Below are 53,185 nucleotides of genomic sequence, written 5' to 3' on the forward strand. Positions count from 1 at the left end.
TCAGGACAGCAGAAGTAAGCTCCATTTTTAGTTGTGATATAATTTAAGTGAGTTTAAAGTATAAAACTACACATGCTCAGAATACTATTTTTTAATCAGGGTTGGCAAACAGTTATACACCATGGATTGGTGAGGCAGGGGTATGAACTTGTTCCTGTGTACCAAATGCTGCTTTACTGTGTGATTCTGAGAATATTACATGTTATTTTAATTATGGTAGCTGTCATTGATGATATGGTATGAGGTGTTTTTGTGTATGTGTGAAAGGGGGGTATGCAAAGAGTCCCTGCTGGCTTCCATGGGATATAATCATCATTATCATCATTACATATAAAGGGATGCCTATACTTTCTCCTGAGCAGTCCAGTCCTTACTTCTTACAAGTAATCTGGAGAGCTTTGGCTATTGGGTGGTACAGAAACAAACAAATAAATTTGTATTGTGCTGCTTCTGAGTAGGCCTGCTCTGGTGGATGCTTTGTGATGGATTTTTGGATGCTTTCAGAACAAAACCATGGACGTTGAGAGGCTTTCAGAACTTGTTCCTATGTTCCAAATTCTGCTTTTCTATGTGGCTCTGAGAGTATCACATTTTAATTATTATCATTGTTATTATGGCTGTGTGGACTCTGCTCCCATTCATCCTCTTAAAGTCACTTGACTCTCTATGAAATGGGAGTTATTGCTAGAACAGGAGAATGTGGATGCAATTTTGTGTGGTTATGTGATTCCCGCCCCCCCTTTGCATGTTTTGTGCCTCAGTTTTCTCCTCCTCTGGTATAGGTCAGGGATTCAAAGACTGCTCCTCATCCACTGATCCCCCTTGGCTCCACCTCTCATGAGCTCTTGGCTCTGCCTCTGCTGACTTGCCCTCCGTCCCACTGTTCAGACTGGCCACCAGCCTCCACTGTATGATAGCGGTGTTTAAAATTATGCATGGTTAGAGAAAGTGAATAGGGAGACATTTTTCTCCTTTTCCTATAATACTAGAACCCAGGGTCATCCCATGAAGCCGATTGGTGGGAGATTTAGGACAGGTAAAAGGAAGTACTTCTTCACAAAGTGCGTACTTAACCTATGGAATTCGCTGCCACAAGGTATAGTGATGGCCACCGATGCCTTTAAAGGGGCATTGGGCAAATTCATGGAGGATAAGGGTATCAAGGGCTACTAGTCATGATGGCTATAGTTATCTCCAGTATCAGAGTCATAATGCCTATTTACACCAGTTGCTGGGGAACATGGGCAGGAAGGTGCTGTTGCACTCATGTCATGCTTGTGAGTTCCTCGTGGGCCGCAGGTTGGCCACCATGTGAACAGAATGCTAGACCCTTAGTCTTATGCATTATGGCTCTTTTTATATTCATATTAGAGATAGGACCTCAGTGTTCAGAATACTGTACCTCTGATTGCAAAGAGAGAGAGAGAGAGAGACAGATGGACAGAGCGGGGTGTTGTGTGTGTGTGTGTGTGTGTGTGTGTGTGTGTATATACACTTTGGGGAGACATTTGCTTTTCAAAAAAACAAGGAAATTCAATAATAAAAAAACTGTCGGTTTAAAAGACCAGACAATAAGGCTATCTCACGTTGGTCCAAACTCCACAAAGCCAAGAAATTTGAAGCTAAGGCTGATGCCTTATCTGACGTGCCCTGTGATCAGTCATGATGGTGTGCAATGTCACAAATTGTGCTTGCTTACAGCTTACCCTCCATGCACCCACACTTTCCCTGGGTCTTTCAATCCCAAAGCCAGGTAGGGAGGATGGAGTGCCTGGGACCAGCAAAGATGCTCCATGTTGTCCTGGTCCTGTATTGCCTTATGACGCATCTGAACCTTACTGTAGTGTTAGAGGACTCCTACTGTGAGGTGATTCACACCTTTATTCTCTGAGTTGACCAATATCTTTACTGGGTGAGTTTATAATGAGAGATGGGCGTCTCCTTTAATGTAGCTGGGCTGAGAGCAGTACTACTGCTAATAATGGTGTGTGGTACATTTTCCTAGCAATAGTATGACTGAAGATGTTGCCAATAGTGGTGAGTAATGTCAAAGCAGGTTGGGGTGGGGAGCAGGGAAAATTGTTTCAAAGATTATTAGGAGGCACCAAGAAAAAGTGGAACTCGCTACTGTCGGGGTAGGGAACATAATGACTTTGAGCAGAAATCGGTTGCTACATTTATTAAATTCAAGTATGTTTGTAGAGCAGTGCCTTCTCACTACTTAAAGGCGCTCACAGAGACTTATACAGAATATAAAGTTAGACAATTGAACTCAAAAATCTGAACCCATACATCTTTAATGGGGTGAAGTGATATTGGGAAGATGCTGTCTGAAACAAATAAATAGTGTGTTGGAAGAGGGTGTTTAAGCCTTCCACTAATCACTTCTTTTAATCTACAACACCATACTACCACATGGTTTTATCTTCACCAAGCATCTCAAGATCCAAAGCAACCACGGGTTAGTCCTGCAGTGTGCATGCTAGTGGAAACCTCAATATGGTAGAGAATGAACATTTTCATTTCAGACTCCAAACCTATTCTGTCACAACCAAACATCTCATATTAGAAAGCAAACCCCAAAATCTTGCAGCATGCCTGCTGCTGGAAATCTCGGTGTGGTGTTGAATTATTTTTTTTTTCTGTCTCATTCCTGTTGGAGCAATAGAAAAACCAGAATAAAAAAAGCTTGAATTACAATGTAATACAGGTTTACCTTGTAGTGACACACAGAAATAATATAAGAATGGTGAGGGGTGCAAGAAGAGGGTTCCCTCTCACTGATCAACCCATCCTGCAAGCTACTGGTATAAGCAACAAACACGCATGGGGTTACCTCACAGTAGGATTCCTCTAGCAATACGGTAAGGCTCAGATGCTTCTTAAGGCAACATAGGACCAGGACAACGTGGAGCATCTTTGCTGGTCCCAGGCACTCCATCCTCCCAATCTGGATTTGGGACTGAAAGACCCAGGAAAAGTGTGGGTGCATGGAGGGCAAGTTGTAAGGAAGGACAATTTGTGACATAGCACAAACAACATCACGACTGATCACGGGGCACATCAGATAAGGCATCAGCTTCCAATTTCTTGGCTTTGTGGAGTTTGGACCAACGTGAGATAGCCTTATTGTCTAGACTTTTAAACCAGCAGGTTTTTTGATGAATGAATACGACCTTTGTTTGATTCACTGATGTTGAGTTGATTTTAACACGGAACTGATAAATGTAAACATTGTAGGTCAGGATTCAAAGGACTGTTTTAGGCACGCTCAGGGCCCAGTGAGACTTGGGATTTAGAACAGTCTACCCATGCTATACTAGAAACTACCTTTTAAATGTCTCTTAGGGTGCAATCCAATACATGCTTAGACAAAGTCCTACAATTCCCAATATGCCCCAACCAGAATACTGGGACTTGTAGGACTTTTCTCCCATTGATTGAGCAGCCCCTGCCAGTCTGATGACATTCAGTACTCCCCCCACCCCACCTGGAAGTATGTTCCATTCAAGCACTGTGTGACCCCTGAAAACCAGATTTTAAAGGTATGCTACACTCGGCTTATCTTGCTTCGTTTGTCCCTGATGGAGCAATTCCATGACAATCCTGGTAATACTTGAACACGCTTCTCATTCCATTGTTGTGAAGATGCCCCCACCCCCAACCTGGTTGTGCTATTCCTTAGATCCTGGCCATATTTCAACAGAGATGATAATTTATATATTTCTGGAATAAAGATAGGAGTTCTTTGGGCTAAAGATAATTTATCTTTTTCAATAATGATTTTAAGTATATGCTGAACAGATCCAGAGGGGTGAATACATTGTTTGCAATAATGCTGTCAGCACTGAACAGGCTAGCACAAAACAGCTCTGATTAGAATATGTTTGAAAGTCCACAATTTTTTAATCAGTGTCATAAATTACTTGTTGCCTGTGTCCTGTCACAGTGTGGTTTAGCATTGACTTGAAACAAAATCCTCATATTTTAAAAAGCGAGAGGAAAAGCAATTGATTAATTTCAAGGAGACATCTCAATAATTGCCTAAAATGAAACGAATAAAAATACTCAGGTATTTTAGAAGCACATATCAAAGAAAGTGTCTCATTTTTTAGTTTTTCACAATTAAGTCCAGTAAAAGAAAAACAGATGAATGAAAAATATTATAACAATGATTGCTGTATAATATATCATTTTGTGAAGCTCCTCTTTTCACAACATAGAGAAATGTTCAGTTCCTTTTTCTCAAAATAACTAGACTTTGGTAAAACATATACTATGGAAGCAGTCCCCTGTCCCCTCCACAAACACACCAACATTTGGTGAGATTTCTTTCTTGGAATATCTTTCCTTCTGCATCACAAGTTGTATTTTTGAGAAATGTCTGGCCACTCCACTTCCAGGTAGAAGGAATTTTAAAATGTGCAAATCTGTATCTGCTGTATTACCATTCTGTAATGCTTTATGTTAACGAACACAAGACATTACAGTGCCTTTTTGTTAACTAATCATCTTTAGTGACAGTCATTGTCATAAATTTTGACACATCACTGCCTATTCTCCCCCAACAACATGCAGCAGTCCAGCCACCAATCAGCTGACTAGAGTGCTGCTCTGTTTTGATACAGTGGCGAGTTTATGTAAATGCGTATCTTCCTTACAGAAAATGAAACCTGTGTGCAAACAACGTTCTCAGAGAATCATTTTTCAGAATAGGGGAAGAGGACCAGAAGGCAAAGCACAATCCACCAACAAGTTCCCCAGCTCAAAATGTGCTTATGCTCAGCTTCCATTCAATTCAACGGGGCATACCAAGGAGAACGTTTTGGCTGATTGTTGTTTTCCTGTTCGTTGTGCAGCCGTAATGCTATTTGACAGAGCACAGTTATGTTTAGCCTCCAACATGTTTGTTGCTTCTATGAATTAAAACACAGGATTGGATTTTGGCAACCCATAATGGGCATGGATTCTACCCCAGCCATTAATATCTTACTCTTTAGTGACCTAAGTTAGGAGTCAACTATGGGAGACTGGTATAAAACAAAGCATACTAGACCCCAGTATTTAGAAGGATATAGCTAATGTGTTTAATTCAGACTTTAAGTGGGGGTTTTGTTTAATAACTACTATTTAATACCAGGCTGAATTGTAAACCATGTTTTGTGATTAGTATTAATTTTACATAGTAAATGACTTCAACCATGTGGAAAACTAATCCAAACCAGTAGTCAGGATCTGTGTGAAACCACTCACAAAGCCATTGTGGCTATGGAAGGGCTAAAGGGTGGTCTTCAAATTTTTTCAGTTACCTAGTTGTTTCTACACAGATTCCCATCCTTCAGATTTCTTCCATAGGAATTCAGCAGATTTCTTCATACAAGACTATTTATTTCTTGGAGTGGAAAATACCAAGTTATTTTAAAGTCTCTGATCTTGCAAACATACATATATTTGTATACAATAAAGCCTGTATATTGCAAGTGGGACCTGAGTTATGCCAGAGCCATCAGAAATCAAGCAATTTATTTTAGACCTTTGACTTACCTAGTTGTTTTGATGGGCTGTGTGTGCCTTTTAAAGTATGGGTCTACGACTACAATCCTATAACCACTTACCTGGGAGTAAGACCCATTGAACTTAACAGGACTTACTTCTGAATAGACATATGTAGGGTTGCACTATAAAGGGATAGGAGAGTTTGTCCCCTCTTTTGGCAACATCATTAATAATCCTTTCACTATTAACATTATTGTCAAGCCAAAAAAAATGTGGAATTCATATTTATTTTACCCCACTACTAAAAATAAAATAAGTAGTTGGGCTCAGTATGCTTTTCATCAAGCAACTATAGCTTTATGGAAAAGTTAATATTTTCCTTCAGATAATGCATATAATTTGGGTTCTCAACTTCCAAGGGTTTTTTTTTTAAAGCAGGGCATTACACAGATCTCAGTGTTTGATTAGAATTCTTGCATTGACGCTTCCTTGAACTGTGAAGCATTTCACTTTATACAGCACCTGTGTTAATACCTAAATATTATTACTATTAATAATGGAAAGTTCAACAACATGGTCCTTTTATGAGCATCTTCATGAACTGTGCACTCCTATATATTGACCCAGGCAAAAGCACTGGAGAAAACATAGCTGCTCATTCTGTGACTTGATAACAAGCTAACTAGAAGCAGAGTTAAGGAAAACATGTTTCTGTTTGTTATACAAACACAAACTATTTTACCAGCTTGGCCTCATGCTAAATCACATTTTAGTACCATGACACTCAGATCTCAAACATGTTGCTTTGTCCCCTTTGAGGTTTGCCTGTCTTTCCCCCTCATGGTCACTTAATGTTATCTTCCAAAGTGATGCCTTTTCCCCCTTGTATACATTCCTAATATTTAGGGGACAGACTATGTGACTGTTCATCCTAGCCCTCAGAAAGCAAAATAACTGCATATTCTGATCTCAGCAGTGAGGAAGTACAAATGCACAACACTAGACTACCCTGAAACTTTGGCACCTTTCAGCTGTTCTCTCTGTAAAATTCGAATGACCAGAAATTTAAGTATAAAAGATAATTTTAATTTATAGCAATATTTCTGCACCTAATTCAAAGAATATACAGAAGCTTTTATACTGATGTGGAGAATATTTAGATAGGTTTATGGATAATTTCAGAGTTGTATTCTGCTAGCCAAAAAAAGAGAAAGTCAAATGACAATGTACTATGCTGTTTATTAAATATTTGTTGCATTGGGTCAATTATTAATAATAAGTGTGCATTCAAAGTAGTCCACTAAATATAGATATGTAAGAGAAAAAGATAAGAGCGAACATTGGATTTTATAATTCTGACTTATGTGTTTGTTTGCAGTAAACTTAAAAGTGTGCATAAAACAAGCAGTGGTGTTAATTTATTAGTGCATCTCTCCTGTTGATTAAAGCCAGGAGTTATTTATGGGCCTTGCTGTTAGTATTCTGTAAATTCAGATCTGTACTATATTTTTCCTTCCAGAAATACGAAATGTGAATAAGAATTACATAATTTGGTGGGCTGAGAGAACACAACCAGGGATGCAAAATAATAAACTATGATTTTATTAATTAGCAGAAATTATATTTAAATCCATCAAAAATCTGATGTGGTGTTCTCTGAGATCAGTAAATATGTATTCATATATTCTGTATTCATAGATTCTGTATTCATAGATGTGTTCCTGACTCCCCTGCAAATCCCCAGTCTAAATAAGAACAGTTAAAGTCCTGTTTCAGACTTTTCAAAGTATTTAGGGACACATCTGTGCTAATTTCAGCTTTCTGTTGTGGATGTACCATAGTAATTTTGATATACCTGCCAGTCAATGAGGCCCAAACATCTTTTTAAATAGTGCATTTCTATGGTGCCTAACATTACTAGTACTGGATTTTAATGATCATACCTTATTTAAAAGAGAAGCTGTACTCCCTTTTCCAGTTCCTCTGCTTCAAATGTTACTCTGCTGCCTGGAATTGATGTTTAAACAAACCTGTTTAAAATGGATTTGACATGTAAAGTCAAATGACGATAAGGTAGAACTTCCATTACTTGGAACACTTGATTACATTGTTATACTTTGAAAATGCCTTTGATGTTTTTGAAGTGTGTCATATCCCAAGAAGTTTCCAAGCATTTATTGAAGGAATAAAAATGAAATTGCCAAATGGAAGGATTTGAAAAGACCCTAGTTCAGATATGCATAACATAACCTTCCTACATATTTTTGCTCTCATCCAAGAATATGGGCTTCTTCAAGGAAAGGAATACAAAATAAATAGATCTCAGTTTAATTTCCTTGACCAAGAGAAATAAAACATGAGGCCATCAAAATTAAGTCTATTATTAGTAAATAAGTAATGTATCTTGCATGCCTTCTCCCCACTGATATTCCACTTAATTACAAAAGAATTTATATTGTCGGAAATTGGGTTGCATACAGTAGAGGAATGAATTATTCTGAGAATATGATGAAATAGTTCATCAGTCTAACTCAGTAGATGGAGGCACAAACTGCAGAAATTCTAGGGGATTTTATATATATATATATATATATATATATATATATATATATATATACACACACATACACACACACACACACACACACCTCAACATGATGAAAAATAATTTCATTTGCAGCATTTCCAAATGGTGCCTTATTGTAGTAGCCCTTTCTGCAGTTGTATAAAGTCAAAAGAACAGAACAATGGTTTTTGGACAATGAATGTTACAGTCCATACTTTTATATCATTGAGAAATGTTTCTTCATGCCATCCCTCCCCTGAAAAAAAGTGCACCAAGTAATCAATTGTTTTGTTCAAGGAAATATTTCATTTCTTATATTATGAACATGTTGTAAAGGAAAAAGTGAATGCAGATCATTTTCTGGGCCACTTTAAACTGTGGGTTTTTGTTTTTATTTTGTTTTGCAATGCTTGAAGTCATTAGGAAATTAACAAGCAACAAGGCCTGTTTTTCATGTGTTCCTTAAAAGGGAGAGAGGGGGAAGAATTTCCTACCAAAAAAGAGACATAGAACATTCCATCAAGCAAATTAAACCACTTTTAACATCACCAAGAGTTTTGCATAAAATATCTATATTCTTTCTCCCCCTCCTAATAGTCTGTTCCAGTAAAATAAAAAAGTAAACTTTTGGGAGATGTTTATTCTCATTCCTAAGCTTTGGTGCTATTATTACCTTAGATTATTTCAAATGCCATTTTGCATGTTAGTTGGGTTTAATGCAACATGTCTGTCTGCATTTAGTTATTAAGCTAAAGCTTCTCATTGGACGTGGAAATTAATCTGCTGCTTAATGTGCACTCAAACTGTACAGTATGTTCTTGGGCATATTGCAGGACAAAAATACACAAATAGTCTTTTTCTCAGAAAATCTAATAAAAATAGGGATGGGTTTTCAAACAGATCTATTGGGTAGAAGGTGAATGTGATCTTTTATTTTAAAAGAGAGAATGTTAAACAGAAGTGCTGGGTCTCGCAAAATGTATCTTGCAAAGGATGATGTAGGGGTAATGATTCAATATTAATTTTCTATAGCCTCTGCATCACCCATTGATTTACAGCTGCAACTTTTCTACCTTTGTGTTCTCTACCTCTTCTTCTCCCTGCCTTTAAATAATGTTTTCCTACATGCATACACAAAAGACATGCATACTTCTAGTGAGAGGTAGAGTTAGTGATATTTTGATTTTCCTCTCTGATGTTCCTTCTGTTCTTCTGTTACTTTCTTCTGACAGAGTGAAAAATAAAACTGATCATGATGTGTGGGTTGGAGGCTTCAGGGGTCATTACCCTTTCCACTGTCACTTTGATGACAAGGTATCAAAACAAAAATACTGCTTCAAGATGCATGGCCAATTTTTGCTTCTTGAAATCATTATTAACAAAGCAGAATTGTGAGCACTGTGTTTTATGCTCATGGTATTTATTAAGAGCCTGATCTTGCAGTTGAGGGGTGTTTCCCAGATGATATACTGTGGTGAGTAGGACTGGGCCTTGATTACAATATTCCCTTTGGTACATCCTATCAGTGATTATTAGCAATAGCAGACTTGTGATTGGAAACATCCTTGTTAACCATTAAGAGACACAGAATAAGTGAAATGATATCTTGTAGTGGATCTCTTAGGGTTTTTGGTGGTTGTTGTTTTAAATGGTGAGCTTTGAAACCCACAGATCTTTCATGGGTGACTGGGAACAATAAAAGATTGTGTTACATGTCCAGGCTGATGTATTGTACTATTCTCCTGGGAGGTACAATCAGGCTGTCTTTATTGTGCAGGAGGGTTTCTTTGGCCTCACCTGCAAAGGTGTTGTTGGTGTGTGTTCGCATTTCCTTAAACAACTGAAAACATTACTTTTCAGTAACCAGTCTAATCTCATTAATTGCCATGATAGATTGTACCTGTACTAAACAAAGTGACATTTGCTGCATCTTTATTTTTCCATATCTAATATGGTGTTTTAATAGGCCTCACTAATATTGGCATAGTTAACCTATAGGAAAAACCCCCCCCACACACACACACACTTTTTTGAAAGGGAAAACTGACAAATATTAATAGTACACACTCCTTAATCAGGTAAACTTCCAACATGAAATTATGATGCTATACTAGCACATGAAAATCCCTCAAGTATGTTTGTGTGATTAAGAAATGCTATTTCCAATATATCAGGCAACTGTATTAGCCCATAACCTGGATACTTATAATTTATTTAAGGATCTTGGTGCAAATGGTCATTTTTCAGTGGCTTCTCAGCAACGAGACTAATCTGTTCAAAGAAGACTATAACCTATCATCAATAGCTGGTAAGTGATAAACGGTAGCAGCATATGCCATAGCAGCAAATGTCATCTGACGATCAAATGGCAGTTCTCATTTATTTACCAATTGTTGATTTTAATTATGATGTTTTAGATGAAATATGAAGTATGTATGATCAGTGATTTTTACTGGAGAAAGATAGATCAAGGATTACTAAAAGAATATATACAAGAGATAATATATTCCTAATTCTTCCTTTGTCTGTATATGTCATCTTTCTGGAAATTTATGCTGTCATTTCTACTCATTCAATAGTTAAAGTTCCAATCCTGTAAACGCAAATACATTTTACTACTAGGAGTATATGCCTACTGTAGTAGTAAAGGTGGGCATACGTATACCTTTGCAAGGCTAGTACCTTGGTACCTTGTCCTATCTGAGCATGTCTTTTTTTCAGAGATCATCAGGAGAAAAGTAAAACATGAAAATGACTTAAAATCAAGTATAAATGTATTTTTAAGATGTATTAAAAATATAATCACATTTCAAATTGATGGTGTTCCTTTAAACAAAAGTCAAGTTTTGCCAGAATAAATATTGGTGGATAGAGCCTAAAATAAATTACCAATAATTTGGTTCTATGTTTCAATTTGTATTAATAGATGGGCATTTTTCAAATGTGCAATTGGATCGTGCAGAACGATATATCTGAAAAAAAGCAATGGAGCTATTTCTTAGACAAATAAAGATCTATGTTATGGAAAGAGCTTAGCTGAGGATATTGAGGATACACCACACTTACCTGGAAGTAAAACTCAGAGCACAAGGGGATTAAATTCTGAGTAACAAGGATAAGACTGTGCTGTTAAAGCTTCTTATCTCTTAGGAAGGTAGCATTTCAAAAATTAGAAACCATGTTTATGAATGTTTAATATATGTATTTATTTTAAAGATTTTTATGATGCCCTGTATCATACCTTTCTTTAGGCAGCTTATTTAATAAAAAATAAAGCAAACAACATAACAAGGCAACACAACTAAAAAGCATAGAAACGGGAGATAAAAATTACCAGCAGTAAAATCAGTATGGTTTAATTATTAAAAGTCTGGGAAAATAAAAGTATTTTCTTGGTGCTGAAAAGACAGTAATTTAAGCAAAATAGAGGGCTTCAGTCATTCATTGGTCCTACAATTTGCAAGGCCCGATTCTCCTCCAAAGTGATGGGTAACTCTTTAATACTTATATGTGCCTACTTTGGAGGAAGTACCAGTTGTGAATGGCTCCTATAACACAAGAGTTTAAGCCATATGCATGATGCCATTGATCTATGGGCAGGATCCAAAGAAGCATGTAACTAGCTCTTATAAGGCTAAGGGAGCTCTAGGGTTGCTGTCTTTCCTCCAATACTAACTCTCCATGTGACACCTAAGGGAACTTCAAAAGCATGTTATGAAGTGGGAGGGCAATAATCTGATCAAAGGGTAAAATGTTTTTTAAAATAACCACAAGTATGGGCTTTGGGGATTTTTGGGTCCCAACCCATATTTGTAAAGATGAGGCCTACATCCATGCATGCCTATATATGTGTGTGTGTGTCAGGTTATTCACAGTTATATGATCTTTTCACTATCAAGGAAATGAAAAGGCAAATCAAAGAAGCCATTAATAACTGAAATTAGTTACAATTTCCAGAACAGGTATCCACATTAGTTTGTGGCAGCAAAAATAGTCTTGTGGTACCTTAAAGGCTAACAAATTTATTATGGCACAAGCTTTCATGGACTACAGTCCACTTCATCAGATGCATTGAGTTTCAGGGATATATGCAGTACAGATGGTTGGGGTTATAAACAGTGAGGTCATAGGAAATTAAATACAGAAAGTACTCACAGTGACAATCACACAAAACTGTTGTTGCTAATAGGCTTGAAGCAGGGTAAAGTGTTAAAAACACACAGACTATATGTATTAATTGGCTTACCTGGTGCCAAGATGTGTTATCAGTAGCAACTGCTTTGTGAATGGCCACTATTGTTAATAATGTGTTTGTCAGTACTTTCTGCATGTAATTTCCTCTGACCCCACTGTTTACAATTCACCCACAATGTGTACTGTACATATACCTGAAGCTCTTCATGCATGTGATGAAGTGGACTATCGTCCACAAAGCTTATGCTATAATACATTTGTTAGTCTTTAAGATGCCACAAGAGACTCTTTGTTGAAATTAGTAAACATCAATGGTCTGAAAGGGGTCTGAGAGTTTACTGGAGAAATCGTCTAACTACTCAACTGTGTTTCAGGGCTCCTAGAGAACCAAATATTAAATGCACAGGCTTTTTCTTTAAAATAGAGGAACAAGAAAAAGATAGATTAGAATAACTAAGACACAGTGCTGTCAAGAATTTCTAGTGGACTGATCAGCTCTTTTAACTAGTTAATCAAATTTAAATTGTGTGTATTACCAAAACTTCAATATAAATAGGCAGTGGGGGGAGATGGTGAACAAAGTAAAATAACTTACAACTGAATACACAAAAGCCGCTTACACATTGGTACAAAGACAGGCCATCCTTAATACTATCTTTTAAATTCCCTATTACAATTACACGAGTACCAAAATTACCTTCACTCTCTGCCACACAGCTTAATCGGCTAGTGCATGCAGCCTTTCTTATATCATTCACATTCATTTATAATTACCTAGAAGAGGTTAATGACTAATAACTAATTTTGAATAATTAGTAACAGATATGGCCAGATTCCTTTCTTTTAAAAGGGTATCAGGTGTAGCAACGAGCAGAAATCTGATGGACAGCAGATACCTTGTCCTCAAGAAAGGTTTTGGCCGAATATTGTATGATCTCCTAAGAAAGCCTAAGGTCTGAACTAGAGTGAATTAACAGAAGGTAGATACAAAATAGCCTGAAAAAATTGATAGTATAAATACTTGGGATTAGCTCTAGGCAGATACTGTCCTTTAGCTTCTTTGAATAATTTAATCAAGAACTTCACAGTATACTAATTAAACTATTTGAGTTGCAGGATATGAGGTACACAGTAATAGGAAGTCATTGCCTATGTTAGCTGAATGATAAATAAAACCATTATCTTTATTTTAATTATCCTTGAGGTTTGACAGAAGGAGTGATAAAATGTGTAACTGTAACAAATTCTAAATGAAACTAGTACTACATAATTTATTAAGGGAATTCCCATGTGATATTTATAGTGCTTGCCCCATTTAAGGTATGTTTGTGGATTTTCTTCTGTAGGTACAGCCACTTTTATAAGATAGAAGAGACTGTATGCATTCTAGAAAATAACCAGCTAAAATGAGTGAATGCAAATGTAATTATATTTGCATTAACTCATTTTAGCTGGTTATTTTCTAGAATGCATACAGTCTCTTCTATCTTATAAAAGTGGCTGTACCTACAGAAGAAAATCCACAAACATACCTTAAATGGGGCAAGCATTTCTTAAGGATCATGTAAACTGTTACACTAAGGAGCTGAAATAAACAAAAGCACCCTAGTAATGGTACAATCAGTAACCACTTCAAAACCAATGGGAGACTTACCATTGTGTTAGGTGAAGTGTAGATTCCCGCCTATGCATATTTACTTAGACATTCCACTGTGTTCAATGGGACTTACTCCCATAGGGTTGCAGGCTTTTGTGCACCAGCATCATTAATATTATACTGATGCCACTTATTTATACACACTACTAACATGAATATATAGAACCCCCCCAAATCATGCCACATTTACATATGTATATCAAACAAGATAGCTATTTACTATGTAATTTCAAACTGATTTTAAAAACAGGTCTTACAAAAGCCATTTTTGCCAATATCCTTTGGTAGGCTGCTAGTGAATTAGGGTGCAATCCTATGCATGTTTAGACGGGGGGGGGGGGAAAGCAGAGCTGGCTGGGGAATGCTGAGAGTTGGACTTTTTTTTCTGTCTAAACGCTCATAGGATTGTGCCCTAATTCAGTTATCTGTAACAAGTCCTGAAGGCAAGAGAGTAATGCTATTGTAATAAATTACAAAATTATAAATCACTCACAAAATCCAATTTGAACTTCACAGAATCAACTTCAGCCAACAACCTTAACTCCAGCCAAGATTGTTAAAACAATTTAGCACCCAATGAGCCAAATTCCAACAGAGATGTTTTCATTGTGAACATAGCTCATGATTTCTTTCCTTAACTCATATACCATAACATACTGACTATATTATTATTATGCCATCTTTCCAAGTGCCTCAAGGCAGCATATAAGAAAAATAAAACAGATACATCTGTCAACCTAGTTGAATGTTTTCAGAATTGTAAGATGAAACTACCTCAAATCAATTGGCGATAAGAATTTAGGTAGGGCTAAGAATTGCCATTAATTGTGACTGATTTAAACATGAGCCATTATTCGCCAGGTTCACTTTTTGAAGTAATTTCTGTTATAGGAATAAATACACTACCTGGCTTGCTTAAAACAAGTTGCTAGGAGGTTACCCTTAAGGGTATACTGTATTGGCCTAATTGCAAGATGAGATGCCTTGTAACACAGAGGCTAACTCACTGGAAAGGGGCACGTAGAAATCAGTTCAGTAAACACAAGTTCTAAATTTATAACCTTGGGTGGCCCAGGTCAAGAATTTTTCTTCCAGACTTTAATGTAAAAAATGCCTTGTCTTTTAGTGTTACGAATCTGCTCTGCAGAAACTAATGAAAATGTAAATACTGCATTTTATTATTAAATGATAGCAATACTTATATAAATAGGGAAATTAAACATCTTAAGAAGAACGTTTGAATAGTTATCACTAAATGCTTTTGCAGATTATGAAAATGTATGAGGATGACAAAAGAGAAAGCAAGGAAGGAATTTAAAACAAAAACAAAAATAGACAATTATTTTAAAGTTAGACTACAGGGGGAAATGAGCATGATTATGTAATAACTTTGCCGATGCTTATTTTTTTTGCAGGTTGTTCCTAGATGTATTTATAGGCCCATTATCTAAAACCATTTGTCTTCAGTTTAAGAAAAAATACAGAACTCTTAAGTACAGCTATAACCTATATCACTCGTCTATAAAGTATACAGGAAGAAGAAAGAGGCGTACCAGGCGCTTGCGAACTCATTGAACATGCAAAACTAGCTTGCAAACCACTACTGTGTATAATTTCCTCAGCAGTCTCCATGAAATAAACCAAAGATGGAGTTTAGATTCTTAAGCGGAAAACCTGAAAGGGTTCATGTATTCACAACATATAACCGAGAAGGTATATCCATCTAGAAATAATGGGAGATAGCGGGCCTTTTCTTTAATAGAAAAAATAACAAAGTCACCTTACAATTCAGCTACAAATGAAGGTGGCTGGAACACACGAAAAGGAGTCAGAGGTAGGGTGGCTAGAGCTCCAAAGAAAGGAGCGGGTGGGGGGTTGGACGCTGAACTCGTAGCTGCAAGAGCAACGGCAACAGCGCCTTTCCCTTTGCTGGCTCTGAGCTGAAATAAGCAGCAGCAGCAGCAGCAGCAGCAGCAGCAGCAGCAACAGCTCGCCTTGAGCTGCAGGATCAGCTGAGCGCGGCTATCACGTGGGCGGCGTGTCGAAGGTCACAGCGCGGCTCACAATGGAGCTGTCGGAGTCTGTGCAGAGTGGCTTGCAGATCCTGGCTGATCGCGGCTGCTTCTCCCCCAGAGCCTACGCGGTGCTGCTAGAGGCTACCTTCCAGAGCTTGCTCAGCGGCCAGGCCGAGCAGGCCGCCTTAGGTAAGTGCGGGTTTCCTGCTCCCCGAGCGAAAGCCTCAGCTGGCAGGAATTTGGAGGCTGCAGTACTGCCTTGCGAGCTGGAGAGAAATCGAGAGAGGAGCCCAGGCGAAGGAAGGAAGGAAGGAAGAACGCGGATGGGGGGCTCTTTCTCTGGCTTCTCCCCCCCCCACCCCCAGGTCCTGACGCGTTGTTATGCCTGGCTGTTGTCTCTCTGCTCTCTCGCTTCCCCCGAAACGCAGGAAGTGTCCCCAGCCCCGAGCCGCGCTCAGTGTAACCACCCACGGATTGTCGCCTCTCTTTGTTGCTTTTCTTTTTGTTATGGTCGTTCCTCTCTCTCCTCCATTTCCCTGCGGTTGTCATTTCCTTGAAGAAATGTAAATGCGCCTCTCGCTCACTCGTGGCCTAAAAGCGACTGTAAAGCCTCTGTCCCGGAAGCCGAGAGTGTGTCGTTGTTGCATGGGGTCTCCCACCCCCAATTTACGTTAGTTGTCGGATTACGTTCACCGCTTTGGGGGGAGGGGGCGGTTGTTGCCCTAACGAGTTATTCTCAGCAATTCTAGGATCATCACTGCAGTCGTGTGTTTTGTTTTGTTTTTTTGCAAAGGTCAGGCGTGTAAACGGATTGATTTATTTTGGGAAGGTTCCGTGGTAGTAGTCTCAAGATCAGGCTTCCCAGGCGGTGTTTGTGTGTTTATGTAGGTTATAACACAGAAATCGCACTCTTTTTTCTGGGCCGTTTCTGCGCTTAAAGTTAAAAACCTCGACCGGTAATCTGCAGTTGCATGCTCGCAAAGCAATCTAGTTATTGACGCTGGGCCGGCCACTTCGCATAGCGAGGAAGGAAGGGGGTTTGTTTTCATGCCGTTCGCCTTACTGCAGAGCTTGGTTTGAAAATGTGCGGCCTCCGGTAGGAACTAGCTTGAACTGCAATTGTCGAATAACAATTCTATTTACTTAAATGTGACTCAGCAAAAAAAAAGTTAGAAATTTTGTGCCTAGAATAGTTTATAACCAGTTCTGAAGTGACCCGGTATTCGGGGCAGGATAGTTAGGAAAGCGAACTTGATGCCTGTGTTTTAAAGTGACCCCCATATACCACTCAAATAATAAAACCCTTCACAAAATTATCTCGACTACGGTTGCATTTGCCATTTAGCAGGACTAGAAGAAAATCTCTTCCCTCCTCCTAACACCCCCGACTTAGGAAAAAACAATATTCTAAACACATCAATTTTGTTTGCAGTTCTGTAGTTTAATTCGTACCGTAACTCCATGATTGCCAATAAATTTCAAGAATGGTTTGCTTATAAAAACGAGTGGGAAAGGGGAAAACCAGGACACTGTGTTTTAGAAAACGCATGAGATCCTTTGCTTTCCTTCAGGGTTATATGCCAAATTCTGACCAGGTGGGATAAATCCAGATCAGTTGATACTGGAAACAACTGAGATCAGATACTGAGTCTTGGGGAAAGGTATTCATGTATGATGTGAAGGGAATCTGAGTTTTCCCCAAAGTTAGTTGTGATTCCTTATGGAGTTGATACTTTGTTTAGAATTGTAATTTTAAAATTTGACAATATGATATACATACTGCTTGCCAAACTGCTATAATTGTACCCTGTGAAGTGTCCCGGCATGGAGGGAAAGTTTTTAGCAACATATATATTTAAAACTTCCCCTTGAAGTATATCATCAACAACTCATTTATTTTTAGATCACCCAGACTTGGAACATATTGATCCAGCAGTATTAAAATATTGCCATGCAGCAGCTGCAACTTGTATAGTGGAAGCTGGAAAGCAAAAAGCTGACAAATCAGCCATAAGGTATTCCCATTTTAAAGCACTTCTTTTTTTTCCTTTTTTTTTTTTTTTTTACACCAATTGCTTTAAATCCTGCTTGACTTGTACTGGCATTAAGGCTAATACATATTTTTGGTTTTCCTTTTAGCACCTATCTAGAAGATTGTAAGTTTGACAGAGAAAGAATTGAACAATTTTGCACCGAATACCAGGTTTTCAAGTCAACTTTTATCCTCTTTGATTCCCCTGTTCAAATTTGATTTAATCTGTAAAAACTGGCAAACTTTTTTTTTCTTCCCCTTCTTCCTTTTTACAGAAAAATAAAGATAGCTTGGAAATTCTATTGGGAAGGTATGTCAAGGAAAGTTGTTTTAGTATTCTAAGACTGCAATCCTAGGGAGTAGGGATTTTACTACGGAGTAAACTTTGTTGAATACAGTAGGGCTTTCTTCTGAGTAAACATGCGTAAGATTTTGCTGTTAAGTTCAAATACACTTTAAAGTAATAATATAAAAGACTACAAAAATAGATACAATAAAAAAATCTGCACAAGTTATCTAGTTGAGGTAACTTGCTCCCTTAATCCATATTTGAGATACACTATTGATCTATGGAACAAGAAGGGTTTTTTCACCTGAAAGATGTGTGCAACAAGTTATGCTGTCTAGCATAGCATATCCTAACAGATAATAATTGTGTTCTTCAGTATAGGCAGATGTCCACTACATATAACTGATGTTTGTTGGCGTTTGGAATATCAAATCAAGGTAACTTATATTGTATGGGTATTGCTTTATTCTGCATTCTTTGTCTGCTAAATTCTGATTTCCCCCCCATCTTATCATTTTAGACCAATCAACTTCATAAAAATTATCGCCCTGCTTATCTGATGACCTTAAATGTAGAGGTACTATACCAGTCTTTAGCATTTTCCACCATTAGTAGATTAAAAGTTGCTTTAGATTTTGCCAAATATTAAGCTTCTAATGTTTGGGATTTTTGTTCTTTTTAGAACAATGGCTCAAGACCTCACCCCGACATTAATTTTAGTTGTTCTATGGAGCAATTGCAGGTATTTCTTATCTTCGTGTGTGTTGTCTTCATTGTCATTAGAATGATATTTTCTACCAGGAATCCACTAAAGGTAAACTTTGCAAAAAGCAGAATGAAAATGTAAAGTGGTAGACCATGACAGGTCTTCTTAAAAATATGATATCATAAAGCTATTTGTTTTTGTACCTTCCCAACATGAGATTTCAAGTTAACTGACATAGTACCTATAGTCTGGTAGGAGTATCCTTTTCAAGGGGAAAATGAGATATCTAAGAGGAAATTCATTTTCTACAACTATGTACTTTGACATACAGTTCAAATAGCATGGAATTTGGCTTTACTTTAAATTACTGAAGGATTGTAAACTGAGCTCTTTACACTAAGAAGTTTACATTGTACACAACTAGTAAAAAATGCACTTAAAACCTAACTCAAGTTTTAGAAAAATTAAGGCTGCAATCCTATGCACACATACATGAGAGAACTCCATTGAACACAATGGGATGTACTTCTGAGTAAACATTCATAGGAGACCACTATTGTAACATTAACAGCACAATCCTATACATGTCTACTTAGATGTAAGTCCCATTGGGTTCAATTGAGTTTACTGTTAGGTAAATGGATATAGGATTGCAGTCTTAAGTAAAACTTGAGAAGCTGTGAAGAGCAACCAATAAGTAGGAGTTACGATTTCATATTAAAATTGTTTCAAAATTAGTTTTAGCGTTGCATGCCACATTTACTTGAAAATTCCATCTATTTCAAAGCACTCTAAGTAAATTTATTTAGGACTGCAACCTTAGAAATTTGTTGTATCAATTTAATTATGTTCCATTAAATAGTAATAAAAATAGCAAATTTGGCCAATTTGATACTTTAAAAAAAGTTTACAATTATTTATATTCTGCACTATATTAATCCAGACACTTTCATTTTAAATCTGCCAGTGTTATTAGCACGACATTCCTATTGAACATTCAACGTGTACCCTTTACTAAAATATAGTAGAGAGGTTGTATGTTTCTTAAAGATGTTGAACTATAAGTATAAAGTGTCTATATGTTAGACACTGAGTTTTACACATGCAAATTTGATATCCTTTGAGAGCAACAGTTTCACAGAGCTTGTAGGATATGCAAGTAATGAGATATATTCAGCAAAAGTATCCCTCTTCTAAACTTCTTACTCTATGTTTTAGGATTTAGTTGGAAAACTAAAAGATGCAGCTAAAAGTCTAGAGAGAACGACACAGCTGTAATTGCAGTCTACTGGATCCAAGAAGAAGAAAAATGGCTTGTTTCTTCTTTGAATACTAGATTATTTTTCTTTGTTCTCTTTATTTGATAGAACTTTGATAAACCTTTGGCCATACTGAAATGGAGTGTCCTACTTTCTAGGCAATATTACAAGTTTTGTGTGCAGTCAAGACTGTCACATTTGTTAATATCTTGTCTTATAAAAAAATTTATTTGTTAGATTATCAGACAACTGTCTCCTTTTCCCTTCCCCCTTTAAATATCTGCCCACTGTTCCATCTTGCCCTCTCTTGAAATAAGCTGTTGATTTCTTCATTTTCCCACTTCTAACCTCTAATAAAAAGAGAGAGTTAATTGTTTTGTGTGTTCTATCTGTGTAATGTTTTTTTGTTGGGGAGGGGAGGGGAGGAAAGTTGGATTCTCATGAGGTCCCCACTATAGAGTCAACATTCCAAGATTAACCTCCCTAGCGAAAATCACTTTAAAGGGCTGTGGAGCTCTGAACCTAAGGAAGACTTCATTGTATTGTACTGAAGTAGTCAGCCAGCTTGTATCTCATTTTGGTGAAGTCATGTTACAGCTTCTTTTAAGTGATTCACAGGCAAAAGCTGAGACGAAGCTGTCATTCATCTGTTTCAACCTGGATTTACTCACTAAATATTCAGTAGTTTATGTAGATAGACAATGGCTGGAGTGCCCTTAATTGCACCAGTCAGTCCCTTTTCACTTCAATGCAGTTGAATGGCTATAAATGGAATGTGACCAGCGTTTTCTCCACAACTTAAAACAAACACCCCCCCCCTCTCTACCCTTGCCCCCATCTCACAACTGGGTAGAGGCTACTTTCCCAGTTAGTATTTATATACCCCGGCTGGGAAAGAGGTAGTGATTCAGCTCTGGTTTAATTGGGGGGTGGCAGGGGGAGATCTGAGTTCCCATTTTCCTTTCATCCTTGAGAGCTTTATGCCATCCTTGAGAGGACAAAAGAAATTGCCTACCTGTATGGAAAGACCCTTTGCTGAGAAGGGATCTGTGTGGATGATGGACAACTTGCCCTTTTACTCTGAAGTCATCAGTCTAGAAAGAATAATGTTCATGCATTGGATCCAGACTCTCAAGTGCAAAATACTGTCTCAAATGCCCCATCCACAACTGGGGCAGGGGGAATGGGCAGAGAGACAAACCCACCAATTTATCCAAAATTTTGCCATTCTAAGAGGGGCACTTCTACTGTGTTAAAGGTTAAATAACGGGTATTGGATTTGTGCCTGCAACTTCCACGATGAAACTGAGGAAAGTCTCCTTAAGGAAAGACCTCAAATGATCAGTGGTAGCCAGTCCAGGGTTGTAATGCTATTTAGGCAAACATAGTGAGAAAAGAACAGTCATCACCCTTAAAGATGGATGGCAAAAGAGAGAAGGGAGCAACAGGGTAATGAGAACGTTAGGACTGCATTGCTTAGACTCATTCACAACTGGAGTTTGTTTTTTTAACTGGTGGGGGCACACGGGGCATATTCTTTTATCTACCTTTGTTTTTGGTTGATAGGTGGCTTGAGGGTAACTGACCTTGGTTTGCCAAACAACCATCTCCATCTCTTTTGGTTCACACTATTTGTAGCTAGGGAAGATCTTTCTCTCCCTGTGGCTAGGCAGATGGGGAGGTGAGCCTACACTGGTATGCCGACCAGGATGATGGAGTTGAACTGAAATCCTTCTCCAGCCGATTCCAGACTCACGGATGTGGCAGTGCAATTTAATTTGATGGCACCCAATTCCTAGCATTGGGTTTGATATCCGGTGTGTGTGGAGCAGTGCATGGGGTTCAAGTCCTTCGATTTAACAAAGCAGCCTAGATGGATGCAAAGTTCAACCATCATCAGTATCTCCTGCACTGGTGGAAGCTGAAAGCTCTTCTTCCAGGAATACCTTCCGGGAGAGTTGGATTTCTCCTACCCTTATAATCATGGCGTGGAGGAGGATTCGAGATACTCTCTAATACTTCAGTTTGGGGATGGTGACAATATTCTATTAAAAGTAACACGTGCAGGTCAAACTGTTGGGAGGAGGCTCTCCGTTAAAGTCACTTTTTTGCGGGGAGGGGGGGCCGCTTGTATTATCACTGAATGGCGGGTGTGGGGAGGAGTCTGGCGTTTTCCCAGGCTTTAAAAATCAGCCCAAGCTTGCCATTAACGCCGAATGTGAGTTTTATCACAGACGTCCTTGGGATGTGGATTGCCCCCAGTGTCAGTCTTCGATTTCAGGCTTGCTCTCCTTTGTAAAGGAGACTTTTCTGTTGCCAGATCTTCGTCGATTACACGGTGGTTTGTGTACTGAGAGATACCACCACACCCGCCTGGGAGAAAGGGGTAACTCAAACTGGACCCCCGTTCCAACCACGTCCTGAAATCGCCAACCTGAAGGATTGCCTAAAATGGAGGGCAGGAGCAAACTCCGCTCCCCTCAGGGAGGGCAGCGCCTAGCACGGTGTTTGCTCTTAATGAATGTTCGATATAGTTGTATAAGTACTTCTTGGCCAGAAGTGGGGCAGGCAAGAAGGGATCTGAAAAGGGTGCGTGTGCGTGCGCGCCCGCCCGCCCACTTCGAATTCGTTCTTCTGGACGCCTCAAAATGCCCACACAGGGGGAAAAGCCCTCAACCAACCACCATTATCTGGATCTGTACCCAAGACGCGCGCGCCATTGGGTGGGATTCTGCCCGTGTGTACTGTGGAAGAAAATGGTGTGAGAACTCCTGACAAAATGTATGACAAAGAAAGTGTGTGAGGGTGTAAGGCGGGAACGGCGAGGTGGGGGTGGGATGAAGTGGCGAGAATCTGTGGTAAGGATAGAGTTGCGGGGTGGGTGTGGGGGAATCTGGGAGGCATTTGTTACCTAAGTGTAATAACATCAGTTGTGACGGAAAACGTGAGGTGGCGGAGCTCGTGTAAGAAAGTGAATTTGTACGCCGAAAGAAGGCGGGAAGTGAGAAGGCGTGGCTAAAGCCGGGGAAAAAATGACCAAGCCGGGGCAAAATGGGTGGCAGGCTAGCTCTGTGGGGCTGCGCGCGCGCGCGCGTGTCTCAACACACTGAACAAATTAAAATACAAAGGAAACAAAGGAAAACAAAGACCTCCGGCTTCTAAATAAAGCGTAGGGCCAGGCTATTGTGGGAGTGAAAAGTCTGGGGTAGTCGTCGAGGGCACTGGGACAGGAAAAAAAGGGGGGGCTGAGGTCAAAACACAGGCTGTGTGTGTGTGTGTGAGAGAGAGAGAGAGAGGGAGGGAGGGAGGGAATGTATGAATATACCTGAACGGAAACGGATCGGTCACCTTTGGATATCGCTCGCTGAGGGAAAGAAAGAAAGGGACACAGACGGGTGGGGGAAAGAAGACCAGTTTTGAAGGATTCAAAAATGTCCCGGAATCCTTTCCACGTGAGACAACTGTGGTAAATGGAAGGGAAAAAAGGCGAAGACAATGGGCTGGAGAACGCCAGGTAGAGAATGAGCTGGGTCTGGGGAGGTTGCACCGTAGGGCGGGAAGGGTGATGGGACATATTGTAGGGCTGGGTAGAAGACGTCGTAGGAGAAGAAGAGTGAAGAAAGACAACGAGCGGATCGAATGCCAAGGCGGGAAAATGTAAAAGGAACACAAGGAGTGAAGGTGGAAGCACAGAGACGAAGCTCAGGGCTCTGTTTTAGCTGCACGCTCTCACGCCCAACTTCATTGACACCTGAAAATAAATGCCTCGCTTAAAGTCTCTGAGATGTCATGAAATGGCTTGCCCTCGGTGGCTTGGGCAGTGGGAGAAGGATTTTGGGCATGGGTGCATCACGTGGAAGAAGACCAGCAGCAAGTCTGGGCATGGACGATGGAGAACCTTGTCTGTGTGTACAGAGGGAGCTTTGAGAAGGAAACCCGGAGTGCCATTATCTTCAGCTATTAAAATGGTGAGCTCTAGAGACTGGGCAACTCTGTGTGTGTGTGTGTGTGTGCGTGTGCGTGTGTGTGTGTGTGTTGCGGGGGGCGGGTAGGGCTCTCCTACGGTAGGAGAAAAGAGCAGGGTAGGTTTATGACTCGGAGGGTTTAGATGGGGAAAATGGATGAAGCCAAAGGTGGTAACCGTCCATTTATTGCGCCTTGGAGAGAGGAAAAGGGGGGAGCGCTTTTGTGTTGTTGTTATTGTGGTTGCTTCCACAGGCTAGATGTCGGTCAGTGGTAGCAAATATAGAAAAGAAAAAGGCGACAGAAAGAAGCAGCGGGGCGTGTGTGAGCGACAGTTAGGCGAGAAAGAACGAGATTGCGCGTGTGAGGTGACAGGGTGTGTAACATGTGGGGACGTACGGAGAACGTGGAGACGGAACGGGCATAGTGTGTGTAGTGCGGGGTGGGTGTGTACGTGTGCAGGGGGAAGAAAAGGAAAAATGCATTGTATGCGTGTGTGCGCGCGCGAGAGAGAGAGGAAGAGCGGGAGGAGGTGGAACAAGCAGCAGCAGCGTGAGTGCCGTGGAGAAAAGGAGGACTAGGCGAAGTGTGTGAGCGTGAGTGTGTGTGTGGCGGGGGGGGGGAGGGGGAGGAGGAGGAGGACCAGGCAGAGTGCGGGAGGGGGGGAGGGGAGGGTGGCGCGCGGGGGGGAGGAGGCGGCCGAGTCGCGGGATTGGGTCACAGGGAGGCTGTCGGGCCCCGACTACACCGACACTAATTCCCAGGCCACCCTTAAGGAATGAGGAGCCCCACGTGATGCTGGCGGGGCGGGCGAACTCTGAGCCATTTTGGGGACGGTGTCAGTTTCCACTGTGTGCCTTCAGCAGTCCCCCCCACACACACACACGCCTCCTCCACCGCTCTCCTCCTCCGCTCCCTCCACAACAACTATGAAATAACCATAATATTATTTTAAAAAAAAGAAGAAGAAGGGAAAAGGGGAGGGAGAAAGAACCTCCTCAGAGACAGAAACGCAAGAGAAGGGGGAAGAGATTGACGCCGGGGGGGGGCGGTTTAGAGAGAGGGAGAGACAATGGGCTGCTGGTGGAAGAGGAGAAGCGAACCAGCCGGATTAGAACGATTTTAAGATCCCAGCACCGAGCCAGGCATTTAAGGGGGACGGGGTGGGGGAGAAAGGGAGAGGAGAAAAGGAAGAGAAGGGGGGAAGAAGACCGAACTCCGAGGAAACGGAGGGAACCTGGAGGGGTCAGTGGAGGAGGAGGAGACCCCGGGTGTTTTTGGAACTAAAATGAGCTGAGTGTGGCGGCGGCGGCGGCAGCAATACGCTTATTGCAATTGACAGCGTCTGCAGTTCATTTCAAGATGGCCGCTTGGCTCACATTCATTTTCTGCTGAACGACTTTTAACTTTCATTGTCTCTTTTGGCGGCTTCGATCGTCACCCAGCAGCTCCTTTTGGCGGGTATGTATCCACGGGCGAGCTTCCTAGCCCAGGCTGGAGGCGGGTGGGGGCTCGGCGGCGGTTTTCGGGGGCTTTTGAAGGCTGCGAGGGGGAGCCTAGGTGTCCCCGAGCTCTCCGTATGGGGAAAGCGCTGACAGTCTCGCTTCAGCCACACACACACTCTCTCTCGCAGAGACACTCAGCAGCCGCCGCCGCCGCCGCAGCCCGTGCACTCGATTTCGTTACGCAGCCAGACTTTCCAATTTTAGTTATTTTCTTTCCCCAGCCTGGTCCTAAAATCTTTCTGGGCACATGGCCCCAGAGGAGGATATTTATATTTTCAGCCTCTACTAGCCGTTCGAGCTCAGACCCCTTTGTTTAAATGCAGATTTTGATTGAACGGGGACAGTTAATGGAATCTGGAGCTGCCTGGGTCATGGGATGGCGATTGCCTCCGAAAGAAACGGATCGGTCGAGCTTTCGAAAGCCAGGTAGCGCGCCCATTTTATAGAGATGGGTCCAGCGGGGGGTGGCGGTCCCGCTGGGGGGTTCGTGGAATCCCTGGGGACTCCCGAAGAAATGTTATTAACTTAAGTTCGGCGAACACTTGGGCTGGAACTGAATGGCTGGTAAGATGGCGGTGCTCACTTCGCTTCCCGTGTGTCCCTTTTCATTTGTGCTTAAAATGAGAACGTTTCTAGGCTTTGGGGATGGCAGGGCAGGGCAAAGCTGGAAAAATAACTTTCGGGGAGAGAGGTTGCAGCGTGCGTGTGTGGCTCTCGAAGAAGTTGCCATGTGCAGAATCGGGATAGTTTGGGAAGGTGAGATGGTGCGACTTGCAGGATCTAGGGTGGCTTTCATTTATTTAGTTGGTGTTGCACCCCCTCCTCCCTCCACCCCCACCCCCCCGCTCCCATCCTTCTAGGGTGAATAAAAGCAAGTTAACTGAAACGTCTTCCCAGTACTTGAAACGGGGTGAGTGTGTTCCTGGCTCTCCTGGCTAGGTTGTACTTGTTCATCTAAACCCCACTTGGCCTTGGCAGTACAGTCTCACAGTGGGTCCGTTTTCGCTCTTTTAATGCTGGATAGGAAACAAGTCAGCACCACCAAATCAAACATTCTCTCCCTACAAGTAAAATCCCGCATTGCCCCCAAATCTGGAGAGTTAGGCATGTGGTCGCAGCATCTGCATGGTGTTTGTACAACCTCTACAGTTCTGTTAACCTTTTAAAAAAAAAAAGTTAAGTGTTTAAGACTCGTCTGTTTGAAAGGATCCTCCAAGGAAGAGGTACTCTGGTAATATAATATTGTGCGGGGAGTGGGGTGGAAAGGAGACTGGGTTGAATGTTTGTGTTTTTCTGCTCTATACGTGAAGGCTTTTGTTGGGAGTTGGACGCTGAAGATAGCTGCGGTGGAACCCGCTAGTGTGCTTACAGGCAACCAGCTGGAGAGTTTCATGCTCTACTTTCAGGAGTTTGGTTATATAGAATGTGGACTACATACACTGGGCACACTGATGTTTTCCTTTGCTGCGATGTGTTTGCACATATATTTCGACCAGATATGAGGAGGGGGAGCACATTTGTTGACAACATATGTGACCATATACTGCTTCCAGAATCAGTTTCCACACATTTTAAAATGGCATTGATTGCCTCCAAGAATTAGCTCCAGCATTGCATGGCAGGGGAAGGTCCAGTTTTCTGCGTGGCTGTAGGTGCAAAGCCTGCAGCTCTGTTCCAGTCCAGCTTACCTGGTCTTTAGGTAGCCTACAGTACAGGGCTGCCAGTGCAGCTGCTCTGTGTTAATTCACATAGTGCCCCTGAGTATTCATACTAGGGCTTGCCCCTGTTTTTTTTCAATTTGAGAGAACCCGTGTAAGGCCTCCAAACTTTCAGTGGGCTGTCATAACGTGTTTTAACCATCCCTTGTTTTCACGGCTGAATACGTGCCTGGGAAGGAGTGAGCCTGAAAATAAAAGAGGTTATCTGGTCTTAAAGGGCAATATGTCTCGACTGTATCAACACAGGACATCACCGTAAAGGGGGGGGGGATCTTTGGCGGGGAGAGGAGGAGGAAGAGGAGGGAATAGGTGTTCAAACTCCTCTCCTAGACGAATTTGTGTGTTTGGTAATGAGATGCTCTTTATGTTTATATCTGCAATATATACTATATATGAATAGAAAGGGACATGTGCGTTGGCTTCTTTCAGTGAAAAGAGTGTCTTGTTGCTTTGATTCAGCTTGCCGTTTTAAAATTCTGGGTGTCAGAGATACCTCCAGCCATACCCTGGGGGAGAGAACTAACCTGGGTAATAAATAATATGCGGTTACCGGGTAGCTGCGACCAAACAAGCGTCACGGTTGATTTGAGTTTTCTTCCACTTAGGGAGAGAGACTGTTTCCGTGAAATAAAACATGTGTTAGTATCTTTTGAAGGATTGGGTTGCCTCCGTGTCTCAGTGCAGAAGAAGAATTTTAAGCCAACCGATTAATATACAACATGGGCCGCTGTTTATTTTGTAGTTATGAGATATTTAGGATCGACTGTGGTCTTGGCTTGCGGAAATAAACAGAGGAAAGAAATGGGTGTGGGGGAGAGAGAGCGATTATTTACGTCAGAGTAACTTAAGAAACCTCCCTCCTGGATGAAGGGGAAGGCAAGTCTAGAAGCAGCCAGGAATCGAGGCTGGCGAGATCCAAAAACTCGAGGCTTTTCCCTTTGTTGATGTTGTTGGGGGTATCTTCTCTGCAATCCTCGTACAATGAATTCTGGCCTCTCTGCAACACACCGGGCTAAGGCCAAGAGTATGCCTCTTTCCCTTCTTTTGCCTCTCTTTGCCAGACCTGTTTCTCTTTGCTTTTGGGGATGGGGGGCGGGTACAAACAACCGTTTTCTCGGCGCAGAACTTGCCCTCTTCCTCCTCTCGCTTTCAGTCCAGGGGCGTCCAGAGAGAGGCAGTCGGAACGAGTGAAGCGGCTTGCTAAGGTTGCTCGTTGGCTCTGCTGCGGGCGATCCCAGCAACGTCTTCAACTCCACCCGCCTCCTCGCCGCCCCCCCTTTTTTTTCTTGGGCAAATTTGGCTGGAATTCATAGCTCTTTTGGAAGCGGCGAAGGATTTTGTCTCGACTCGACTGCGGTGGGTTCCGAGAAAGGAGGGGACCTGCTGAGATCAGGAAACTTAACCTGTACTCTGCGCGGCTGCGAGGGAAGAGGGGAAGCACACACCCCCGTCCTGACCTGATCGCACTGTAAATTATTCGTCAAGCACGGCCGGGAGCTGCCTGCCTGCCTGGGGTGGGACTCTGGGCTGGCAGCAGGCATCTACCCGGAGCGTCTCTCTCCGGCTCCCAGCCTGCAGCTCCGAGCTGAGGCGCAACTGCGCGGCTCGCGGTGGCAACCTCTGGAAATGACAGTGGTGCGTGCGTCTTTTCACGCTGGTCGCTGCGCTGCTCTGGGGCAAGGTGCGGATTTCGCCGCGGGACGGGCTGCTGGTCGCCCTCCTGCCAGCCAGGCGCTTTCTCGCCTCATCCCAACTTGCCCGGCCTGCCCCGGAGGCCCGCGGGAGACCCGCGCCCCGTTAAGGTGCCGCCGCCCCTCCACACACACACACCCGGCGCAGCGCCCGCGGCGGTCCTACTATCAGCTCTGCCCCTTGGCGGAGCCAAGCGGAGAGTGGCAAGCGCGGGCCAGGGCAGAGGGGAGCTAGGGAGGGAGGAAGCGGCGTGGGCTCAGCCGCTGCTGCTTTCTTGCCCCGAGTCGACGTGGATGGAGGCCCCCGGGAGGAGCCTCTCGCTTTCGGCCTGGCGCAGACCCCAGTGCTGGCTCGGGCCGCCTCCGAGGCCTCCCACCGCCAGCGCCGCTCTGGGCCTCCCTCCTCTCGCCCCCACCCCGTCCCTCGGCCCCGAGCTCCAGCGGGAGGGGGGCGCTCTGGCCCGAACAGGACCCCTTTCCCGCCCGGCCCGGCCACGCCCCCCCCGCGCCTTCCCCGCCGCTGCCCCCAGCCCCGCGGGGCTTCTCTGGGCTCCCCTGCACTGGAGGCATCCGCTTGGACCCCGAGGCTCGGCTCCCCCCCCGGTGCGGCAGCCGCAGACCCCCGCGGCTCCCAGGACCCCCGGCCCTTCTCCACGCCCCTTCCTTCCCCCTTCTTTTATTTCGCCCCTCCCCCTCCCCCTCCCCCTCCCCCTCCCTGGTGCGCTCCGGGCGGTGGCAGGATGCCAAGTGGAAGTGGAAGTTGCTATAGCAACCCCCTCGATCGCACGGTTCCGAAGGCGCCTCCGTCCCGAGCCTGTTGGGCTGGCGGCGAGGCACTGGCGAGCCAGACGACGGCTCCGCGGCGCGGCGGTGGCAGCGGAGCCCAGTTCCGGGGCCGGTCCGGTCCTCCCCTGCCGCCCGCTCTGCGCCTTGCCCGGCCTCGCCGATGCCCGCCGGCCCTGCTGCAGAGGTGCGGCGGGCCCCAATCTACCAGGCAGCCCGCCAGCCCGCCCTCCCCTGCTCGCCTCTCCCTCCTCCTCCTCCGTCGCCACCGCTACAGCCACTGCCGCCGCCGCCCTCCTCCTCCCCTCCTCGCCGGAAATGCCCAGGGCAACGTCCGCAGCTGCACCGGGATCGGGCGCCGCTTCTTCTCCGCCCGCCCCCCACCCCCGTTCGTCTGCCAGCACCATCGGGGAGCTCGCTGCGCCACGAGAAAGGGGCCCAGTCGCGCCGCCTCGCCGCCGCCTCGGAGTGATCGCCGCCACCCCGTCGCTAACAACCGATGCGTGGAGGGGGCGGGCAGGTGGGCACTGGGCAGAACGCCCCCCCCCCGCAGGCACTGCCCTCCCGCTTTGCTCAACAGGTCCTGGCTTGGCAGCGTCCCACCACCTTCCTAGTCACGTTGAATCAGGGGTGTTTCCCCCCCTTTTCTTGAGGTGGGGTGTAACTTTAAGTCGGGAAGGAGCAGAAGAACTGCCTTGAAGCCACCCCCTCCCCTCCGGTCGTCTTTCTGGCACTTAAACGCCCCTCGTGTGTGTGTGTGTGTGTCTTTCAGAGCTGCCTCTTTGCGCAAATATGCATCGCACTACCCGCATCAAAATCACCGAGTTAAACCCGCATCTCATGTGCGTGATCTGCGGAGGGTACTTCATTGATGCAACCACCATCATCGAGTGTCTACATTCCTGTAAGTACTCCTGCCCTGCTGCTTCTCACTTGGCCTTTGCTGTCCCAGTCCAGAAAAAGAAGTGCTCTGCTTTCCTACCCCCTTAACATCTCTGATGCCAGGCAGAAAAAAAAGGGTTTCCCGTGCTCTTGGAGAATTTGTCCATTATTTTTTATTGACAAGGGATGGTTAACTTTATCTAATGAGTCCCGGTTTAACAACTCACCCTCATCACCCTTTTTAATAGCTGAAGACTTCGCTTTGACTGCTCTGTGAAATCTTGCTTCTCTCCATATATACTTTTTTTTCCTTATAGTCTGTAAGACATGTATTGTGCACTATTTGGAGACGAGCAAGTATTGTCCTATTTGCGACGTCCAAGTTCACAAAACCAGACCACTTTTGAACATAAGGTAGGGGAAAAACTACAAATGTCACTTTTTGCCGTAACTGAGAGCTTTGCAATGGTTGTGCTTGGTTGGATGCTACCTCTTTAAATCTGTTTAAGTTTAAATCTGAAAAGGGTTTACATACAGAAGTTCTTGTGTGAAAGATCGAACTGACATTTCAGTCCAGACATTTTCTGATCCCTGCCCCTCCCCATATAATATGTATATGGTTGTTTTATTTTTTGCCTCACCTGTCCAAATTGCAAATTATTATCTATTTTCGCCCCCTTATTGCCACCCTGTATATTTAGTTCCCAGATTTACTCCAGAACAAACTACTGACATTTGTAAATGTAAAATATTGATGAAGAAAGGCAAAAGTGAAATTCTTTTCAGAAGTCCTATTTATTCATTGCTGTTTTGTGATTATTTATTAGCTTGTGACCTCTTTATTAGCTGTTATGCATTTTCGACAATAGAGTAATGATAGGCCAGATAGGTTTCTGGTGGACAGAAAATAATGCTTTTGCAGTCAGATAAATAGCTGGTGATGTAAAACTTCTGTAAAAACTGTGCTTAAATTTGGTGGGAGTTTTGGCTGGCCATTTTGGTAGAAGTTGCATTCTGGATTTGGAAAGTATGAAATGCAGATTGGATTTCCATATGGACATAGCTCTAAATTTGAGTGTCTTGGAATTCTGTATTTCAGATCTGATAAAACTCTCCAAGACATTGTGTACAAGTTAGTACCAGGCCTTTTCAAAAGTAAGTAAGCAGTTAAACCAAACAACTAGCACAAGTACTACAGTTGTTAAACTGGAGTCAACTTAATGACAAATATCTCTTCTCACTCAGATGAAATGAAAAGGAGAAGAGACTTCTATGCTGCTCACCCATCTGCTGATGGTAAAAGTTCCCAGTTTTTTATTTTATAGATATAAAACTGTCATCTTATTCAAAAGTTAAGGCTGCTAAAACAGTTTCCCATATATAGCCCATATTACATTTCAGGGATAATACAGAGGACAATTCATTTAAATGTTTTTATACATGCTGTGACCTATTTCAGTATTTGCAGATAATCTTTTCAGAGATTTCCCCTGTAACTTAGTGTTGTTCTCATTCTTCCTGCTTTGAATTTCAAAATGTAAATAAATTACTGTGGAAATTCTGTGCAGCTGCCAATGGCTCTAATGAAGACAGGGGAGAAGTTGCAGATGAAGACAAAAGGATTATAACAGATGATGAGATAATAAGCTTATCCATTGAGTTCTTTGACCAAAATAGGCAAGTTGCAAAAGCAATATTTTACCTTTATCTGTACATTCATAGCTAGCAGCTCTTTGTAATAATTGTATAACTCCTCTTCCCAGACTTGAACGGAAAGGAAATAAAGAGAAAGAGAAATCCAAAGAGGAGGTAAATAAACGTCTTCCAACTCTTCTTCAGAAAAAATTTTTTAAAGATAATTTTGGAGGGTCAACAAGACATATAGTTGTTTTTTTAATTCCCCCAAATAAATTAACAGCATTGTGCAGATATTTATTGTATCTTCTTGGCAACTAAAATTAAATGAGTTGTTACTGATGATCCATACAGTTTGTACCATTATGGGACTGTCTCCTATTTTTCCTTACTTGAAAACATATTTTTTTTAAAAATAAAGTCATATGTTATAATTAAAACCTGCAAAATACCTAATAAACATGCATTATATTTTGGCCCTCCTTATTCATTGTTTTGCATCTTAATTCAATCCTTTTGGTTCAGCAATAAGCATCTAGTTTTAACCATTTCCCTACTATACTTACACAGTGTATCAGTTTATTGCCAAGTACTTAATTATATGCATTAATTTTTTTTCAATCAAATGCCCCTACCAGGCAAATGACAAAAGATATTTACGTTGCCCAGCAGCAATGACTGTAATGCACTTGAGAAAGTTTCTCCGGAGCAAAATGGACATACCCAATACTTTTCAGGTACTTTTGGCTTAAGGGGGTGGCAGAAGTTCCAATACAATTTAGGCTGTAAGTGTTTAACTTGAAGTCATGTTCTTTATTAAACATTCTTATCAAAAACTAGAAGGCACACAGTGAGTTATATTGTATGTAAGTTAGTAGTGTGTTTCAGTTTATATATAAACATTTCTAGACAATTCTAATGTAATTGTCTATTTTCAGAAATGGTGGATCAGATAAATATCCTCAACCTTTTTGCCCTGTGCTGTCAGATCCTGTGTTGCCTTGTCGCTGAAGATCATAATCAATGCAGCCTTTTAGACAGCTTTGGGGTGAAATGTTTGAAGTCTTTTTCATGTTAAGATTGCTCAATAGCCTTTGCTAATGGATTTTGCTTCTGGATTAAAAAAAAAAATAGGCCTATACACTATTGGCTTTCTAAGAGTTGATGAACTATCCCACCAAAGTCTAGGGTTCTTAGAAGAGAAATTATTGCCAAGTTGAATGTATGTAGAGCAGGATGCAGATCTAAGTACTTCTTGGATGTAAGGCAGAACTGGTCTCAATTGAGTTAACTGGGCTGGAACCTTAAAATTCCAGTCGAAGTGGGTGGTGTGTGGATCATGGTGCTGTTGCCGTTCCTCCCACTTGGCATATATCAAATGAAGTTGAATTACATTTCTTTGGTAGATCGATGTCATGTATGAAGAGGAGCCTTTGAAGGACTACTACACACTCATGGATATTGCCTACATTTACACATGGAGAAGGGTAAATACACCGAGAAGTCTGCAGCCTCCCTCTGTAATGCTGGGCCAGTTGGGCAGACAGGAAGGGCGGTGGGGGAAGAGGTGCTGCCCCTGCTGACACCGTGTTGTTTCGGTTTTGTTTCGTTTTGTTTTTTTGCAGAACGGCCCCCTGCCTTTGAAGTACCGAGTGCGACCTACTTGCAAAAGGATGAAGCTGGGTGGCCACCAGAGAGATGGTTTAAACCACAGTGGCGAACTGGAAAGTGACTCTGGGAGCGAGAAGGCGAGCAGCCCTGCGGGAGGCACCCCCTCCACGTCATCCTGTGGTTTGCTCGGCCCCAGCACCCCAGTGCAGTCTCCCCACCCTCAGTTCCCCCATATCTCTAGTACTATGAATGGAACTGGCAGCAGCCCAGGCAGCAACCACCACTCCTCCTTCGCCAACAGAGTCCGGAAAGCATCCATAAATGGTTCCTCGGCGACTTCGTCTGGCTGACACATCAAAATGCCCCTTGGACTGAACGCCCCACCATGTCTTTAGAGCTGTCTTTCCTGCCCTTCTGTCTCTTTCTCTCCATGCCATTCAGCTTCACAGATCCTAATCCCAGGAGTGATGGCAGTCCGAATTGCTTTTAAAACGAGGAATAATAAAGGACTGTCTCCCCCTCACACACGTTGAGTATTAAAAATAGTGGGACTTACTGGGTGACCGTTTGATATGAACCGTGGATTGAAACAAAAGAAGAATTTTAAAAGCTGTTTCTTAAGGACTAGCAATGAGAAACAAGGTCTAAACCCAGATAAACTGGGGAGCAAGAGCGCTTGTTTTCTGGGGGTCCTTTTGCTCCCCACCGTCAACCCGCTTCCTGGTTTGGACCTGGGATTATCCGGAAATGGATGCATATCGATAATGGAATATAGTTTTGCTAATCCAGACTAATTCCCTACATTTACATACACTCGGATTGTTCATTGTTATTTCGCTGTTTTTGTGAACTTGTAGAAACCAAGTGGATTTTTCCCCCATCTTGAGATTCGTCAACAAAACCGAATTGAATATGCATAGAAGTTATGCATATATGTAGTAGCCATGCCACTGTGAATAACAATTTCTTGCTTTATTAGCCATTTTGATTTTTATGTTGCATCGATAACTTCTCTGCTGAAGTGCAGAAGCGATTTAAAGACGGGGAAAGCAGGAGGAGAAGGAAAAACTAGACAACAAACAGAACAAAGAAAAAAAGATAGACACTCAATTTTACAACCTGTAGGTCTAAAAGCGGGTATTGCCGTTTATTTTACTGACTTGTTTAAAGAAAAAAAAATCAAAGAAAAGACACACTTTTTGTAAGAATCAGATGGCATTTTGCGTTTGTTGAACAATGCCATATTGGTATATGACAAAACAGGAAGCAGTATTGTATGATATATTTATAAATACTATAAAGAAAATATTGTGTTTTGTGCACTCTCGATTTGGTGGTTAAATTCCCAGGCTGGTGTAGCCTTCACAGATGCCTCTTATGAGGTCCTTGTTGATTCCGCAGATACGAGCTCGAGCTCTTTTCCCTTAGTGACGTCTGAAAGCTGCAGGGCAAGCTCAAATCGCTGTTAACCCGGAAGCAATTTGGCAATCTCCAAAGGGTTTTACGGGCTTTGTCTTGTTCCAAGTAGTATATTATTTTTACTTTTACACAATGTGATTAATTGTTTTAATGATGCAGGGGGAGGGGGAGGTTACAGGAGTAGTAGAAGATGGAGGAACAGGGGAGTGAGTTAACTCTTTCATTGGTTTTATTATTTGGTGTGATGGGTTTGTGTTTTTTTCCTTAAAAAAAAAAAAAGCACAGGAAATCATACAAGAAGCCATAAAATATGCGGGAACCTCTTTCATTCATGCTTTCTTAAGAAATCAGCAAGTTGCTGGATGAAGGCTTTTAATCTAAATTTGTTTTAATATATATGTGTGTATATGGTACAGTACTAACTTGATTAAAGATTAACTGGTACTTTGATATCTCGAAAAACCTGCGGGGAATCCCTTCTGCAAAATAGGTTTCTGAAGGCATCGAGTTTGCGGGGGGGGGGGGGGAGAAGGAAGGTTTTAAAATGTAAGCATCCTGAGGAGCCCCGAATACTTTTCAGTTTGTGCTTTGCTTTCGTCAAACTGTGTGTGTGTGTGTGTATTCTTCACTCATCAGTTACACATTTGTGAGGGTGTTAGTCCTATATGACTATTGTTTCATGTTTGTACAGGGAAACTGTAGCTAAACATTTCATTGCCTCTGGTCCGCAAAAGAAGCACAATTCTATTGCTTTGTCTTGCTTACAGTCATTAAATCATTACTTTTGCATATACCTTGTTGCTACTTCTTTGTTATGTTCTAGACTAGTCAATGTTTAGGTTTCTTATTAACTTTCTAATGTATAACAGTCTCCTAAAAGAAACCAAAAACTTACACTGAGTTCAAACACAGTTTGAAACTTTAACCTCTGCTTAACTAAACTGAGTTTACTGCCAAGTAAGGTTGCAATTTGAAGCATGCTTATTTGGACATAAGACCAGTTGGAAGCAAAGGGCCTTACTTTCAGGGAAAAGCAGTTTGGATAGGCCTGCAAGTGATTGCTGATAATGCGATTTATTTGAAGTAAGGCCCCTTATGATACACTCCTGTATATGTCTACTCTGAAGTAAGCCTAGCTTTGTTCTATGAGGCCTGCTCCCAGGTAAGTGGGTATAGGATTGCAGCCTTAGACTCATGGTGATAATATCACACACACACACACACACACACACACTTGTGTGTGTGATACAGTTCCATACAAAAGTTTTAGGTAGTCTATTTTTAAAAATTTATATATTAAATATAAGGGGATTTTAAAAGGAAAAGAAAAAAGAAATGGCAATTGCGGATCACGATATAAAACACAGTTTGAGGGAATTAAGTTTCTCTCCAGGATCAGAACAACCTGCTAGGACCAACACCACACCCTAGTCCCAGATTGTATCACCAAAATAAATTAAGCATCTTCAAGGGATGGATTATTCTTTGATTCACATGTGGTAAATGACTGCAATACAGCCCGGAACCATGAGCCTATAAAGTGGTCATTGTTCAAATTCCATCTGACTAGTAGTGAAAGAAATTAATTATGTTATGTCATATTAAATAAGGTTATTCCTTCTACATGGGATTACTTCTGGAAAAATCTTCAATGGGCTGTTTTGAAAATAAGAGGAAAACCAATATAAGGATAGCTATATGTGTGACTGAACTGTATGTCTTGGCAGTCATCTTTCAACTATTAAAAAAAATAGTATGATTCACACAAAGGCCAACACTGAAGCCCAAACTTAGAAGTGCAGCTACATAAACCTGCTTGTTTATTTTGGATCCTCAATAATGTCAAATTCTGCCATTAAAAACCTGAGCTGATATTGGCATGTATAGCTTTGTTTCCATCGAAATGAATTAGGCTGGCAGCCTTGAAGTCTATCCTTCCTGGTTTATTAAACCTGCCCTGTTGAACATGTCCTCTTCCCTTTACCCAGTGAGTTCATCTAAGACTAAAAAAGCCCCTTTAAGACTCTTAGCCTTGCCAACTACCTGTCCAAGGAAACGAGCGACTGATGTAAAATCTCTGGTGACAGCTGCCTCCCCGATGCTAAACACGTTCAGGCGGATGTCAAGTCCCATTGATATTTTACTTATTTATTTTATTACTTATATCCCGCCTTTTTCCCTCCAAGGAACCCAAGGCTGTTTACATAATCCTCCTCCTCCCATTTTATCCTCACAACAACTCCCTGAGGTAGAGTAGGCTGTGTCCGAGAATGGCCCAAAGCCAGCCAGCGAATTTCATGGCCGAGTGGGGACTTGCACCCGGATCTCTGGAGTCCTAGTCCAACACACGAACCACTACACCTCAGTGGCTTCCAGTGGTGGGAAACCCGAGACCTTCCAGATACTGTTGGACTACAACTCCCATCAGCCTCAGTCAGCATGGCCAAAGGTCAGGCATGATGGGAGCTGTAGTTCACCGGAAGGTTCCCTTCCGCTGATATAAACAGATGGTATTTGCTTTGTTAATACCGATAAAGCGATCTTTCTTTAGAGAGAAACAAAGGATCACGATGCCTTTCTTCAAAGCCTTTGAATCTAAAGTCTTGGCTTTAGCAAGGTATTCTCAGGACTACGAAATGCACAGGTTACGGTGTGTGTGTGTGAGTGAGAGAGAGAGAGAGAGAGAGAGAGAGAGAGAGAGATTTATGTTAAGTGAAGGCTTGTGTAATTCAGCTTACAGAGCGCTACACATGACTGCTACTCAAAAGTAGGTCCCGCTGAGTTAAATGGGGCTCACTCCCAGGTAAGTGGGAATATAGGATTGCACGCTTACTCTCATTGCAAAACTTCACCACTGCGTTAATCTGTTCTGATTCCTAACTGAAAGGAAGCCCGAGAGATTCATGCTACTGCGTGGGTCTGCCCATTCCCGCGGGAATCTGACCAGTCCAGACAGAAAAGCTTCAAGAGGCTGAACAGCCGCTTAAGCGGAGCGCTGCGCGGTGCATTGCGCAGCTGCGCAAAGGGGAGGGCCCCATCCACTCTGCATAAGCTTTTGCCCTGAAAAGCAAGCATGCCCGCCACTTCAGAAGGAGTCAGCGCTGTATAATAACCTGGAAAGGACCTTGTTTTCACCGGAAGGGTGTCAGTCCCGCATCATGTGGGATGGGTGTGTTTTAAAGGGAGAACACGCGTGCTTCTAAACACGTGCAGAGTGCTTTTCCCTTCATCACAGAGTAGCCCAACCTAACCCCTGAGACTGGGGGGTTGGGGAGGCCTTCCCGCGCAGAGGGTCTGCCTTGCAGGCCCTGAGACGTTGCGCTCTTTTGTGGACCTTGGGTTCAGCCTTGACCAGTCACCCGGAAACTGGGTGTTTTTTCTCAGCTTTAGTTCTCCCTCCCTAAAATGGGAGAAGTGGAGGCTTGGTCTGCAAAGTTGCCTTGAGAGCAACGGACGTGGCAAAGGACTTTTTTTTGGGGGGACGGGACCTGATAAGAATCTATTCTATACAAAATAAATAGACAAACTCTATCGCGGAAACTGGATTTGCTTTCTTAAATCTGGGGCAGATATATTAAAACCATACTTGCGACTGAGGTTCAGGAGGTCCGCGAGTCCAAGGGGACCATACCACTGCACTGGTCAAGCTTTAACTAAGGTCTCAGAAGACCAGCAACGAGGGACGCTTTTCTCGGGGCCGTAAAAGCAAAGAGAATGCGGGCTATTAAAATCGGACGGGAAAGGAACACCTATAGCATCGTGCGCGCGGTATTTTTTACTCGGGTTGGAGGACCTATACATGCTTCTCGCTTGCTCCCATCTTCCAGCGATCTGTACAGCTGCCTTTCCAAATCCGATTTGTCCACTCCGCCCCTGCATTTACAGGGAGGAGATCTCGCTGCAGCAAGACGGTACATTTCGCTTTAAAGGTGGAACTGTGTGGAGGACACCCAGAATCTCCCAGCCTAATTTATTCCTTCGCCAGTGGTGTAGCAGAGGGAGGACTCGTAGGAGTCAAAGCCCCGGGACTTTTTGATTCTCAGGAAACATGAACTCATCTCCCCCCCGCCCTCCCACTTCCCTGTTTCCTCTGAGTTTAGTTGCAATCCCCACAGTAGTTGGGGGTAAAATCGATTTTCCCAACAACAATATGTAGTTGTGAGCTATTCCTGTGGAAATTCAAAGTATGTTGGTGTGACCTGGTCTTAAGTGGGCTATCACGACCCATTAGCTTGAAGGCGTGGAAGTGGGGGCTGCTATGATGAGTGGCTGCACTTCCGAATTTACTATCCCACTGTCCCTTCCCCGCTCCTAGTAAAACTACAGTATAGATTTCTTTGATCCTTCTTTCCCAGGTCCAGACTATCACCTCTGAATTCTCTTTCTGCGCTTACACTCCCTCCCTCGCAGTTCCGAACTCGGCCTGCGAAAATTTGGAGGTTGTGTTTTGTGTTTTGTTTTTTAACCAAGATGTGAAGTTTTTCTGTTCCCGCTGTTAATTCGCAACTTCCTTACGTCCTAGTCTGGAAGGGCGCCTGTATTCTACTGTCCCCCATCTCCGCCTGCACTTTAAAAGAAGCAACGCCTTTGCACTCCTCCCCGGGTTTCGTCCGGTTATTCTAACAGGTACCCGCGCTGGCCAGAGGCCTGCCCTGGTATCTCCGGGCCTTAGGAACCCTGGGGCTCCTAAGCCTGCGATTCACCAGCAGTGACCGGCAGCAGGGCGGGACAAAGGAGGCGAGGGTCCGATGGGCGCAGCCAGCCAGCCGCCTCACCAAAAATGCCCAAGGAAAAGGGAGGAAGGAACCACGTGTGGTGAAAAAGAGAAGGAATGGAAGAGAGAAAGGAAGGACGGAGCAAAGGACGGAGGCGAGAAGGAAACCGAGCGAGGGATAAAGAAAAGAGCCATCAGGTGGAAACGCATGTGGGTTGGGGCCGGGGGAGATAGCGGGGAAAGGAAATTGACTGGGCAACCTGGACACATCTGCTCAGAAATAAGCTGGACTCAATGAAATGAATGGGCCTGAGGTTAGTCATGAACCAGAGACTTTCGTCCCATTCATTTCCACGGGTCTACTCTAAGTAGGACCCACATTGGATACGACCCAGTGGGACTTCCCTGCCAGGTAAGTACGCATAGGATAGGGTGGCCCTGCAGCCCTAGTCGCTCGCGCGGGCCACGCAGAAGCAGGGCGAGAGTCGGGCGGCACAAGAGACACTGGGAGCCCGCGGCGCTCTCGGAAGAGAACGGGCGCGAGCGACCGCCTCGGCTCCTTCGCTCCGGGCGCTGCCTCCCGCTCGTGGTTTTTCACCCGCCGGTCAGGAGCGATCGGGCTGTCCGCCGAGCGGAGAAGCGGAACGAGAGCGGGCGGCTCGGCCAGCCGGGCAGAGGCGCGGCGAGGAAGGCGGCTTTGCAGGGCGAGCTGCAACCGCCCGCCGGGACCTCGAGGGGCTTCGCTCTCCTTCCTTCCAAGCGTGGGAACAGCCCCCCAGTCTTCCCCAAAGTGCGTCAAGGGGAGAGACGCCGCTGCCAATGGCCTGCCCCTACGCGATCGGCAGACGGCGGCTCGCTCGGCGCCGGGGCGACCCCTCCAGCGCCCCCGGGCCCGCCGGCCCGCCGCCCGCCTCTCCCCTCTCCGCTGTTCCGGCTCCTGGCAGAGGAGAAGCCATCTTGCGCCTGCGCAGTCTTCCTTCTTCGCCAGCTTCGCCGGCCCAATTTGGGGCTCTCCCGCCGCCAAATTCGAAAGCGGGTCGACGGGCTGTCGGCGCGGAGAAGACCCCGCCGGGAAGGCGGGCTGCAAAACTGGCAAGCGGAGGTGGGGTGGGGGGCTGATTCTGTATCACCCGAAGGCCCTTCTTTGGAATGGTGGCCATCTCCGAACTCATCTTCAATCCGGATTAAGATAGAAAGGGGAATAACAACAACAACAACAACAACAACAACGACGACAATAGAGATTCGTGGTTTTACAGCTCAAAGAAGAAGTGCCACAAGCGACATCACGAATCAGAAATCTCACGGGGAAAAAGAAGCAAATATCAAGCCGATTCTACACGTCGGCTTAAAATTCGGACTACAGTCCAGGAATTGCAATAAAACAAAATAAATAAAAATTAAGCTTCAATCCTATATACTCTTACCTGAGTAGACATGGATAGGATTGAGTTGTTGTGAGCCTCACTTGGGAAACCGATTTAGGCTGCAATCCTATACCCACTTACCTGGGAGTAAGAGTCATTGAACTCAGCCGGACTTACTTCTGAGAAGATATGGCATTCGGTTACGTGGTTAAAGTACCACTGTCCTCTGTGGCCTTATGCTAGAGCGAACGTGCCCCTAAAACTAGTACTGTTCAAATCAAAGGGAATCTAACCATTCTCTACTGGAAGGATGACTTCAGTCATAAATTCTCGCTTACCAATCGCAGTCATACGCAAAGCTGCCACCATTTACAGATTAGTAGCATGTCTAGCAACGGAAAGACAGAAAGTTTCCCCCCACCCATCCATAAACAGTGCTGCCTTGTTGGCTATTGTTCTCTCCCTGCGCCCAGTCCCAAAGGGTTGTGTTACTGCTACCGGGTAATATCACGTCAATACATGTTATCCTCCAAGTATCCTATGGAGTGGTTTAGGCTGAGAAAGAATAATCTCCCCTTGTGGCTGAATTAAACTGTGGACCCCAAATCACCCAGTGACACTTGGGTTTCAGTGCACAAAAACCTTGGTCACTCCCTTCAGTAGTAACCCTCCGACATTATCCAGTGCACCTCTTTAGCCACCGACGTTTAGTCACAATAAAATAAAATAGTTTTTTGTCCTCCCCCCACCTAACCCGCATCCCATGGTGTAGAATCATGCTCAGGATACCGAATATCTTCCGCATCCACTTCCGCAGTAAAGACAAAAGCGGGGGGGGGGGACAGTAAATCAGAGGCAGTCTGACCTATCTTAGGAAAGTCAAGGGCGCAATACGTGCGTTCCTAGTCTACAGTCTGGTCACTGAAGAGGTGAAGCACAATGATTTATTATTTCTTAAAGAAGTGAAGTTGTGGCTACCAGAAGCTCATTCCTTAGCCCTGAGTGTAAACTGCGATTACTCAGTGATGCTGGGGAGGCACTCTGCACCTTCCTAGAAGAAGTGTGTTTTAAATTATTATATATTACAAGACTGAGCCCAATATATTATACTAATCTAATTATGAAGGGGCGGGGGGGGGGGGAGAGAATGGAATTCATGCCGTTTACATCGAAATCTCAGTACACTGGCCTGCATCCAAAGAGTTACTCTGAGAACTCCCCCTATTTCAAAATCAGTTTAGTCCCTTGGGCACACACAGGGCAAGCTTGCGTGGTTCTTTTTCTGGGGAACGCCTCTGGGTAAAATCCAACATAACTCCTACTTCAAGTAGACCCATTGAAATGAATGAGTCTTAAGTTAGTCATGACTGACTGAAGTCCCATTCATTTCAATGAATCTACTCTAAGTAAGACTTATGTTGAATTTTGCTCTTTGAATCCTGGCCATCAAGTGGAAGCTTCCTCTTTTCTTCCCAGCTAATTATGTTTAGGATCGGAAAGTAAAACCAAAAGCAAAACCACCACGCCGTATTGGTCCCACGGTGGAGGGGGAGGAGGGAATCTATACGAGCAGAAGAGTTTCGCTCTGGCTGTATTCATGTAGATCTGCTCGTTCACCCTCGCCCTCCTTGGCTGGAATTTGGAGAAGCGCCTCAAATCCAGGAAAACCGGCAGGTTTCATTCCCAAGACCCTCTCCTCACGCGTGTCGGCTCCCAGTGGGACGCCGCCGACATCGCGGCCAAGCAGCGGTCGAAGCTGCCTCGCATCACCAGAGGCGCGGGAAGAAGCGATCGTGTCCCCTCTCCGGATAGGATTAAAGGGCCACAGACACGCCACTCCCTGTGTGACGGGTGGCCCTTAGCTTCCCGAATGGCGCATCTCCTTTGGAAGGAACGAAAGACCCCTGGGGTTGGATCCAGATTTAGTCAAGATTAACTTTAGTCTCACTGATAAATCTGGATCCAGCCCCTGGTTTCCACCTCTTTAGGAGAATGCATCCATCCAGTCAGCTGCTGCACTGTACTAGCCGGTTTTTTCCCGTTTTCAGCCTTTCCCAACCTGGCATCCTCCAGACAGGGTGGACTATAATTCCCATAATTCCCAGGCAGCACTTCTATTGGCTACAGCATAGTTATAGTCCAACACACCTAAAGGCACCAGGCTGGGGAAGACTGCTCTAAGCAGTGGAAACTGGTGGCACTGGTGTCAGTGGGGCAGTGAATCTGCTCCAGGTTTCAATCAGCACCTTGGATCGCTCCTTTAGAGTTCTGATTGAAACCCAGAGTGGATTCACCGCCCCACTGACACCGCCAACAGCCTCCACCCGCTCTTATCAAAGGCGCCATCAGGGTAGGACTTTAGGGCAGAGTCTAGGGCCCCAATCGGCAAAATGAGCAGGGTGTGTGTGTGTCCCCAAATGCAGCAGCGAAGTTGGCTTACCACACTTTGAAGTAAGTGAGCATTAGAATCGAAAGAAAGGGGCCCCGTAAGACACCACTGACCAAAAGCGTGTTCTTGTGAATTCTTAGAAGATCCAGCGTAGTTGTTGATGGAATTGTCCTGAAGGTCAAGGCTTCCTTGGGGACGTGGCTTAGCTCCAGAAGTTGCTGCCAGTCCTCAAGCACTGCCCCCTACGACGAAAAGGGGCTCTTCCTCTCTGAGGATCCCCGTCCAGTCCCACACGAACATAATGAAGTGGATGACAAGCGGTCCAAGCCCCGCACTCTCCGCCACACCACCCTGGGCTGTCAGGTGAAGCATTTTCCAGCACCGTCCTGGGGCAGAATGCCAAGGAGAAATTCAGCCGGTGCCTTCCAAATGGTTTGGACTTCAACTCCCATCAGCCCCAGCCAGTGTGGCCAATGGCAGTTCAAAACATATGGACAGCACCAGGTTAGGGAAGGCTGCTTTAGTGGCCTGGAGATGCAGCGGCATTTTTTTATTTTTATTTTTTTTTGCTGCATTTCTGTCTGATAGGCAGCTGTTAAAGGACTCCCTGATACAAATAACAAAACGTTGTGGTAACCTTGAGCTGGAAGATCTGGGGCAGGGGTGGAGAGGGCAGCAGTATGCGAAAAATGCACAGGAAAGAAAAATGGGGCGGGTGTGTGTGTGTTATCACGTTGTTCCTAAGCAATAAGCATATGATTTGAAAGTCAGACCCATAGGTTTATAATGTGGTATTCCTTCTCTGTGTTGTGCCCAGATAGATCCAGGGTGGTGCAGTGGGTAGAATATTGGACTAGGGCAGCAATCCTATACCCACTTCCCCAGGAGTAAGCTCCTTTAAACTCAGTGGCACTTACTTTTGAGAAGACAGGTATAGGTTTGTACCGTAAGACCTTAAAATCAATCCCCGCTCAGGCACAAATTGAACTGGTTGAACTCTGGCTATATTCACGCTCTCAGCCTAAACTACCTCACAGGGTTGATGTTAGGATAAACAAAACAAAACCCACCATGCACTTCTGGGAAGAAAGGTGGATAAAAATGCAATTCATAAGTAGATGGACAATGACAGGAGGGGGGCCTGTTTGTAGACTATAGTTCAAGGTGGTTTTGAAGATCGAGCTTGTTGAAGGGGCACGATTAATTTTATTTAATATTTTATTATTACATTTATATCCCTCCTTTTTTCCCTCTTGCAAGGAAGCCAAGGTGGCTTACATGATCCTCTCCTCCATTTTATCCTCACAACATTCCTGTGAGGTAGGTTAGGCTGAGAGTCAGTGATTGGCCCAAAGTCACAAGTGACCTTCATGGCGGAGTGGTGAGTAGAACCCGGCCCTCCCGAGGCCCAGTCCAACTATAACCCCTTACAGCACACTGGCTCAACCGCTCGTAAGGTTCTTTTTCTCATGGTATTTGAGAGCTTTGCTGAAAGGGGCCACCAGTTCACTTTCCTTCACGGCTGCTACTGTGTGCTCTCCCTGTTGACTTCTTTGTTGGGGCTCGCAGTAAATCCATGAGAGGAGGGGAGTACAGGGCCAGCCCTGCGATTTCCATCGAGCGATATTATGGAGGTCTTGGAAATAATCCAACCAAGGGTTTCCTTATTGGTCCATCTAGCGAAAATCACATTTATTTATTTATCTACTCGGTTCCTTTACAGCGTGTCTGTCCTGCCTTTCGAAAACTATTCAAGGTAGCTTAGTATAAAAATAAAACAAAGCACTGCCTTCAGCACCAGTTGGGGGAAAGGCAGGATACACATTTCTCTCTCTCTCTCTCTCTCTCTCTCTCACACACACACACACACACGCGCGCGCGCGCGCACACACTAGTTTAAGGCCTCAGCTGCGCCTCTCAAGCGCCCCTGGTGAGGAGATAAATGTTGGTAAATGTGTCTGAAAATAAACACATTCCCTCAAGATTTTCCATCTCCGCTCAATGACTTTACCCATAGGGGGAAAACACGTGGAATTTGTTGAAATCGTTTGTGCTTAGTTTATAGGGGCGTCTAGAGGGTTCAAAGCGACTCACAAATCACAAGGGCCGTGTATGCGGAATAACAGGCGGAATAAAGGACATACCGCTTCTAAGGCTGCATTTTCGGTTCTTGAGCATTCAGTAGGACAGGGGTGGGGAACCTCAGGCTGAAGGACTCAATCTAGCTGTTCTGGAGTCCAATCCGTCCCTCAGGGGTTCCTCAGATGGCCACGCCCCTTTCTCTGGCCCTACCCCCTTTCCTCTGACAGCCACCGCTTCGAGGTTTTCCAGCTTTTGTGCCGTTTTTTCCCCTTTGCTAAACAATTGAAATGCCTCTCCTAAGACTTACTTACTGGCAGGAAGAGCTTGAAACTGCAATATGTTGGGGTTTTCTTTTGTTTGTGTCCCCCCCCCCCCTTTGCCTTTGGCGGACTGGAATGCACCTTTCTCTGAGAGCTTCTCCAAAACCGACTTCGCTCCTCGGGCTGAAAAGGGTGCCCCACCCCTGCAATAGCGTGTGGTTCTGGTTACATCTCGCAAACCACTACAATCGCTGACAAAACTGTCGTCGGTGGTAAATGAGCCAGATTACATCCCCTTCTCCGATGTGTGCTTATGTATCCAGAGGGAAAGAAGGAGAAAGCTGGTCGGTTGGCTGGAAAGGACAAGAAAGCAAAATTCCGGGAGGCCTGCTGCTGCCCCTAAGACAGCACGATAAGGTGCAGTAAGGACAGGTCTAGCAAGTGGCTGCTAGTCAAGACAGTGAAACCTAAAACATACGCGTTCCGAGGTAGTAAACCCCATGCACTCTTCCATGATCGGGAAGGCTGTTATAGCTCGCATTCGCTGCTTGTAAGCTTCCCAGAAGCACATGGCTGGCGGCTGTTGGAAACAGAACACTGGTCCAGATAGAGCTGATCCAGCAGGACAACTCATCTGCTCAAAGTTGCCAGCAGAGCTTAACATAAGCCAGTAAATAGTGCAATCCTATACCTGCCTACTCAGAAATAAGTCCCGTTGAGTTCAATGGGGTTTACTCCCAAGTGAGTGTGCCTGCACTTTCCGACTGCAATCCTAGGCACACTTACCTGGGAGTAAGGCCCAAAGATCTCAGGAGGACTTACTTCGAAGTAAACATGAACAGGATTGCGTTGTCAGAGGATTTGGGCTATACATTCATCTTGATCCTCCACACACTCAAAGGAACCAACCCACAGACGGAGTGCCTGGTCAGAATCATTTGCTGCAGTTTAGTTACCCCATTACACTTTAACCATTCCTGATCGGAGTGGTTAACGTAAAGGCAGCTGTCCCCCAACCCTGTGCCCTCCAGATGTGTTGGACTGCAACTCCTCTAATTCCCAGCCAGCATGGGAATTATAGAAGTTGTACTCCAACACGTCTGGAGGGCACCAGGTTGGGAGGGAGGCTGCATTAAGCGATAGTGGGTGGGTGGATTTTGCACACTTGGAATGAATCAGGCCTGTAGCGTGGGTGGCGTGGGGGTGGGTAAGGTCCCCCCTACATTTTTTCTGCCCCCTAATTTTTTTTTTACAAACAAATAATCTTAAAACAGCTTACAATTTTGTCTTTACAAGGCCTGCAAACAGATGAACTGCCCCCTAGAACTTTTAGGCTGGCTGCGGCGCCTGGAATAAATCCTTCCAGAGGGGCGAACCCGACTTTGCAGAGTGCCGCGTAGTAACTTGTCCGGATTAATTACTCCAGGGTAAATGTACGAGTCTAGGGAGGGAGGACACAGGAAGGTGTCCCGGTGGGATCTTCCCCACTATTCTGCCTCTGCGTCTTGTAAACGGCTTGTCGAGGCTGCAGAACACGATCCCTTTGGGCGCAGCCGCGGACTGGGAAGCGAAGCGCCCTTGGAGTCTCCCCCCGCCCCGCCCGGCAGACAGGCGCGGGCGCCACGCGAGCCTCCCGCTTTCTGCCCTCTTGATTGTCATTGTCTCCGCGGCAGAGGAGGGCGGATCCCGGCTCTCCGGGGAGCGAGCGACGGGCCACTCGCGAGGAGGGATCCCCGAGGGCCGGGACCCCGCTGCGCCAGGCGATCGGCTTCGGGGAGCCCCGGAGATCCGAGCCAGCGTGGACCGGGAGGCTTGGCTCCCCTCCCTCCCCTCCCCTCCCCTCCCTCGCCACCTCTGGGCTTAGGTGCTTCGGGCCGTTTTGTTGCTAGTAGCAACCACACCAGCGCGTGGCGGCGGCTCGCTCGCTTCCTCCTCTTTCCCTCTGACCCAGCCGAGCGCTTCTGCTTGCGGTGGCTGCCCGGCTGCCCCTTGTGCCCGGCCCCGGGGCTAGAAGGCAGCCTTTTGTTCCGCGCAGGGAAGGAGTCGCTTCTGCAGGTGCGCGTGCGTGCGCGAGAGGGAGACGGGCTGGGGGGAACTCTTGCGAGGTCGTGTGGACGCGGCCGACTCGACAGGTCAGCCTTCCCCGACCTGGTGCCCTCCAGATGTGTTGGACTCCAACTCCCAGCATTCCTGACCTGCTGGCTGGGGTTGTGGGGTGTTGGAGGCCAAAACATCTGGAAGGCACCGCAGATAGACAGATAGATAGATAGATGCAGAAAAGCAAAGGGAACGGACGAAGGTAGGAAGGTCACGCGACTGTATACCAGCAGTAGACAGAGGAGATCCTAAGTTCCTGCAGATCCTCAGAGCAGCTGAATCTCTTCCTCTTCCCTTTTCTGCTTTCTTGGGAGGGCGACATTTCATGCCCCCCGCCTTTGCTGTACGTTCCTCAGAAATCAGCCCGTTTAGCATATCGATTTGCATCTTTGTGAATCCAGCCCAACGTCATTCCGATGTTTCATTGGCTTGATGATCAAACCTTGATCGTTCATCGCGCCACTCTCCAACTGGTTTGCCTTTACTGGAGCGGAGAAGAGCGATGGTCCAAATTAGGTTACTAACACGAATGCCTATTGACAGCCATCTTATGCGTCACAGCCTCCTCCACAATCCCCTGGGGGAGATCCGCTTGCGTTGAATATTTCAGGCTGCAAGCCTAGTCACACTTACCTGGAACTCAGTGGGACTTAACTTCTGGGCAGAAATGTGTAGGACTGCACTGTCAGTAAACGTCAAACGCGTTCACTTGGATGCCAGCCCCCATCGATTTCAATGGAGCTTACTTCCAAGTAAATGTGCAGTCCTAAACCCATACTAGGAAAGAAGGCTACAATCCTAAACACCAGGGGGTAAGTCCCAGTGAAGACGCATAGGATCTCACTGAACACGCATAGGATCTCATTGAACATGCACAGGATCGCATTGTATGATGACTGCAACCGAATGATCGTCTACGTTTCACTTTTAATATCTTCACCCGGGCTGAGGATCGGACAACAAATCTGCAGTCTTCTTTTCACTGAAGACAATTAGTAGGGTGAGATTGCAAGAGCCGGCTAACCTGAAATATATACTTGAGGTCTACTAAATATATGTTGCTTATGAACTGTTTGCCGCCCTGAAGTCCAACACAGTCTGAGGCAAGAAAGCCCATGAAAAACCTGAGCCCTTTTTGTATACTCCAAGCCTAAACTGTGTGGATTGGAAGGAAGCCCAAAGATGGCAATCGGTTTCCACAGCGTCGCGTGCCGTGGGAATGAATGGTAATTGCTTCTGAGTCAGTCTTGAACCCGATGTCAAAGGCTCTAAATGAAAAAGAAATTAAATATACATGTAACATTGATAAAGGCCTATATGTGGATGGCTGCCTTTGGCTTCAACAATCGGGGTGGGGGGTGGGAACAATCCTGCCATTATTATGCATGTTTCTCCTTCGGATCAACAAGAACTCGCCCGCTGTGGTATTCTAGGGGCAAGTTAGGCTGAAGTCCTGAACTTTCTTACTAAGGAGTAAGCTCCATTGGGCTTAATAGTATTTACTTCTGAGTAAACATACTGAGGTTTACACTGTTAGGCTCTACAAGAGTACCAGAGTCAATTTGTAGTATCACCTAAAAACACATACACAAAAAAACAGTGTCACCTTAGCAAACGTAACAGTCCTCTCCTACACTCATTCACTCAGAAGTAAACTGCTTTGATTTCAATGGGATTGATTTAAGTTAAGGTATATTTAGGCCCCAGTCCTATACACACTTTCCTGGGGGCAAATGGCATTGAACTTAATGGAACTTATTTCTGAATGGGCATGCAGAGAATTGTGGTGTTATTCAGGAGTAGGAACCATTGAAGGCAGTGGGTTGTATCCAGTATTAGTCCTACTTAGGGAAGACCCACTGAAATGAATGGGGCTTAAGTTAGATTAACATTGGATACAACCCAGTGGAATTTACCTCCGGCTACAGATGCGTAGGATGGGGTTTCATGGCTGAGATCCTATCTATGAGTTATGTTTATTAAGTTCAGCCCTGGACCAGATTGTCCGGCCCAAATTCAGAATTACAGAATCATTACGGAAGCCTTGGAGGGAGGATGTATGACCCTTTAAAGCTGATGGTTGAAGTCCAATATGACTCATCGGCTGCCCCTTGTTATAGGAAATACTGTAGCACAAAGGCCAACTCTATTTAACTTTGTTTTTACCCACCCCTGTACTTTCGTTTCCTATAGCTCACCAGCCAGGCCAGTGGGCGGGTTGTCTCCTAAGACGTGTTTAGCAACTGAAAACAGCTCGGCACGAACAGGAACTTGCCACTGTGATGCTTACAGTGGGCACGATCCAGCCCAAGTTAGGCACTCGTGCCCTCTTCCGATCTAAGGTTTCCTCGCAAGTAAAGGAAAGGGGACTTGACTTCATCCCAGTTTTAAGTCCCCTTGATTTAAACAGCAGAGGTTTAAGCGCTTGCCCACGACGATCAATAAGGTGGAAAGGGCTTCAGTTTGGCTGGATCCTGTCCAGTGTTTTGATGCTCAGTCGTCGTCTTCAAACGCTTCTTCCCCCTCCCCTTTACCACGAGGCAAAACATATGGATTGAAGGTGGTTTAACTTCAGATGAAACGGAAATATCTTAATTCTGTTTAACTGGGTTGTGAATCCAGTACTGTCACGCACCTTAAGCATTGACTCTGCAACTCAGTTCAGCCAAAGACTTTGGATTTAAGCGCCGCACAACCCTACCCGGAACATACTGAGGTAGAAGTCCTGCTGAAATGAACATAAATCGCCTCCAGGAGTCTTCCATGTCGTCAGCGTCATACCTTCAATGGTTTTGTAGGGCTAGATGGGGTGTCTGTATAAGTGTGTGCCACACACACACACACTACACACACGAAAGGAAGAACTGATGCCTGAGTTTTGCTTTTTTCCTCCTCCCTCCCAAACCCTATTCCTTTCCTGTCATGTCTTCTAGATTGTAAGCCTGAGGACAGGGACTGTCTCATTATTAGTCTTTGGAAGCCGCTTTGGAAGCCTTTTTTGGCTGAAGAGTGGGGTAAAAATACTGTAAATAAATACCTATTGAAGGACGGTGTGATCCAGTGGGTAGGGTGTTGCTACTGGCTCTAAGGAGACCTCAAATTCCCAGCCAGCCAGCGCCTTCCTGGCTGTCCCCTGGGCAAGGTGCAGTTCCCCGTCTGTAAATAGACTACATGGTCTTCCTCGCAGGGGTACTGGGAGGACAATCTGAAGTTCGTGCCTTTATATGCCCCCCCAAATTAACATCGACCTACATGTAGCTAAGGGCACAACACCAATAATAATGAAACAGCGGATTAGCATAGAAATCAGTCCTATGCTTATGTAGAGCCCGACCTGGGGAAGATGTAGGCAGGATCATTGCGCAGATCAGAAAAGCGGCAATGCAGAAAGAAACTGCACTTTCTGCCAAGGAAAGAACTTTGTATTAATCTCAGCGAAAACCAAACCGGACCGACTGGCTCGAGCGCATCAACAAGAAGAAGCCCTTCATTTCTCACTGGGATGCAAAACCAGACCAGCCGCGACAAAAGTACACTTCGGCTTCCAACTCCCTTCCTGTCGGTCCCTGAAGCAGTTGTGGGAATCTATAAATACGTCGGTACTCCTGGGGCCGCAGTCCAAATATCTGTCCAAGTGTTTACAGTTCATTTGTATCTTTAATAGCTCACCTTTGCACTAGTATTTCCTTCCCCTCCAGATGTTTTGGACTACAACCCCCTGCACTCCTGACCATTGGCTATGCTGGTTGGGGCTAATGGGAGTTGATGTCCAAAACATCTGGACGGCACTAAGTTGAGGAAGGCTGACCTAAGGTGTGGTACCCTGCTTGTGGTGCAGTGGTGCCTTCCGGGTAGGACTTTGGGGCAGAAGTCTAGGGCCCCATTCGGCAGAAGAGGGGGGGCGCTTAGAAGCAGGAAGCCTGGCTTACCACGTTTTGAATTAAGTGAAGTCTTACCACACATTACCATCTAAAGAAGAGGCCCCTTAAACCATTAACTCCAGACTCTAAGACGACTTAGGGCGCAATCCTATCCATGTTCAGGCAGAAAAAAGTCCTAGAGGTCTCAGCATAGCTGGCTGGGGAATAGTGGGAGTTGTAGGATTTTTTTTTTTTCTGTCTATAACGTATAGGGTTGCACCCTTAACCGCACCACTGCTGGGAGGGTGGCGGCGGCTAATTCTGCTGGGAAAGCATACAGAAATATATACTTGGACTGATATCTGTTGGCATCCACCGCAAGCCACATTGTCTTGTCTCGGCGACACCTCCATGACGCGCTTCCAATGAAGCGACTGGGGATCTCCACGCTGGTCCCTCCAACACCCCAACCCAAACATATTTACTTGGCAGTCAGCCCATTCGTTTTAATGGGAATTTCTCCGAGGTTAATAAAAAAGACAAGAAAAAAGAATGCGTTTGGGTGAGATCCGGATACCAACTGGCTGAAACCAAAATATTCCGGCTCCATCGGCTGGTGGATTGGACTGGACAGGGAAATACAGAGAGAGAGGATTTATCTGTATTTCCTCCATTCGAAAGTAATGCATACCAGAGTGAGCCGGAGATGCACAGCCCACTTTAAAATGGGTGAATAGTAAAGAATTTCCTATGTGCCTATCCAATTTCGAGAAAGAAATATGTGTGAGTATCTGTATTTATATATAGAATATCTATAGATATATAGAGTTCTTGAGTGTGTGTGTGTGTGTGTGTCTGCCTGTCTCTGTATGATGTGTGCATATACATAGATACCAAAGAAAAGCAGGAAGGCAGAACCCCTTAATCTGAATTACCTAAATCTTTAACAACTCGATCCTTCTCACACAATCATGGTATTTAAATATGGATGTTCC

General features: G+C 44.4%; 2 protein-coding genes across 9 annotated transcripts; both read left to right on the forward strand.

Annotated features, from left to right (window-relative positions):
- Positions 1 to 15,948: 15,948 nt before the first annotated feature.
- COMMD3 (COMM domain containing 3) lies at positions 15,949 to 20,590 on the forward strand. Its single transcript, XM_084859052.1, has 8 exons — positions 15,949 to 16,117; positions 17,832 to 17,943; positions 18,068 to 18,131; positions 18,236 to 18,270; positions 18,626 to 18,686; positions 18,770 to 18,826; positions 18,932 to 18,991; positions 20,174 to 20,590. The coding sequence occupies exons 1-8, from the start codon at positions 15,979 to 15,981 to the stop codon at positions 20,231 to 20,233; spliced, it is 588 nt and encodes a 195-aa protein (XP_084715178.1). The 5' UTR covers positions 15,949 to 15,978; the 3' UTR covers positions 20,234 to 20,590.
- A 2,990-nt stretch (positions 20,591 to 23,580) lies between these two features.
- Positions 23,581 to 36,213, forward strand: BMI1 (BMI1 proto-oncogene, polycomb ring finger). 8 transcript variants are annotated; one of them, XM_084859046.1, is made up of 11 exons: positions 24,638 to 24,729; positions 26,006 to 26,108; positions 30,647 to 30,778; positions 31,074 to 31,170; positions 31,856 to 31,911; positions 32,002 to 32,052; positions 32,325 to 32,433; positions 32,520 to 32,565; positions 33,030 to 33,128; positions 33,798 to 33,878; positions 34,017 to 36,213. In XM_084859046.1, exons 2-11 carry the CDS (start codon positions 26,030 to 26,032, stop codon positions 34,350 to 34,352), a joined length of 1,086 nt encoding a protein of 361 aa, XP_084715172.1. In that variant the 5' UTR covers positions 24,638 to 24,729; positions 26,006 to 26,029; the 3' UTR covers positions 34,353 to 36,213. The 8 variants fall into 8 exon arrangements, with proteins under 8 accessions (XP_084715175.1, XP_084715172.1, XP_084715176.1 ...); XM_084859045.1 differs by lacking the exon at positions 24,638 to 24,729 and adding an exon at positions 25,054 to 25,638; XM_084859049.1 differs by lacking the exons at positions 24,638 to 24,729; positions 26,006 to 26,108 and adding an exon at positions 23,581 to 24,182.
- Positions 36,214 to 53,185: the final 16,972 nt, after the last annotated feature.

Source organism: Heloderma suspectum, chromosome 5, assembly GCF_057233095.1.
Source record: "Heloderma suspectum isolate Gila_16-S chromosome 5, 16-S_ref, whole genome shotgun sequence".
Classification (NCBI taxonomy): Eukaryota; Metazoa; Chordata; class Lepidosauria; order Squamata; family Helodermatidae; genus Heloderma; species Heloderma suspectum.

Coding starts and splice junctions, on each gene's coding strand:
- COMMD3 (XM_084859052.1), top strand. CDS start 15,979: ATGGAGCTGTCGGAGTCTGTGCAGAGTGGCTTGCAGATCCTGGCTGAT. Junction 16,118..17,831: donor GGCCGAGCAGGCCGCCTTAG/GTAAGTGCGGGT, acceptor ATTTATTTTTAG/ATCACCCAGACTTGGAACAT. Junction 18,827..18,931: donor TGATGACCTTAAATGTAGAG/GTACTATACCAG, acceptor TGTTCTTTTTAG/AACAATGGCTCAAGACCTCA.
- BMI1 (XM_084859043.1), top strand. CDS start 30,193: ATGCCCAGGGCAACGTCCGCAGCTGCACCGGGATCGGGCGCCGCTTCT. Junction 30,779..31,073: donor CATCGAGTGTCTACATTCCT/GTAAGTACTCCT, acceptor TTTTCCTTATAG/TCTGTAAGACATGTATTGTG. Junction 32,566..33,029: donor AAGAGAAATCCAAAGAGGAG/GTAAATAAACGT, acceptor TGCCCCTACCAG/GCAAATGACAAAAGATATTT.